The sequence below is a fragment of the Phodopus roborovskii genome, unplaced genomic scaffold (assembly GCF_943737965.1).
Source record: "Phodopus roborovskii unplaced genomic scaffold, PHOROB, whole genome shotgun sequence".
Taxonomy (NCBI): Eukaryota; Metazoa; Chordata; class Mammalia; order Rodentia; family Cricetidae; genus Phodopus; species Phodopus roborovskii.
Window position 1 is genome coordinate 5,083,811 of NW_026126603.1, and position 72,089 is coordinate 5,155,899.

A 72,089-nucleotide genomic window follows, 5' to 3' on the forward strand; every position below is an offset into this window, starting at 1 on the left:
ACATTCAAATTGACCATGCTATTCTACATCCTCACCAAAAAATACAAGAGATTTGCTGACCTGTCACATCTTTTCCAACATTTATTGTCAGTCTTTCTGATTACATCCATCCTACTGGGTATGGAATGATGAGATGCTACATTTTAATTTCCCTGTCACAAATGATGCTGAGCATTGTCCCATGTGCTAACCACTCACTCATATATCCTCTTGGATGAGGTGTCTCCCCAGTATTTCATTTAGGGACATATGAGCTGATTGTATATTCAGAATATACACCCTCTCTGGGAGCTCTGATTTGCAAACATTTTCTCACTTTCTCTGGCTTGCCTTTTGACTTTTATGATGGTGTTTCTGGAAGCATAAATGTATTGAAATTTGATGAGGTTCAATCTATTAAATTTTTATACTATGGAAAAAATCAAGCTTTTTATTGTCATGGCTAATAAATCTTTCCCTTGCCCACACTCCTAATGATTTCTTCCTATATTTTCTGTCAAAAATCTTTGAATTTCTCATCTCTATTTCTGGGTCACCTTGTGTATCTATGCAGTAGGGAGTCTAGATCTATATTTTCCCATGTCCCAGCACTATGTTGAAGTCTTTGGACTTCCCATCTCCATCTTTGATTCAGTCTGCGTGTCTATGTGATTGAGAGTCTAATCTATATTGGTTTATATTTTTGCATGTCCCAGAATTGTCTGTCGAAAACAGATTGTCTTTTTCCTTTATTGAATTGTCATAATTTTTGAAGGATATTAATTTGACTAAAAACATTAGGGTTTACTTCTAGACCCTGGATTTTCTTGCACTTTTCTATATCTATCCTTATGCTAGTACAATGCCATCTTGGTTAAATTTCAAGTTATAAAGTGAATACCCTTCAATTTCGTTATTTTTTCTTGTTTGGGCCATTATTTTTATTCACTGATCACTCATAGTATTTTTTAGCAAGAAAACTTTTAAACCTTCATTAGTGTGTCATTTTTATGCTATGTCACTAATATAACAACAAACAAAGCTGTAGTGATGTACACTTGTGTCCCAATGATGTGGGATAATGCTCTTGTTAACTGTAAATATTTGTCACTCTTATTGGTTTAATAAAACACTGATTGCCAGTAGCCAGGCAGGAAGTATAGGCAGGGCTACCAGACTAGAAGAACTGTGGGAAGAGGAAGGCAGAGAGTGAGTTGATAGCCAGATGCAGAGGAATCAAGAAGAGAATGCCTTGTTGAGAAACTATACCAAGCCATGTGGCTAAATATAGATAATAATTATGGGTTAATTTAAGTTGTAAGAGCCTACAACTTATATTAATTATACTTATTATAATTAATATAACCCTTTGTGTATTTATTTGAGACTGAATGGCTGCAAGACTGGGTGGGATAGAAATTTCTGTCCACATCCCAGTGTTTATAGGGAAAGCAGAAGAATCAGGAGTTCAAAGTCCTCCTTTGATACAGTACAAGTTTGAGGTTAGCCAGGGCTAAAAGAAACCTATCACAAAAAAGAAAGAAAAAACAGACCAAAAAAAAAAAAAAAAAAAAAAAAAAAAAAAAAAAAAAAAACAAGGCATTTGAGACAAAGTGACAAATTAATAACTGCAAAGATATAACAATACAGAAAGGTGTAAGCACAACAAATTTGGCCTCATAAGAATATACTATCAGCAGTACCATGTTGTTAAAAAAAACTATAGAAATATTTCTGATAAACACATGAATAAGAAGCACTAAGACAGAAATACATCCAGTCACTTATTTCATCATTACTTTCCAGTCTCTGTCATGGCACAAAGATGTTTTCTGTATATTGTTCACGATAACATTGACAAATAATAAACTACCCAAGAAATCTTGTTTATAAGCACCAATTAATCCATCAAAACAAGTTAAAATAGCTGTGCAAACCGCTGTGATTGCTAAAAGGATGAGCAGCTACTCCCTAGTAAATGTATCTCATTTATGTTTGCTTGATACATTTTCAAGGAAATATGCCACAGAAGCCACAAAAGTAGGTGATAAAATTGGCATGTTTCTTTTCACTTGATAGATAATATTGAATGTTACCACATGCTTGTGAATTTATTATCCAATAAATAGTTAATGGCTTTTTTTAAATCTATGAACAAAATGAGCAGTACAACCTCAGGAGCCCAGAAATGTAAAACCATTAAGAACAGCATAGCAAATTTTACAGTCAAACACACGCTGATGGCTCTTGGATAGAATCTATATTTACAGACACACCTATGATCACTCTATACAATGCTGTTCCTATAATCAAAGTCAGCTTGGAGTTGTGGAGAATCTTCTAGGTAGCTTTCACATCGGAAATAAATCCCCCACAATACCATGCTCTAATATAGTCTGTGCTGAGCTGCATTACTCATTGTGAGGTATGATGGGAGACTTCCTTCTACATGGAGCTTCAAGGCAGATCATAAAACAAGACTTTTCCAGTAAGACCTGTTATTTGATGTTCCTGAGATAGAAAGCTTAACACAGCACCAAATCATTCTTTGGCGAGGTTCTACTGGCTCCCCTTGCGTTCATCACTCAGGTGTGAGCTAGCATGACACACCCCTTCTCCTCCTTGAATCATTGCAGGTGCCATGTATCACTGCTGCGTCTTCAAGTGAAAGATGCTTGTGCCAGGGGACATGCTTCATGAGTAACTGTGAAAAATGTTCTTAAGGTCCTTATCCAGGATAAAGAGGAGTTCCTGCTTTATGAAAACACACAAAGTCAAGCTATTGGTATCTTTCACAGAATCTATATCAAGTCTTCTATAGCAAGGAGATCAAGTAAATGACAAAAGTAAGCTGATTTTCCATGGCATGAAACCACTGGACAAAGGCTACCTGGTCCAGAGGGATGCTCAGAGAAAAACAACGCTGCTACGTTGGTATTGAAAAATTACCCTGTACTATCTCAAAAAAAAAAATGGTTACTCATTATGTCCACAACCTCCAGGTCCAATTCTCTTGGGTGGACTTTGCATGCTCAGTAACATGACAACAACATTAATAACATTATTGTGCACTGCTTAAATTTACAGTAAACTCCAACTTCCCAAAATATTCCTCAATTCATGACTAACCTAGCTCTCTCCATAATCTGTGAACATTACAGCTACCCAGAGCAATTATTTCTCTTTTATAAGTGACCAACCAAAACAGACAAAATCAAGCAAACAATAATGTTAGGCCAGCCATGTTTCCTTGGTCTGTGCAAGGAGAAACATCTGAGCTTGCCTAGCAGCCTCTGGCAGTCTTTGAACACCACTGCCTTTTTACACTTTAGACTGCACATGAATCATCTGAGCTCTTTACAAAGTTTCAGGATCAGTAAGTCTGGGGTAGGAACTGAACCTCTGTGGTTAACATTCCAAATAATGCTGAAACAGCTAGGGTATTAGCTAGGACCTGAACCCAGATCCTCTACAAGAGCAGAAAGTATTCTTAACAACTGAGCTATCTCTCACCCTCCTGAGTGCCAATGTCAGAACCAAAGTTCAATGAGGTTCATTATTAAAGAGACCATATCTGTATGCACTAAAATATCAAGACCAAGCATGTTTCTGTTCTTTGGTATTTTACACTCAGGTTGTTTAGAACATAAAATACCAAGTAAGGGTGTGAGTTTAGGAGGAAAGAAGGGAGGTATTTATAAGCCTAAGAATTGATTTTTTCCCCCAGTAAAGACCTTTGAAATCACAAATTCATTTCTTTTTCATTTGTTCCCTCATGCATGTGAAATATGTTTGGCTTCTACTATACATAGGCACTCTGCTAAACTCCAGGGTGAAATTTATGAGTAGTACTTGTCAGTTTAAAAAACTCATAGGTTCATTTAAAACAAATGAACTGTGAAGCAAAGGGGACTGTGTTACATACAAGAAGGACAGAGGAGGAAGGGCTTTTCTCAATGAGGAGAGAGAAAGCTTGGGGAAGAGTTCATAGTAAAAAAAATCCTTAATTTCTTTAATGCCTTAACTCATGCCAGGTGCTGTTCTAAATACCTCAGGACTCACAATGGCCCTTTGAAATGGTGCTGTTATCATCCCTGACTTATAGTTGAAGAACCAAAGTCAGAGAGGAATCACACCATGTATCAAACAAGCAATTTCCTAGTAATTACTAATAGCAATACAAGGTCCTCCACTGACCTTGGTGATTCTATTTACCATCAGGGTCTACAAAATGTTGTGGCTGGTGGTAAGACTCCTTTGCTTCAGGATGCATTCCAGTTGGATATGTGCATGGACACATGCTAATGAACTGTGGTCAGATGTGGCATGATTAACTCCAAGAAGAATCGCTGAACAGCTAGATACAAAATGTGTTCTCATCTGCCCCTGGGGAACTGTTCTCACTGTTGTGAAGTCACCTTGCCCTCATTGCTGGGTCCACGGGGAATAATTGTATCTTCACAGAGACAGACATTTTCACTATCATCACTGCCTCCATCCAAGGATATCCTAATTATCAACTCTTCTGTTTGCTCTCCAAGTATAACAAACTCCAACTTTATCTCAAAACTAGGATTAGAGTTTAGTTCATTGTAGTAGCTTAAAACTTGGTGGTGAATGAGGTAAAACCAGGAGGGGAATTCTCTGTTTTTTAAAAAATATAACACAGGAGCTCAGAAGTATCTTGGAGATAAAGGTTGAAAATTGGTCATCTTTAGAGAATTTACTTGCTGACAAATGTTTGCAAGGGTTTATTATGCTGAGTGATTAATAGTCTGTTGAGTAAGAGAGATAATTGTCTTTGATGCTTGGAATTCCTTAAAGAGAAGACACTCATTTGAAAAGTAAACAAACAAACGTATATCACCATGGCACATCCGTAAATCTATAATCCTAGTTACTAGAAGGCTATAGCAGGAAGATAGCTACTCAAGGCCAGCCCCTGTTGCAAAGCAAGAACCTGTCTCAACACACACATGCACACAGAGGCATACACACAGAAGGGTACACACACACACACACACACACACACACACACAAACACACACATCAGGTCTTCCTGAGGTCTCCAACCTCATGTTTAACTCTCAATCTTTTATTACATGCCTATTATATTAGCTATTTTCCCCATTGTTTTAAAAAAAAATACAGTAGGAAGTTTTTCTTTTGACTCACAGTTTCGGGAGACTGTCTATCCCTATGAGGAAATCCTAGAGGCAGAAGGTTGAGCCAATTGGTCATGTTGTGTCCACAAACAAGAAGCCAATAGAGACAAGTGCTGTTGCTTAGTGGCCTTCCTTTCCCATTTCCTCCAGTCCATGGAATGATATTGCGCAAATTCACAGCATTCCTTCCCACCTCAGTTAACCCAGTCTTCAAACTGTCTCACAGATGTTCCCAGAGGTTTGAATCCTAGGTGACTGTGGTGGTTTGAATGAGAATGATACCCATGCACTCATATGTTTGAACTCTTGGTCCTCTCAGTGGACCTGTATGGGAAGGATTAGGATGCGTGGCCTTGATGGACGAAGTGAACCTTGTTGGAGGAGGTGTGTCACTAGGGGTGGGCTTTGAGATTCTTGAAAGCACATGCCAGGAGCCCATGCCAAGCCCCAGCTCTCTGTCTCTGTCCATCTCTGTGTCTCTGTCTCTGCCTGCTGATTAGGATGTAAAGCTCTCAGCTACTATTCCAGTGCCATGTCTATCTACTTCCCACCATGACGATCTTAGATGAACCTCTAAAACTAAAACTAAATTATTTAGTTCCATGAGTTGCCTTGGTCATGGTGCCTCTTAACAACAATGGAACAGTGACTAAGACAGTGACTCTAGATCCTGTCAAGATGATAATCAATATTAGCCATCACACCTGTCAACAGCATTGAACAGTTGACCACTTTATCTCTAGCTGTAACCTTATCTAGACTTGAGGCAGTAAGGGTCATCGAGATGTCAGCGATTCCCAAGTGATATTCCCAGTCCAAACTTCTCCAATGAACTACAGAACCCCGTGTCTGAACTGCCGACTCCGCGTCTCTCTTTGTGTGTCTAAGTTCCTGAGGGAAAACATGTCCGAGCTGGAGCACTGCTACCTCCCAGATCTCCCAACACCAGTGTGTTGCTGACAAATATTTGCAAGGGTTTATTATGCTGAGTGATTAATAGTCTGTTGAGTAAGAGAGATAATTGTCTGTGATGCTTGGAATTCCTTAAAGAGAAGACACTCATTTAAAAAGTAAACAAACAAACGGAAGATGATCAGAACAAAGAGCTTGGGCTCACCTTGACCTTCTCCCTCCTCTCACATTCTCATCCTGCCTGCCAACAAATGTTTCTCATACATGGATCACTAATGTCTCCATTTCTTACCCACCTCATTGCCCCTACTGCGGTCCATACTTACATCATTTTTTATGTTAGTTGCAGCAGTGACTTCCCAGCTGACGCCCCAGTTTTCAAACTTCATCTTTTCTGTATTCAGCATCCAGAATGATCTTATTAGATCAGATTATGTCTCTATTCCAAAGTCCTAGAGTTGGCTCTCATTTCACCTATGATGAAAGTTCAGTCCTCTCAATGTTTGTAACCTCCATATGATTTAGAAGAAATATGGTCTATCCTGGAATGCAGCCTAAGATTTTCACACATGAAGTAATTTTCTAAAATCTGAGTCCCATTGTATTTAGAAAGAAACAAACCCATAACTGTTGTGCAATGGCAAACAGTTTATATACTTTTTGAATGGTGGCATCAGAGCAGTTGGATGGACAGAAATCGTTTCTGATTTAGAATTTCCCTCATAAACAATCAATCATGGTTCAATGTTTGTAAGGGATACTGTGAGCCCATTCGTGTAGCATCCAGAATCTCTGTCTTATTTAGGAAACAACAGAATTGCAAGGTAATCAACTAGAACTGGGATGGAAAGATGGAAAAAGCCTACTTCAGCTGACAGAATCCAAAAAGCATTACTTAAGACCATCTCAGAGAGAATTTTGTGCTATTTATTTCTTCTTACCGTTTCAACACGAAATCACCAAGTTCTTTACTGTCAAACCACAAACATTTACGGCTCACCTCATGCTAAGCCACACATTTGCTTTCCTACTCTGATTACACAGGAGAGGTGGAACAGAGAGACAAAGACGACAACAAGAACACTAGATCAATTCTTTGTACAGGAGAGATTGTCAGCCACCCAAATAACTGCAAGGGCTAAAACAGATTTGAAGTAAATATGCAGAAGTGTGTTTCTTTTGCAATTTTACTCACTAGAATCGAAAGAAACAAAAAGTAGAGATTATAAAAAATAAAGTTTGATTGTGAAAAAAACAAATAGAAGCTGCTTAAAACAATTAGCACATGCAAGTGTAAAATAAAGAAGTGTGTGGACAGAAGAAAGACTTCTGTGTGAGCACGGGCACCAATGAGCTCCCCAGGTACAGCACCACCAAGTCTATCGGTGAGTCCTGTTGTGAGCTGAGGACACTGGAAACTAGATGCACATCTCTGAGCTCTACCAACCTCCCAGGGTGGTGACAAGGCAGAGCTCAATGAGAGGCCAGACCCACGTGCCTCCTTTGCAGGGAGCAGGAACAGTAGGCTATGGGGAAGTGTGAAGGTGAGATGGCAACTGAACAGCTGAGCAAAAACAAAGGCAAAATTGTAACATTGGCAACCTGAGAAGCTCGGGAGTCTCTCTGAGTCCTCAGATTCCCCACCTGATACAGCCAGTGACTCTGCCCAGCAGAACCTCCTTGCTTACTTCTCAGAGATATTCTCTCCTTACAGGCCTCAGAATGAAGGGCAGGACACAGGACACATACCAACAGCATCTCCCTCGCTGCCCCCCTCCAGAGGCAATGGAACCAGTGATCTATCCCTGATGTGTGTGTGCTTGCATCCAGAGCACAAGCCCTGCACGCTGACACATAGGGGGCTGTTACAGCGTTATAGGTACAAATAATCAAAAAAAGTAAAATATTCTGTTACCAATCAAACCTTTGGTTTAACTGCATGTTTAACTCTGCTGTCTGTGCAGATAGCTAATACATTTCAAGGGGGAGGCTGGAAGTATAGGGCAAGTGTCTATCAAACTAATCCGTGTTTATTATAACACAACTATCTATAAAACAGAATAGAAAATTTTAAAATGGCAGAGTAGAAAGGCTAAGGCAAATACAAAATTAGACAGGATCTCCAAATAGTTAGTTTATAATATATACATATATTATATGTGTGTGTATATATATATATATATATATATATATATATATATATTGTTCTAGGAATACACACAAAAAAATCCACTCAGTTTGAAAAGAGAAAATTAGGCTGGCTTCAAATTATTCATAGCAAGATTTACAGGAAAATACAGAAAGACATTCAACCAACTTAGCAGAGAAACAATGTATAACACCAAACCTTTGCTGAAGGTTTAGCAATTTCTGAGGCTAAAAATTTGAGGACTATAGTATATATTCATGATCTATTTATGAAAATGTTAATTAGTTATAAAATACAAATAAACTTGTTATAGATGAAGGGGGTCAATGGAATGGAACTGTCTTAAATCTTAAACAGTGCATGGCATACTATTTATAATGATAAAGGATATACTATAAAAGAACCTTAAAATCTGTGAATCAAAAAAAAAATGTAGTACCAGTACTAATAAAGCAAAATTATGTAAAATGTAAGAAAAACAGAAACAAAGTAAGATGCTTATGAGGTATTAAGGAGATGATGATGATGACAATAGGATTAAAGACTCTAAATAACAAAACAAATTTAAACAACACTTATGATTCAATGTTGGGGACTGGAGAGATGGCTCAGCGGTTAAGAGCACTGGCTGTTCTTCCAGAGGTCCTGAGTTCAATTCCCAACAACCACATGGTGGCTCACAACCATCTGTAATAAGATCTGGCACCCTCTCTTCTGGTCTGCAGGCATACATGCAGATAGAACACTGTTAATTAATAATTAATAAATTCAATGTTCTCTTTCCAATTGTCTAGGGAAATTTATGAAGCTACAAACTCAAGTGCAGAGACAAAATGCCTAGACATTGAATGGGTCTGTCAGAGAGGAAGCAGGCAAATTTTGTAGCTACAGACTTTTGCCCCATTGGTAAGCAGTATTACCTAGTATCTGTTCTGTCATCCATCTTCCTATTAGAACCTTTAACTTTTAGCTGAGCACATGCTTACTCCAAGTAACAGCATTCCTTAGCCTAGTGTAATTCTTTAGTGACAAGTTACCAAAGTCTGGCCAAGGAAACACAAGGAAGGGGGCATTTGCATGTTTCAAGAAATGCACTAAAAGAGAAATGCCTTCTTCACCTCTGTTTCTCATTATCTTGGATGGAAACAACATGGCTACAGCTACAATAGCTGTCTTGGAGATGAAAGGATCTTATAATGGATGTTGGATATGATAACGCAAAAATCTAGATAAATTCTCTTTGTTTTGTTTCTTTTTCTTCTATATATATTTTTTTACTTTAAGTGAAAACAAGCTTTTTTTATATGTCAATCCCATTTCCCTCTCCCCTCCCCTCCTCCCCTGTCCCCCCACACCCTATCCCATCCCCTTTCTCTTCCCAGGGAAAGTGAGGCCTTCCATGGGGAATCTTCAAAGTCTGTCATATCATTCAGAGCAAGGCCTAGGCACTCCCCTATGTGTCTATGCTGAGAGAGTATCCCTCCATGTGGAATGGGCTCCCATTCATATACTAGGGATAAATACTAATCCACTACCAGAGGCCCCAGAGACTGCCCAGTCCTCCTAACTGACACCCACTGGGTTGGTCCCATGCTGGTTTCCCAGCTATTAGTCTGGAGTTCATGAGCTCCCCCTTGTTCAAGTCAGCTGTTTCAGTGGGTTTCTCCAGCCTGGTATTGACACCTTTGCTCATTACTCCTCCCTCTCTGCAACTAGATTCCAGGAGTTTGGCTCACTGTTTCGCTGTGGGTGTCTGTTTCTGCTTCCATCAGCTACTGGATGAAGGCTCCAGGATGCCATATTACGTAGTCCTCAATCTCATTATCAGAGAAGGGAATTTAAAGTAACCTCTACACTATTTCTTAGATTGTTAGTTGGGGTCATCCTTGTAGATCTCTGGACATTTCTGTATTGCCAGATTTCTCTTAAAACTTATAATGGTTCCCTGTATTATGGTATCTCTTTTCTTGCTCTCCTCTATTCTTCCCACGACTCAATCTTCCCACTCCCTCATGCCCTCCTCTCCCCTCCTCTTCTCCTTTTCTCTTTCTCCTAACTCCCTCTTCCCTACCCCCCATGTTCCTAATTTGCTCAGGACATCTTGTCCCTCCCTCTTCTTTGGGGGACCATGTATGTCTCTCTTGTTTCCTAGATTCTCTGGCATAATCCCTGTTTAGAAAAAAAAAAACAGTCAGGGCTTCAGAAATGGCTGAGTGTATAAGAGAATTTCTTGTACAAGTCTAAGGACCTGAGTTCAAATCTCCAGCTCTGAAGCAAAAAGCTGGTCATGGCTTCAAGTGTTTGTAATCTCAGTGTAGCAGGAAAGAGACAGACATAGCCATGATGCTTGATGCCAACTAGCCTGGTCTAAAAAGAGAGGTTCTAGTTGCATGAGAGACTCTGCCTCAAGACAATAATGTGGGAAGCAATAAAGAAATCTTACTGTCATCTCTGCATATGTACCTGCAAACTCACATGCATGCATCACACATGCAGCTACACTTGGGCACAGGTACACACACAAATATGAGAGAGAGAGAGAGAGAGAGTTAATTTACATAATCATCTATCTACTCCAGGATTTTCCCCAAGGGAGAGGAATTTATTTCCATCTTGCTTAAACAACTGCTACTTTTGAATTTTCCATCAAATACAACACCACAAATTCCTCACTGACTAATGAAATATATGAATATATTCAATCCTTTCTATCTGGTCTATCCATTCCTTTCTATGCCCAATGACCATCTGTGGCCACTCAGTAAAATGAACATTTATAAAATGTTCTTGAAAAAAAGTGGATGAAGCCTTCTACTGCCGAAACAATTATTCTTTGATCACTTGTCTATTACATGATCATTTCTTAATTGAAATTCAGTTGTAGCATGATCACTAAAATTGAACATCTTAGAAGCTGTGTGTGGCTATGGCCACTGCCTTGGTCTGATCTGTCTGTCCTGTTCTTTCTTAAAGGGAAATATATCACTACCATTCAAAGCTGACTCTTTGGTTTATGAAGCAAGCCACAGATTAAATCATGATCTGCTGCCCAACCCCATTGAGAAGTGATCCAGAGATGATGATGTAGTTTATGTCTCATCACTCAGGATTCAGCAGCCTCTGAGGATGGCTTACCTATTATAAATCGTACTGCTCATTTTGAAATACAGAAATTTTCGAGAATTTAACAGTAGAAGGGAAACCAACTCTATTTTAGTATGAGTAGTGCTGCTATACAGAATCTGTCTAACTTAAAAGTGTTGGTGTCTAAAAATTACACTGAATTGTACTTTCATAAGACTTCTCTTAGGGTTGATATTGTTGAGCTGAAACACTGAGGCCAAAAGCAACTTGGGGTGGAAAGGGTTTATTTGGCTTACACTCCCATCACTGAGGGGAGTCAGGATGAGAACTGAAACAGGATGAGACCTGGAGCTGAAGCAAAGGTCATAGAAGAGTGCTGTTTACTGGCTTGCTCCCCATGGTATACCCAGCCTGCTTTCTTATGGAATCCAGAACTTCTAGACCATGGTGGCAACATCCACAATGGGCTGGGCCCTCCCCCACCAATTACTAATTAAGAAATCGCCCTACAGGCTTGCCTACACCCTGATCTTATTTACATAGGCATTATCTTAATTGGGGTTCCCTCCTCTTAAATGACTATTGCTTATGGCAAGTGAGACTACCCAGCAAAATTGACTCCTTGTCAACTTGACACACAAACTCCTAACTGTTAAACCGCAACCTTTTCTTTCTTGTTTGCCCCCCAAGAGCACACATTAATATCAACATCACTTTATTCTATAGACTTAAAAAAATCCCATATTCTTCACAATTCAGACAACTTAAAATTCAGTTTCTTTAAAAATTCAGTCTCTTTTAAAGCTTAAAACTCTTTTTTTAAATTCAGTATCTCAACTAAGGGCTCCTATAAAATAAAAATTAAAAGAGAAAAAAATGTTAAATACTTCTTTACTCCAAGAAGGAAGTACCAGGACGTAGTCACAAACAGATCAAAGCAAAACCAAGTTCCCAACAGTGTAAATCACTCAATGTTCAACATCTGGAATTTATTCATAACTTTGGGCTCCTCCAAAGGGCCTGGACCACTTCCCCGGCTCTGCCTTCTGCAGTGCACAGCTTGTCTTCTAGGATCCAGCTGGTTCCACGCCATGGCTGCTGCTGTTCTAGGTGGTCATTCCATGGTACTGGCATCTCCAAATGCTAGGGTCTCTGCCATACCTAGCCTATACATTCAACCAACAGCCTCTCCCAGCCCCTCCCACCCCTCCCAGTCCCCCCCAGCCCCGCCCAGCCTCTCCCCACCTCTCCCAGCCTCTTCCAATGTCAAGCTTCAGCTGTTCTCCACGATCCCATTCATGCCTTCAAAGTCAGTATCATTGGGTGACCCTTAGATTACTAAATTCTGCAGGCAGCACACAGGTATAATCTTGGCAGTCTCTGGGCACAGCTGCTGAGTGCAGATTCTGAGGAAACAGTTCCTAGAAGACTTCAATCATGCAGGTCTCTTGTAATCACAGCTGGTTCTTCAGCCCCAGATGACCAGACACCACAGATTGCTCACACAAATAGCCAGGTAGAGTCATTGCTTCCCTCTGAAACTTCACAAGCCAGGCCTCCATTGTCTATATTTTTCTCAACCTTCTAATCTTCCACACTCCTAAAAAACAGCCCACTGAGCTCTGAGGTGACAATATTTAAATCAATGACTTTTCTATCCCAAAGTTTCAAAAATCCTTCCATAATCCTCCCCAAAACCACATGGTCAGGTGTGTCACAATACTGCAATTCTGGTACCAATTTCTGTCTTCATTAGGGTGACTATTGCTGTAATTAAACAATGACCTCAGTCCATCACTGAGGGAAGTCAGAACAGGAGCTCAAACAGGGCAGGAACCTGGAGGCAGGAGCTGATGCAGAGGCCATGGAGGGCTGCTGTTTACTGGGTTGCTCATAATGGCTTGCTCAGTCTGCTTTCTTATAGAACCCAGAACCAACAACCCAGAGATACTACCACCCACAATGGGCTGGGCCCTTCCCTATCAATAGCTGATTAATCAAATGCCCCACAGCCTGATCTTATGGAGGCATTTACTTAATCATATTTCCTTCTTCTTGGGTGACTTGAGCTTGTGTCAAGTTGACATAAAATTTTCCATCACAATTTTTTTTTAATTGGAAAGAAACAATAATAATGATAAAATTTGGGAATGCTGCAGAATTCTAATGTAAGAAAAACATTTAAAGATCATTGAACTGAGCTTTTCCATTTTATAATGAGCAAGGATAAGAAAATCTAAAGCTATAAAACTAAGCCCAATTTATTTGATTTCAAATGGAGACTTTATCATAGTTCTTACAGCACTTTTGGTGGCCACTTATCTGAAAATGACTTCAGCCCAGCACCCACACAGGACAGCGAAGCTTCCTCCCTGGAAAACAGCAGGTGTGCCTGAAGTCCAGCCACCAATACTAGATACAGAGCTTTGCACCCTGCTGGTCATTTGTAGACATATGCATTTCTGATGTGGCTTCACACATCACAAAAAGTGCAAATTCACACCATTTTCTGCATATGAACGTAATTACAACATTCTTCACTCATTGCCAACCCAATTGTCAATAATTAACCTTGGCATATTCTACATGGTCTATCTTACAATGAAATGTGCAGGAATTATTATTTAATTAGGTTCTGTAATAGAAACAAATGAAAAATGAGCCAAGGTCTCTGAGAATCAGCAAATATGTGATTTGTTTATGCTTTATTTGCTTAAAAAAATATATCATTGCTCTCCAAAGACAATTTAAATATGTCCTTTGAAAGTGAGATATACATTCATGCAGTGGGGCTAGGCCATTCATCAAAAGATAGATAGGTGGAATATAAAGGCAAAACCAAAACCACAAGCTCTTATGACAAGGAGCTATTGTTATAGATTTGAGTCGGATGGAGAGCATCAGAAAAAGGGAATGACCCAAGTTGGCATGGGAACGTGGTTTCTCAACTGCTGCCTTCATTTTCCATTTTTCATATTCTGATTATCACATTTTTCTGTTATTCCCATTTTTGCCTCTAAGTCCCCAGTATCTCTCTTTAACTTTCTAAACTTTGATTGTGTTTTCTGATGTCCTTCTGCTCACTGTGCACATTTCAGATACCTGCCTTGCTTTTTTTTACGAAGCCTGTTACTACATGTTTGACCTTTCAGATCTGTCACGTATGTGTCTATAAGCAAAAGCATTCCCATTTTCCTATTTGCCACAGTTATCAGCTTCCTTTATAGCTGCTTAAGCCCTGCTACCAATTTGCATAAGAGTCTTATAAAGGGCAGCTAAGTCCATGAAATTTTGTTTTATTTCTTTAAGAGAGGAAAGGCCCAGCCAACCTTTTAATGCTCTTTTCTTCCCCAGTAAGCAACAAGAGAGTTCCTGACTTTTCTGTTAGCCAGTGTGGCCACATGTACTAGCACTCCTGTTTTAGGATTAAAAATAAGGCAAAATATAATAAACAAGTCATCTTCCAAAAACTCCAGCAAATGAGATAGCATGGAAGCTGCACATCTGTAGCTGGGTCTTTAAGCTTGTCTTTAAGCTTGGGTCTCTTAACCCATAGAGCTTTACTGTAGTAAGTACCTACCATGAATGACAAGGCCGACAAATGTTAAGTTCAAATGTTATGACTAGGCAGCAGGTTGGAGCACAGCCTTTGTTAAACACCTACTTTTAAACACAGCCATTGGTAGAGCAAAGGCTTACATATTTCCTCAGTCTGTGGCTCATCCTAGTCTAGGTCTATAATAACAAACTCAAGTGGGATGTTGAAACAGCCAATTACATTGAGTCACAGTTCTATTGTGGCATTAAAAGAAGATTCGAGGGCCTGAATTTTCTATGGGAGTTTATATTTTCAACACGGACTATGCAATTTGAGCCTGTTCTGAAGAGGTAGGCAGTGAAATGGCCCGCTTGATTGTCTGCTCACGCATGCTTTTATAGAGCATATTTATGGACAGTAGGCCTTCTCCTTCAGTGTCCTTCACACTCTGGACCCTGGTGTTGATGTGATCCCTACTGGGGACGAAATGAAGCAGCTGTATTCTAGAAGCTCACCAGCCAGAAATCGAGGCAAGCTTTTCCTCAGTTGCTTAGCAGAATATAAATTGTGAGAACATGAATTTTGTTTCTTGCTCACTCAACCCCATAAATTCTGCACCTGATTTTAGACATGCAATGAGTACTGGGCAAACAGTTATTCAATAAGTAAAATGAGTAAACAAGTAAATAGAATTAATGGCTTCTGTGGTATCCTCATCAGGCTCTCGCTTTTCGAAGTCCGTCTTATAATAGAATTTAAATGAATGAATCTTGAAGTCTTGCCTCATTTCCTGGAGTGTCACTCCCTTTACTGTGATTCTGTGAAGACCGCTGCTCTGAATTGTAGTTCTGTGGTTGAGCCCTTCCCCTACCTGTTCCCTCTTTGTGTCGAACAAATCCTGATTTTTATCTAAAGCTTCATTTAGTCTCCATCTCACCAGACTCCTTTTGTGTACTGGCCTGGATTTTTATCTACTTCTATTGTTCTTACAAGGATAGTGTTTTTGGTGGAAGATCCCAAAGTTATCGAGCTGATATATACAATAAAGCTTGAACAATTTCTGCTAGAAGTTTTCATGTCTAAACACTTCTTTAATGCAACAGGCATACATCATTGAATGCCACTAAGGATTAGTAGTTGACTAGCCATCCTTCCACTCTTTTATCTCTACAAATCCCATCAAAATGCAGGAAGACCAATTTGTAGCTAAGAAAATTGATGAAAGGTTAGGAATGTGAAGACAGCACAGTTAGTTCTAGTTAATCTATTAAATCCTGTTTTTGTTTGTTTGTGGGTTTTTGGGTTTTTTTGTTTTGTTTTGTTTTGTTTTTTGTTTGTTTGTTTTGGGGGGTTTTTTGTTTGTTTGTTCTTGTTCTTTTTTTTTCTTTCAGCTTAAAAAAAAAAGTAACATGATCTCTAAAGCAGTCAAGATTGACCTTGAATTCATAATCCTGTCTCCCCCTCCAGAGTTCTTGGATACCACACCCAGTGCTCACTGAAGATGTTTTGAGTTACAGTGCTAATCCTTGGCCAAACCAGAGTGACACAAACTAAATAGTGATAAGCTTAGGTCCCCAGTGGGCCAGAGGATAAGTGGTGCTAGTTTCCCTGTACTGTTTATGTAAAGTAAAGATTTATGGCTTGCACCTGGTTTCTGTTAGTCTCTTGGTTTCTGTTTTGGAGCTTTATCATGAATACTATTTTAAGTCATACAGCAAGAAGGTTATAAATGATATCTACCCACTGGGACTCTGGTTTCCCTGACACCAGCTCAACTTGCAAATGTTCTGATAGTTTATAATCTAAAGATAGAACAATTCCTATGTGGCTTCTGGAGGATCCTCAGAGCAGATCCAGAAGGTCCTGTGCTTCTCTGAATGACCATCCCTTCCTTCATGATACAACATCACTCTGCCTTTCTTTTAAAAGTCTGAAATGAGTGGGTGATGAAAAACACAGGAAGTTCTTTTAACTATCCAGCCCTATGAAACTGACCTTTGACATACAACAGTCTACATGTATTTACATTCCTGACATACATATTTATCAAGCGCCCCTCTCTCTTGCTCTTGCTCTGTCTTTCTTTCTCTCTCTCTCTCTCCCTTGCTCTCTTTCTCTCTTCTCTCTCTCTCCTGCTTTCGGTTGGCCACCAGCTAGTCCCCTTTCTCTCCCCTCTATCAATAAACTCCACATGGGCGCTGAGTCTCTTGTTTGTGTTTCTTAGGCTAAAGAACAACATTGGTGCCATGCTCTTCTACTTTGTTTTTTCTCTGTGCAGATGCCAGTGGCTCACAGTGGGCTGGGCTGAGGCAGCATCTGCTAAAGCTGCCAGCTGTTGGGAATGTGTTTATGGCAGCCACCATCTTGACCATGTGGCCTAGCCTCTCACCCCCCATGGTTCTTCCCTCTGCTACACTAGCCACCTAGGCAGAAGGAGTCTAGTCAGCTTCTGCTGCCAACAGAACCTGTAATTCATTTGCCATTTGCCTTTTATTATTTGTCTCTAATTTCTTTTTTCTCTGACTATGTTACACATAGCTTCATACTCTGGTCATTCTAATTTTTACCCAGCCCTGTTTAATATATCTGTACATGTGATTTAAATTTAACTTTATATGTAAATGTAAGCTAACTCTATACAACTTAAATTCAACTATATTAAGTCTCAAATATTTCTAAATTGTTATGTGTCTTTAAATGGTAGTAAACATTTAAAGTTATAAAGGTCTATTTCAAACTAAAAAATATTTAAGCCACCCAGTCCTTCCTGTAAGCTGGTTATAAAGGTTAAGCTTTATTATCAAAGGGAGTAATAATTAATTGGCCCAGTGATTTTTTTTTCTTATTGAGATTTTCTTAGTAATTGTAAAAATCTTTAAAATTTTCTAAACCAATACATGATGTCTGTAAAATGGAAATAACAATTCCAAATTCAATAACAAAAGGCTGTGTTTAGCATTCATGCATACCTGATAAATAGTGGTGGTTGCTGTCATATCCTGACATCTCCTGTGGTGCTGGCCTTTCTTCTTCGTATGGGTAATGATCAGTCATGACAAATCACCTGTTTCATTGTGGGTATTTCTGGGTAAACTATTAGCAGACATCACTTGGCAATGTCTTTCCCCCTATATAAAGAATAATGAAGCCACATTAAGGGACACGGGGCAAGAGTCCGTAATAAGAAAACCTAGCACAGAGTCATACCTGTAACCCTGTACTCTGGAGGCAAAGGCAGCAAAATTGCTGCCAATTTGAGGCCAGTATGAGCTACAAGCCACTCATGACTATGTGGTGAGACATTGTTTAAAAACAAAGTACAGAAACAGAAAAACTAAGATATCATGGCTCAAATAACAAGTCTACTTCTTTTTCCTGTAAGAGGCCTTGACAAGATGGCTCTGCCGTTTTCAGTAAGAAGTGTCCATCCCTGGCTCCAAGCAGGAAGCACTGCCATTGCCACTGCAACTCGGTGTGAAGGGAAAAGGAGTGAGTTGTAAAGATGTTTACATCTGAGACCTGTTTGGAAATTGTATAGATCACGTCCACTTTCACTTATATGGTCACACTTTGGTGCAAGGCAGGTAGAAAATGTCAGTCTCTAAGTGGGTAGGTCACACACCCAGCTAAAATTCCTGCCCAAACAACTCAAGACTGTTGCTGAGAGTATAGGCACAGTGACATTGCTGAAGACAGCACCTACGCACCTCATTGAACATGGAGAGGTTGAGCTGGTGCCTACACGGATCCTTCACCGCCTTGTGCTAGCATCTTTGATACTGGAAGGTACTCCTCACAGCACAAAAGGGAAATGGAAGCACTCACCCAGCCACAAAGCCTTTGATCTACAATGCTGTCCTGCCTGCAAGATAAGCTGGGGCAATGGTGGCACCAAGTTTATGGAAGTGACCAACCAAAATGTGATTGGATTTAAGGCCCACTCCACAAGACCGACCTCTACCTGACACTGCTTACGTTACCAGGAACCAGAAACTAGATAGTCCAGAGAACTAGGGTAAGCCAAATACTACTGGTCTGAAAAAGAAAAAAAAAATGCAGCAATAAAAAGATCTTAATGATATTCTGCTATATTCATAAAGCAGTGCCTTGTTCAGCCATCATCAGAGAATCCTCTTCCTACAGCAGATGGCAACAGTTGCAGAGACCCAAAGCCGGACATTATGCAGAGTGTGAGAGACCTTGAAACAATCCTTCCCCTTAGGGTTCAGGGAACCCTGCAGAGGAGGAGGAGGAAGGAGTGTGGGGAAGGAGGACACCATGAGAACAAGGCCCTTTAAATCAACTGAGCATAGGTCATATGAGCTCACAGAGACTGACATGCACCATGCAAGGCTGGCACAGGGCTGCATCGGGTCCTCTGTATATAGAATGGCTTCCCGTAGTGCTTTTATATGGGACTCCTGAGTCTGCAAACAACTGAGTCTGATTCTTGTGATTTCTCTTGGGCTTTTATTCCTCTGTTGGTTTGCCTTGTCAGACTTTGACATGAGAGCTTTTGTTTTATTTTTTGTATTTTATTTTGTTATATTATTGTCTCTTGGAAGCCTGTTCTTTTCTAATGAGAGACAGAAAGGGAGTGGCTCCCGGTGGGAGGCGAAGTGGGAGAGAACTGGTAGTGATAGAGGGATGGGGAAACACAACATGGATAAAAGAAATCCATTTTCAACTAAAAAGAAAAAAGGAAGGAAGGGAGCAGGGAGAAAGCAAGGAAGGAAGGAAGGAAGGAAGGAAGCAAGGAAGGAAGGAAGGAAGGAAGGAAGGAAGGAAGGAAGGAAGGGGAAAAGGCAATTGACAGACATTCTTTCTACATAGATGTATGGGTTACTGAAGACAGATAATCCCCAGGCTCAATGGTTCCTGGGGGCAGTAGTAGGCATAGATAAAGCCTACCATCCAGAAATGGGTCTGAGATGCTGTAGATGTGTGAAATGACACATAAAGGTGTAGGAAAACAATCACCATGATACTCTAGAGGAATTGGCTTACACTTTCACCAAGCATTGCAACCTTATGGGTGCACAGACACTATTACGATGCTACCGATCACTCAGCACCGCTTGCAATGAGTTAACAGAGTACGTTCATCTCACCTAATGTGTTTTCATCTCTTGTGTGTTTAACATTTACATTTGTTGTTTTGGGTTTTATTATTTAATGGATTTTATCATACAATTGTCAAATGCCAAGTTTCTCTGCTAACAAAAGCTGACTTTCTAGTTTAGGATTTGTTTATCAAAGCATAATAGTACTAATGAACATTTTAATATGAAAATTACAACTTAGAAAATAATAATGGCATGCTTAATAGATATGAATGTACTGAATCAATTGGAACAATTGCATCTTAGAGTTGTGGTAATTTTGCATAAGTTTTGATATTAGATTTTATTGGACTTTTGCTCCATTTATTTCTGGTCCCACTGGCAGTTTCTGGTACTTGGTGAACCATTTTCAAGACTTCTACTTCATTTCCAGACAAAGCACTGGGACCACTTTGCAAATGAATTTTGTCTTTTCTGAACAGTTACAAAATAATGTTTTTGAGGAAGAAATTTGGTAATGTTTCATACTAATGAGAGGGAAGAGGCATTATTCAGTATTACACACTTCCTGGTGACAATACACAGATCATATTCTTGACAAGAATTCTCTGAAGTTAATGGAAAAATATGGTAGTGATGAGAAGGCAATGCATCATGGGTAACACTCTTTCTATCAGAAGTGCATCTGTGGCTTCTCCTCCAACATCCATTATACAAAATGCAGGGCTATGTTGCAGCATTCCTTATGTTTGGGTGAAGCTAATGATGCACAGTATGACTTGGCTGGGTTTTGTTTTATTATTACTGTTGTTATTATTGAAACTTTTTTTTTGTTTTTTAAGATAAGGTTTCAAGGTTCCACACAAGCCAAGCTATTCTCAAACTTGTTAAGTATCCAAGATGGCCATGAGCTTCTTTCTGCACGTTCAGCCTTCATCTCCAAGTGCTGTAAGCATAGAGGTGTGTGCCACCATAGCCAGGGAGTGTGGGACATGAAGCAAATGCAAGACTTCCTGAGCAATTGGCAAGTACTCATCAGGTGAGCCAGCTCAGCCTAAATCAGTTCCTTTAATAGAATAAGTCTAAAATATCGATTACAACTGGATATGCTTCAAGCCAAATTTAAAACATTTTGAAATTATGCAACATAATGGCATATGTTTTCAAACACATTTTTAAATTTGTAAATTACATAAATTAATATTTATGAAGATTGCTTATTATATTCAACATGAATTTCATACCACAGAAGAAAGTGCATTTTCAAAAATTTTAGTTACAATCTTTTGAGAAGTGAGGTTTGTTCTTAAATAGCTCTCATAGCTGCGGAGTAAGGAAGACTGTTACTAAATTTTTGCATCAAATTATTAATGAATCTTCCTGCTTTGCCTTTTTTTTTCCTTTCAAAAATGTGATTGATTAGATGTTACAAAAAATAGCAAACATTTTTTAATATCATCAAGCCATTTTCTTTAGCTAAAATCAACCAAACCAATTTCTGACTGACTTAAACAAGTGTTAAATGTATTAGGCAGTAAGAATTGTCTGACAGGCAGAGCAATAGACTTAGGAACTGTAAGATTGAAACTAAAGTAGCTCTTCAACTCTGTGGTTGTTGTTAACTGTGGCTGATAGCGTCATGTCAAGGGAGTCCTGGGTACTGCCACTAGTGGTCTATAAAATCAGTAGATCCATATTTGATCAGAATATCTAGAATTATTGATGCCTGTTTGCCAAATCTCCTAGTTGATGTTTCTTAAAGAAAAAAAGAGGAGGAAGGCAGTCTGTCCAATAGCTCAAACTCCCCACCCCTCAGCAACGTGTCATTCTAGGGAAAAATCAAAACAATCTCATCTTTGCACTTAGACAAAACAATTATAAACTTGGAACTTTCTTATTTTGTTAATTGGAATAGAATTTTTCACCCAGAATAGGGAGGTTTCATTACCTCATGCTGAATTATTCTTAAGTAGACACATAGGTCAAAGCTTGAGAAATGATCTTCCAGCAGCTGCCTCCACAGTACATGTGATGCTGAAATATGTCACCTTTGCCTGAACTTAAATCTAGAGACACAATGGAAAGCATTAGCATAGGCTGTGAGTGTAAGCTTGTTGAATGACAACTACAGAAGCCGATCTAAGAACCTGAGCTTATGAAAAATACATACTAGAAAATAGTGATAAGTAGACTAACTTCAAAATAACAGATAATACCTAAAATATAAAATATTATATTTCATGCCGCATCAAAGGGCAGTGCAGTACAGTGGAAAGAACCCAAGTTTAACACAGAAGTTGCTTTATTCTTGGTTAGTTTTTCTTTGCGTGTGTTTGGTGGTGGTGGTGGTGTGGTGGTTTTGTTTTTTTTGTTTTTTGTTTTTTGGGTTTTTTTTTTTCTGCCAAGTGGTTTGCTATTGCTTGAGTTAGTGAACTTGTCTCGGTAAAATAGGAACAATGATACCCCCACTCAGCCTGTGAAAAGCAAATACATTAGCACTGGCCACATAGAAACGGAATCTAAAAATATTGCTGACTTTTTCACATAATTTTTCAAATCTTCACTCTACTTAGCCTTGAGAAATAAGATTAAAAATGTGTTTTAATCTTCTAGAAAAGACTAACCTTTTTATCTCACTCACTACAGTTAAAATTAAGGGAGATAGGCATCACCCACAATGATAATGTCAAGTAGATGTAATTCATCATCCCTAAAATGATTCTAGTGTCAAAACTCATCTCTTTTTGGCACCAGTTCCAACATCAGCCAGAAATGGTGATGTCAAAACCACCATTGCACTTTTTATTATCCACTTTTAATATTGCCTTTCTTTCAAATTCTTATCAAATTATTGTGAATAATCAGCAGTAGCATTTAGATTTTCATGAATTGGGGAGTAATACATGTCCCCCACTATTTGACTGAAGGAGACAGTTATCAGTTATCAGTACACAACAAAGGTCTTTTCAGAGTGTGGAAATATTACCTCTATTGAATGGAGTAGAATGTTCTTAGCTACCAAGAATCCTTTTGGGTCCTTGACCTTTCAATAGAGAAGATCCAGCTGAAAAGATTAATTTAAATATAAGATATGCTCAAAAAATAAATGCTGAATGGACAAGATACTGGGAAAGACAGCTGTTAGATAAATAAATAATAGCATTACTTACTGTACAGATGCCCTTCATCAATAAATGTACTCAGGGCTCTTTAAAATTCATACCTAAATCTTGAACAAAACCTCCATGAACTAGCTTACAAATTCAAGCCAAAAATCAGTTCTCAGATATACGGGCCCCATGTTGCCATCTAAAACCTTCTGATTGTTCTTCTAAGTGCTGGATATTTGCCTAAACCACCTTATTTGAGGCAGCAATGGTTGATTATAACCCCGAATATGCCTTCTGTTATATCATTTTTGTAATAAAAGCTATGTACTTTTTGGTATGTGTACACCCAGATGGCAGCTTTCAAGTCTCCTTGAAGTGGCATGTGACTAGTGATAGTCCTAGTGAGGGTTGTAGAAGTAGGTAAATGAAGCAGCCAGGTCATCGCCGTAGGGTCAACACTGGTTGTCCTATGCCCACTCCCTTCTCTCAGCTTGGAAATTGAGACACATAGGGCAATGTGGGAAGCCACAGGCTGAAAGTTAGAGCCTTTCTCTGAGCCAAATATTTATAACAAACAGAAACCAACAGCATGCAACCTGAACTCTACACAAGGAGTCACCAATTGGTTATCCAATACCAAATGGTCAGCCTACAAAACATACATACAAGCAATATTATACAGAATGAGCAGGTTATGTTTAGGAGAGAGAGAGTTACTAAATATATGTACTATTGCACTATATGTATATATGTGTTAAATACATATGTGATTGTGTGTGTATTACTACATATATTACTATGTATGTATATATGTGTTAAATACACATGTGATTGTGTGTGTGTGTGTGTGTGTGTGTGTGTGTGTGATAATGCTAATGAGAAAGGAGCAAAGAAAGGCATATGGGACTGCTTGGAGAAAAGATGCAATTACATATTATAATCTCAAGAACAAAAGAAATAATCCATTTCTCTATTGATGGGGTTGATATTTTTAAAGTCCCTTAGTTGTAACCTGTGTTCTTCCTAAATCAAACCACCAGCTGCAGACTACAGGATAGACAGGCATCAAGGTTGTAAGCCAGCATTTACTAGGCTTGTTTACCCACAACCAGAGCACTGGTAACACTTGGAAGTCAGTTAAAAGTGAAAACTGGGTCTGTCAATTCCAAAACCCCTGCAGGAAGGCCTTGGAACCTGTTCTTTAGCAAGCTTTCTAGGTGCTCAGACTTCTCAGAACCACAGCTTCCTGCTAACACTGGGTGAGATTCACAGTCTGAAGGCTTTGCGCAGGGCGTGAGAAAATAGCAGCAAAGAATGAATCTGTTACAAGAAGCTATGACCAAGCATTGACACAAAGGTGGCCAAAGGAAGGGTGAGTCTTCTAGTAGCTGAGAAACTCAGTTCTAAGCTATGATGGCACATTCTCCAGTGGTTTAAAACACGGAATTTCTGAAAGCCTATGAAATGAGTCTATGAAGTAGCATGGTGTGACCTGACCCAGAAAACACTTTCCAGTCACCTCACCATTTAAAATAATAGCTGCCAATTGTAATTTGGGTGTCTATCATCCAGTAAACAATTGAGAAAGTGAAAATGGAGAGAAAAATAGAAAAAAGATGAAAATAAAGAAGAAAGAAGACAGGGAGGAGACAGGAAGGGGGGATGAAGACAGGGATGAAAATGTCTAACAAAGGCAGTCTGTCTTGGAGTTTCTGAGGACTGTTCCATCAAGGCAGGGAAGGCATGTTCACACTGGATCTCCAGCCAGGAAGAAGAGATCAATAAATGCTAGCACACAGATCACTTTTTTTTATTATTATGTCTAGGCCTCCAACTCATAAAATAATTCCATCTAAGGTGTGTTTTCCTGCCTCAGTTTACCCAGTCTAGGTAACACACAGACATGCCTAAAGGCTTCTTTTTGGTGAGTCTAGATTCCATTAAGCTTAACAATAGCTAAAATGCAGAAACATCAGATGATCCCTAAAGAAGTTATTCTGTGAAATCATTCAATATTAAATAAAATACCACTGAAATATGCCAAGAATTGTCAGTAAAGAAAAGGGATGTCAAGGAAATGTTCTCATATTGAAACAAGAGACATAAGCCACTGTGTTCCTGGATTAGAAATTATATATATATATATATATATAAAAGAAATTTAATTTGAACATACAGAAGGTTAGTAATAGTGTCACGTCAATATTAAGTTTCTGAGTTTTTAAAGTAAGTTACTCGATTTCTTAGGAAACATACAAATTATTAAGTAAAAGTGGGTATGATGCCTCAATTTATATAGTTCAGAGAAAAGATTTCTACCAGTGAGATAGAGAAAGAGAGAGAGAGAGAGAGAGATGAGTGGTCAAAACACACTAGTGTTCCTCATACACATGTTACATTTCTGGACATTTACAATTATTGAAAATCATCCATTCTCCTTTTCATTGGTTTGCACTGGGTTCCAGATCTAGAATTGGAGTCATTATGGTAAATGTTTTCCTCCAACTGATTCCATGGCACTGCCACCTCCAGCCTCTCAGCTGGTCAAACTCCTCTCTCCATTCTCTGGAAGCACACAATAAACATATGTAAGGCCCAGACTAGTTGAATTTTTTCATTTTACTTACTGTGGATGAAATGCCATGGCATGCATGGAGATCACAAGACAACTTGCAGAAGAAACGTGTACATCCCAGAGATCAGACTCAGGTTGGTGGCCTTGGTGATATGCAGCTTCATCCTCTGAACCATCTGACTACCTTAGAATTTTCAGACCATGTTTCCTTCCACTCCTCTCCTTTTTCAATTCCAGGAGTTCTTTCACTGAAGGGAAGAGTCTATAATTTAGTGTTAGAAATACCAAGGGCAACACATGAGACACAATGGGTAACTGAGCTTTGTAGATATCGGGCCACAGGTAGATCAAATGGGATTAAGTTTGCAACATGCTAAGTTCTCACCTAAGAATTCTACATTGGTTCAAGAAATTTTATTCCCAGTAAAATCTATGAGACAGACATAATTATTTTCCTTAGCTTGTAGCACCAAGAAACTGAATTTTAGTGTACCGGATATAGCTCTCCATTGATTCTTCTAAACTCATTCTCCATCTATGGATGTCCCCTTTCTGTTGGTTATCTTGGGTGGTTACCATGAATGGATTCCATCAGTGGACTTCCAGTTGGATTAAATTAATTAGCATCATCACAAAGAGTCAAAAATACATAAGAATGGGGCTGTGGTATTAATTCCTGGAGCCTCACTCTTGGGTTGCTGTGCAATAGATTCCTCCTCTACTAAGATTATGGTCCCTCATGGTAGCAATCCCTGTGCGGCTTCCTGTGCCTCCTCTCCTGGCCACTATAAGCCTAAGGTAGGGAAATGGTAAGCCCACAATTAACCTTTGAGTGGTGCATTATCTTTAGTATTTTCTTTATGTTCTTACCTGTCTAATAATCTTCTTTCTATCTTCAAATTAAACATTTGTAATCTGAAAGTCTGAAAATATGACCTTAAATTTTGCAGAGCTACATTATTAATTAATTGATAGGTAGAGTACTGAGGTGATATATTGTGTATGATTTAATAAAGTTTGCCCAGAGAATCAGAATGTAAAGCTAGCCACAGCCATAGAGGCCAGGCAGTGATGATGCACACCTTTAATCCAGGCAGTCACACTAGTCAGCCACAAAGCTCGGCAGTGGTGGCACACATCTTTATAATACCAGGACTCAGGAGACAGAGGCAGATGGATCTCTGTGAGTTCAAGGCCATCCAGGGCTACATTAGAGTGAATCAGTCATAAAGAGAATTGGGCTCACGCCTTTAATTCCAGCACTAGAGGGGTATATAAGGAAGAAGCAAAGGGTCTGCAGCCACGCTGAGGAGAGCATGGCAGTCTAGGATTCTGAGGCTTTGTGGAGAGCAGTGCAGTCTGGAGATGCAGTCTGAGGTTCAGTGGATCACTCCTTCAGTCTGAGCATTGGTAGAGATAAGAACTCTCAAGTGACTGGCTACTTTGCTTTTCTGATCTTCAGTTTAAACCCCAGCATCTGGCTCTGGGTTTATGTCATTCATGCTATAGAAGAAAGGCTAGCCTAAGATGTGAGATAGGACATTTGAAGAGATATGGATAAGGCTAAGGATATTTTTTCCTGTGCATATGCTTATGTATGAGTCTCTTCTTTATGTAAGCATTTGCCTGTACATGTATATGTACAGATTTGTGTATATACATGTACATGTGTGTGGAGACCATAACTCATTGCTGGATATCTTTCTCAATTTTTCGCTACCTTATTTTTTGAGCCTGGTCTCACAATGAGCCCACAGTTCACTAATTCAGCTAGATTGGATGGGCAGCAAACTTCAGGGATCTTTTTCTTTCACCTTCCTAGCACTTCAGAATTACAGGTACAACTTCCTTGCAGTGGTTTGAAAGCCAATGGCTTCCAAAGTGAGTGGCACTATTAGGAAGTGTGGCTTTGTTGGAGTAGATACTATCTTGTTGGAGGAAGTATGTCACTGTGGGTGGATTTTGAGGTCTTTTTTACTCAAGCTTCCCTCCATGTGACACTGAGTCGTCTTATTGTCTGCAAGATGTAGGACTCTCAGCTACTTCTCCAGCACCAGGTCTGCCCAAATGCCGCCATGGTAATAATGGACTGAACCTCTGAACTGTAGGCCACCATGTCAACTAAATGTTTTCCTTTATAAGAGTTGCCATGGTCATGGTGTCTCTTCACAGCAATAGAACACTAACACACCTCCCACTTGGTTTTTTATGAGAGTGCTGAGATCTGAACTCCGGCCCTCATATTTATATAGCAAGTACTTTATTGACATGGCCATTTTCCTAGATGCCTGAAGCTAAGGATTTTGAACTCACAACCCTAGATTTCAGAATTCAGGAAACTCTCCCTGAAGAAGGCCCACATTCCTTTCCCTGAAAGAAACAATTCTGAATAAAAACCTTTGGAAGACTGACTGCCTCACACACAAACACTTGCTTGTTGTCAAGAACTACCTGAAACTCTGACCACCAACAAAAGGACTGGATAATCAAAGGGCAGACCCAAAGGGGTGTTTGCACACTAGCAGGGAGAGAATGTGCTGACTGCCTAAGAGGCATGAATGGAAGTAGATCTGGGCATTGCATCCTGAAGAGTGAAGTACAAAGCTTGGTCCAGGTGAATCAAAAAACAAGATTGTGCGTACAGGATTCAAAATGAAAGCCCTCCGTCATGAACATGGCAGCCAAGGTCACCGTCCTCGTAAGTTGGCCAGTTGGAGGAGGATCTAAAGGTACCAAGGGGTCAACAAGCTCTGATACATCAGTCAAGTCCAGTCCAGTCCACCATCTGATTTTGTAAATAAAATTGTAGAGGAACAAATCTAGGTTTATTTATTTCAATGTTGTCTGAGATTTGCTTTGAGCTGAACTGTTAAGATGGAGACTATGTGAATATCTTCTAAAATATCTACTGTTCTATCCTTTACTGAAAACACTTGCTCACCCCTGATCTACAACACTAAGATCAAAACTATTAAAATACTAGAAAGATGTACCAGTAGTAAATGGAAGGCCAGAATGGACCCCTTGTGTGTAATGTGCTTACCCCTAGTCATATGTCATGAAAATGCTTCTTTCACAAAGGCACTGATGCAAAGGCCACCAACATGTCTAAAAGTCCATGCTGGTGCTCCACTGTGAGCCAGAGATAAAGATGGAGGATGCTGCATAAAAATTTGCTTTTCTGATCTCAGTGGCAACAATGGAATCCCAGAGGAAGAGAGAGCAGATGTTGGCACTTAACCATTAGCGATAAGGTGTGTTCAATTAAACAGCAAGCCTCTGGGAAAATGCAGCCAGACTATTTTGGCCCAAGGGGACTTGTGCAGATAGTGAATTGATCACAGGCTCCCTACAAATGAAGCAGCTGGACTGCAAATGAAGGGTTTTCTTTGCATGGATTAGCAGAAAGATTCTATTAGCAGAAATATTCTAGATCTGGGGATCAAAAACATGACTCACAATTAGTGAGGATCTAAGGCCCCTTCATTGTACTGCAGCCAGTTTACAACCCAAGGGATCCTCCCTCAAGCTTTGGGAAAGGCACAGGCCCTTGAAAAAGTCATATCCCAATCCTGTGGTCACTTTCCAAGTTTATATACTATGGAAAGGAAAAGAAAGATCTCAGACCTTCTGATCAACACTGAACAGCAAATACTCACTAAATACCCACAAGAGAGATTTGTAAACTCTGTCCACTCTCCATCAATTGGCCCCATGGGTCCAGTGGAGAGAATGAGAGCAGGGTTTCATTCCACAATTATCTGTCTGTGATACAGACATGCTCTGGCCTCTTTCCTTAACTAAACTGCACAGCCCTGCTCTTCAGACATGTCTCTTTTCCCTGTTCCAGTTGTCATCTTCTTTCTTCAGGCATGAGCTTGCTAAGTGCACTTTGCACAGTGATTAGCACACACGGCTTTAATTTCCAGGATTAGCTAGATGTCCCTCAATCAGGTTCATGGGTGTGTCTGACAGCTGCCCAGCATCCAGCTTTAGCTTCATCTCTGCTCCCAGTGTATTTCAACCTTCAGAAGGTTACTCTATATAGGAGTCCCCTACATTTAAGAGTGCAGCTCACCATGTCCAATAGCTCTCTGAGCTCAGATCATATGGAGGACTCCCTTTGCAGCAGGACTCCCTCTCTACCCTACTTGGATAGTGTCTGTACCCCACACTCCATGCCTGACCTTATTTGGAGGGTAACCTTGCACAAAAGTTCCCTGCAAAGGCTGTGTGACTCAGCACACAAGTCCCTCTCCCACTTTTCCACACTCTGCTATTTATTTGAATAGGTGTGAAATCTGCCTCTATCAGGTCCACATATGTAAATTAGGTGCATTCCCTCCCTTGTTCAGTTCACCTCCCTTCCCCCCTGACCTGGTCCATATAAATTGGCCTAAGGGCTTCAATAAACTGAGCAGTCTCCCTGTCACTGACTCCAGTAAAGTCTTTTCTGGCATAATGGCCAGCTGCTTGGGATCCACCTTTGGCACTGCCCATGCTTGCCCTGTTTCCCCCTCTGACCATGCCAGCAACTCCAGATACAAGGAAGAAAAACCAAGTGTTGTATATACATCCCAGGCTTCTGCTTGCAACCCTTTTGTTTACAAGGCTATGGCTAAAGCAATCACAGGGTCAGCCCAATCTGGGGAGGGGGGCGAGCAGTATGGCAGATCAGTCTGTGAATAAAGAATGACCACATATTAAAGGAAATTAGGATGCAAGAGCAAAGGTTTGAAGACTGAACCAGTACATTCATCAACTAAATTTGAACTTGCCTTCTTTTACAGATTGAACTCTGTTTATTCACTTAGAAGTCATGGGGGTTTTCACTTGAGTTTACCCACAATGAATCAAAGCTGGGAAATACACCAGGCAGGCTCACTTACAGCACCCAGGCCAATAGCGGTCATCTTGCTTTGGCTACACACACAGCCAATGAACAAAGAAAACTCAGAAAAGGCCTTTGCCCTTTCTGCAATGAAGAAGTTCTACCGTTGGTCAGGTCTAGTTGTAGAGAATGGGAAATAAAGCACAATGTGGGGCTCTCATTGAAAGGCAGAGCCTCAGGTAAGAGCAGCATAGAATATGAAAGAGAAATATGGAGATTCAGAGATGAGAATTGGAAACATTAAATATGAACAACATGCTGAAGCCTGGAATTTAAATGCATTGGCCTCTAGCTACATCTGCCTCTTGTTCATTTAAAGGTACAGGCTCATTTAGATAATGGGAGAATGAGATCATTTAGAAACATAGCTTTATGGTATGAATTTGAAATGTCCATCAGAGATTCATGTGTTCAAGCCTGTGACCTCAAATAATGATGCCTTTTTTATTTATTAAAATACTGAGTTTTTTCACATGTATATTTTTGTCTCCCTACCATTTCCACATCTGACCACCACTATTACTATGTCCTATCATAACATTCCATACATACTCAAAACCAAGTAAAAAGTGGAGTTCCATCCTTAAACTAAACAGGCAATTTAGACAACACATTCTTGGCAATGGAACCTAGACAAGACAACATTTATCAAAAAAAGTAGGGAAAATTCTCACTTTGCATTATAAAAAGGACAGCCAGATATATCAACTGTTACAGAAATTAAGTAAGACAGATTATTTCAAACTGTTTAAACCATTTTCTTAAAGAGACTTCTACTGCCAGAGATTTTAAACAGCCTCCTGGTCAGTCATCCAGAAGCAACTCTTCACAAAATTAATGAACTTGGCTTCCACTTTGGGAAAAGAAACACCTTTTTCTATACTTTCTTGCATTTTTGCCTTAATGTCTTCTACAGAACCAAGTCCTTTTAGGAGTTTTTTTCCTGTTTTTCGAAGGATTTTTGACCTTTTGATTTTGGTATTGATGTTGACGGTTTTAAGTCTTTTCCATTTTGGTTTGATTTTTGTGCATTTTTGGCTGGGGTATCTCATATAGATTTCTTCACTGGAACTTTTTCTTCAGTTTCTTCATCATCAAAATCATCATCTTCTTCATCATCATCCTCTTCCTTGTCTTCATTGATTTTTACTTTTTTCTGTGGAAATTTATTACCACTTCCAGGAGCAGATCACTTGCCAGACATATTTAAGAGTTTTACATCCTCCTCATCTTCATCTCCTAACTCTGCATCTTCCTCTACAGCTACAAGGTGCTGTCCACTAATGTGCATAGGCTCTGAACACACCTCAACCATAAGACCACAGGTGGTGTAATTTCAAAGCCCCCAAGGGAAGCTGTTGGTTGTACAGACATTTTCAAAGTTGCCAGTGTTACTTAATTGGACTGCCTTCAAAGTTCATTGCTTCTGCCTGTATGACATGTAATTCATCTTTTGCCCCTGTCCCTAAACTAGCCATTCTTAGTGATAATTGGTGTTCACTCTCTTCATTATCCATCTTAAAGTGATCATCTTTTGTCAGCTTTTAGTTCACAACCAAAAACGTAGTTCTGAGGCCTAAGAGGGCTCATGTCCACGTCCATCGAGTCTTCCATGAGGTGGAGGGGCACACTTCCGTGTGAGAGAAGTCAAACAGAGGAAACTGCCTACTGCTCCTCAGAACAGACACACAGGACAGAATCACATCAGGGAAGCTAATGATGCTATTTTAGAGATTCTGGAAACTTGGGTGGGTAGGAACTTGCTGGAGGAAGTGTGCCACCAGAAGAGGCCCTTAGAGGGTAGTGAGTCCCTGGCCAGTTCCTGTCTCTGCCCCCCTTAAGGTGAGCCCTCTATTCCCCCACATGGCCCTGACACTAGATGTTCTGAGCAAGTGCCTGGGCTCCAGCAGGAACCTTCTGAGACTGTGAGCCAGAGTAAGTCTTCCTCTTTGAAGCTGTTCTTCAAATGTCTATGACATTAGCAATATAAAGGAAGCCAGGAGACCTTCTCAGTCACTATGACAGTGTGGCTGGCTCCCTTCATCATCATCTCTGACCTGTTTCCCTTCTCAACACTCCTACTTCACCATGTAGACCTCGTCCCCTTCCTGTCCTCACTTTCCCCGTCCTCCTCATCTCTTAGCTTAAAACTACATCTAAAGTGAAATAATGGATGTGTTCTAGTATTTATATATTCCAGGAACTGCCCTAGTGGGTTGATACTACCTTAATATTCTCTCTCTCTCTCTCTTTCTCTCTCTTTCTCTCCTTCTCTCTCCTCATTGGGCTGGAGAATCAGTCTAAAAATTCTTAATTACTAAATACTAAGACTCTCAGAGACCTGGGGAAGACACAGCATATAAAGTAGGTCACTGCCTTTACCTGCAGAACATTCTTATTTAAATGTTATTTCATATTTCGTTAAGGGAAATTGTATGTGGCTATCTTTAAGTCAAAGTGAAAAATGGAAGACAATGCTCTTCCCCAACATTTTTAGGTCAAGAGTGGTAGTAAGTAGAATTGAGATGAGGGATGAGGCAGGATATTCCCTACACTACACATTACAAAATTATACATTGTGCTATTACAGAGAGCGCTTACATGAACACCTTTAAATTTCCTTCCATCGTCGGAAAAACCTACTTCTGTAAACATGAACCAGCTACAGTTTTCCTCAAGTCCTTGTTAATGTTTGAGTTTTAACAGAATACCAGGCAAAAGCCACAATGAAACGTCAGCCCTGACAATATAATAAGATTTAAAATCCTCTAGCATGCCGAAGTGATGGATAAGCCTTCATACAAAGTCTCCTCCATTAAGACGCTCAAATCCTGTGTAATGGTGCATATTGTGCATTCCATAGTCAATGAAACACATAAGCTGAACATCCACAGATAGGAAAATAGTGAAAATATTGCAGCCATGGAACTTTTCTGGCTACAAACAACCTCCTTTATTAACAAAATAAATGCAGCACATTCAAACTGGGACTAAAAGAAACTGTTTCACATGAGGACAGCCTCTGGGTGTCATACCTACCTCTGTTCTCCTCTCCCTAATCCCCATGGGGCCACTAGCCTGACCTGGGGTACAAAAGATTGTACCCCATTTCCTGCTCTGGTCAAGACCCAGTCACCCAAACCACAAGAGAAAGTACACTGAAACAGGTAAATGAAATCCATGAATAGAAGTTCATTAACAGAATCAACACAGATGTAGCATTAAACTAGATATCCGGTTAATGAATGCAATATTTTGAGGCTAGCACCACATATTTTAAAATCCTGGTCATTCTCTCAGGCATGAATTTAGAGCTTTTATTTCTTTGGGGGAAAAAACTATAATGTTGTTTTTCCATTGGCATAGTGGCTACACCTGAATCTGCTGACATTTTAACTGCCATCTGCATCCTTCGTCCCACAGTCAGCATCCCACAGCTCAGGCTGTGGCCTGGCAGGACATCCAGTCCTACTGGTACCCGCTCTGTTGCTCCTACCAAATGTAGTTTTTAATTGTCTCTATTGCTCTATTTACCAGTAAGACTCGAGAGTCAAATGTTGGAGTGAAAATCTACTAGCTCAGAGAAGCTGAGAAACAATCAGCTGACCTTCCTTTTTGGCAGGAGACCCAGCAAGAAAAGGATCTCTCCACTCATCTTGAACTAAAACAACCATGAAATTCCAAGTCCCTTCCTAATCCTTCCAGTGCATCCCTCTATTCATCTTCCTGACTCCTTCCTACTCTCTATGGCTAATTCCTGTCAACTTGTTGATTCCTGTGCCCCCAATCCAACATTGACTTCATTAACACAGTGTCTGATTTCACAATACAAGAGCAGAAAAACAGAAAGGGAACCAGCTATGCACAGAAAGAAGACATGTAAGCAAGGAAGTGAAATAGTGAAGCCATAGGGGATGGGGAGCCAGGCTTGCCCCTTTATAAAAACCTAGTTGATCCTGCCTTCCTAGAGCGTATTCACCCCCAAGAGACAAGATGGATCCATTCACCCAGGAGGATGGAGCCCCATGGCATAATAACCCTCCAGTAAGTCTGCCTCACCACCTCAACTCTGCCACACTGGGAACCCAGCTTCCAACACAAGCTTGCCTGGAACACCCAGAGTCCACTCAGAATATCACTATTCCCTCCAGAACCCTACCTACACCGATACCTAACTCCTTAAAGTCAGACTGCAGGAAAAACTTCTTTGGTAATGCAAGAAAATATTTCACCTCCACAGAGTATTTAGTTCAGACTGTACAGACTTGTTTCCTACCAGTGTAACATTGTTATAAGCATTATTAATGAATTAATAGATAGTTATAGATGATCACGATACAGGTGGGGCACAGACAATTCAAGGACAAGGTCTTGGACACTCATCAACCACACTGACTCAGTAGCATCATCTGCTGAAGCCACAAGGTAGCATATCCTCAGACACTATGTCTCAATCTTTGGCACCTTTACATTATCACAATCTGGAGACACCGAGCATGGGGGATTTACAAAGCAGCACATTTTTTGGCTCCTCAGAGTCTGCCAGGCATGTCTGTTGTCTATTTTGGCTTCAGGGGTCCACATGTTCCCAGTCATGACATTGTAAACAGAAGTGATGTCTACAGAGCCATCCGTGCCCCTCTGCAGACCTGCAGAGGTCTACCAAAGGGAGGAGCCTGAGGCCAGTCCGTGAGGCATCCGTGCATCCCATCCACAGGCCCAGCTCTGCCCAACGTTTCAGGATCCAGCTGACACATCTGGACGCTTTATTGAGTCAAGTCTACAGGGAGAGGAGTTCAGAGATCTTTAGCTGGCTCAGCTGTTTGGCAGCGGCTGTGAATTCAGCTGTAACTAGAGTGGTCTCAGAGCACATGCCTACACTGCCTAGACCCAGACACAATAACTTCTAGTGAAGGGTGATGGGCAGGTTTCTTCCTAGGAGTGTGGTGTTTATCGGCTGCCTGTGGTCTACTAAACCAAGCTGTGGGGAACACAAAAGGAATAAAATGAAGAAGAGACCAAGAAAGAAAATAATCCACAGAGCCGTTCTAGAGATGGCAGGAAACATTCTAGAGGATGGAATTCTGGGATGCCAGAGACTGGAGAAGAAACATTTGCAAGCAGAGGAACCTAGTGGCTGTGATTGATATTCCCAGTTCCACCACCTGTGGCTAATGACCTTAGGGAGTAATCTGTCTCTTCTTCCCTCAGTTTCCTCATGTGTACCCCACTAACAAGAGCAGTCATCTGTAGTGGGATTTGCCGAGTTAGTATTTGTAGAGCTTTCAAGACAGTTTTGGCACAGGGCAAAACTGCTCAGTAAGGGCCAGCCCATTGCTATGACAGAGCCCAAGATATCTCTGCCACATGCACAGTGAGACCCACACAAGCCATGAGGTGCACAAGCATGTGGGGAATTGTGACAGTTCTCGGGTACATCTTGGTGCTTGAAAAATTGCCACACTTAAAACGGATTACCTTCCAGAGATTATCATATTACTGAACTCCTAGTGAGGCTACATATGGGCAAACTTCAGCAGCATTTCAGACATGTTTATGAGAAACACAATGGGCATCATCCACTCTTTCTGTGCAGCACATACTCCGCTAAATACTTTATATGTAAGAATTAATCTTGCTCATCGCCTTGATGAGACATGAAGTCAACTAAGAGGCAAGGATTTACTTTGAGGAGAAGACCATTCCTCAGAGCTGATGGCACATCCCAGGGTGTTGCCCTGTTCTGAAAAAGAGACAAAGCAGTTTTGTTTGCCTGCTTGCCTTGATTCTTGCTGGCAAGTACATCTTCCTGAGTTTGCTGCTGCTGCTGCTGCTACTGCCCAGATTCTTCCAGACCTTCAACACCAGGTTAGGACTGCTTCTGGAACAGAGCAGCTGTCTATCTCTTTGTGCAGACTAAGTCACATTTAGTGACACAATCTAGGATCACACTGTGTGAAACCATGTACTTAAGTTTGGACTCCATCCTGTCCAGCTCCCCGAACTCAAGCTTTCAGCTATTGCCTGTGTTCAGGAATATGAGACGGTGTTCAGAGGACCATTCTGGTGGCATGAACTAATCTATTAACCTCTGAGAGTCTGTGTGCTTGTGGGGGGACAGACCTACTACATTTTCTGTAGAACACAAGCAAGACTAGTAAAAAGTCACTCTTTAAAGTCAGGGTCTCACTTCAACAGTTACAAGTAAGGGTTTACAAACAACAGAGATGTGTGCCTTACTCTGAGCTCAGTATCTTCCCAGCCTTCCTTGTTAACGATTGAGAACTGTAAACACCTTGCCCTTGACACTTAACAGACCCTTCATGTCTTTAATGTCCATTACATATTTCTAGGAATAAAATAGCTCCTGATTCAAAGCTCATACCATCTCCAAAATTGCTTCCATCCTGCCCCTGCTTCTCAAGGAAGGGAGATTGGGTACCCCCAGGGTGGCAAGAAAGGAGAATGCCCCTGGTAGTGAAGGGTCTTCCTCTCTGTGGTCATGGTCAGAGTTCCTTGCTTGCTCACTGAGATGCCTCATTTGTTCTCTGAGTGTTGCTGATCCCACAAAGTGTGGCTAGGCACACTTTGTACCAAGCAGCTGTGGCAGAGTTACTTCCTTCTTCAAACCAGGACCCTCTCGCCACCACCTTCTAGCAGTCCTGCTAGTTAGCATCCTTGGTGATATCCCTGTAACTCAGCAGTGTGGACCCCAGGACAATCAGGGCTGGCTAGTCCCTTCCTTCATCCTTAACTACAGTTTTGCGAAAGGACCAGTTACAACCTGTACTCTGAGTGAACCAAGGTTTCTCAGAGGGGCCTATATAGCAGGACAAGCAAAGAAACTTCCTGCTGACAGAACTCAGAACTCCCACTTAACTATCCCATCCCAACACTCAACAGCATGTCCTTTAGAAAATGGGCCCACCTCCAGTGGCTAAGGAGGAGCAATGGCCTTTCTGGTGTGTTCCTTGCATTCTTCCCTCCTCTTCCCCTTTTCCTATGGGAGGCTGAACCACTGGGTAGAATGTTATCTTCACAGGTGTCTTGATTTTGTAATGAAAAACAAAACAAACAAACAGAAGAACAAAACAACTCTTTCAAACTGTTTCTCCGTATTTGAAGGATAGTTTTGGAAACTGTGGGGCATGGGTATGGCACGTGTGTGGCCCCAGGAGGGAACTTCTGCAGAGGACTAGGCTTTCCCTGTTTTCTAGGTATTACGCGCGTTGTTTTTTTTTTTTTTTTAATTAATTATTTTTTTATTTTAAATATCGATCCCAGTTCCCTTTCACTCCTTCCCTCCTTCTCTCCTTCCCTCTCACCCTCTCTGCCCCCTCACATGCACCCTGACCACCCTCCCCTCCCATCCCCCACCCAAATTCCACATGTAGGGCAATGCCATTCAGGTGGGGTCATGTAAATCTGTCAAGTCATTTGAAGCAGGGACTAGGACTTCTCTTCTGTCTCTAGGTTAAGGTAGTATCCCTCCATGGGGGATGTGCCCACAAGGTCCTTTTGTGCACTAGGAATACATCCTGGTTCCACTGTCTGAGGTCCCTTAGACTGCTCAGTCCTTCTGGCTGAGACCCATATTCAGGGGGTCTGAGTCAGTCCCATGCTGGCTTCCCAGCTATCAGTCTGGGGGCCCATTAGCTCCTCCTTGTTCAGGCCAGCTCTCTCTATGTGTTTCTGCAACCTGGTCTTGTGCTCTCCCTCTTCATCTGGATTCTATGACTCAGTGTTTAGTTATGGGTGAATGGTGGATAAGTTAGTTGTTGATCTCACTATCCGGGAAGGGCATTTATGTTATCCTTTCCACAGTTGTTCAAATTGTTAGTTGGCGGCAGTCTTGTAGGTCTCTTGACATTTCTTTAGGTTCAGTTTTCTCTTCAAACCAATAATAGCTCCCTCTTTTATGTCCTCTCTCTCTCTCTCTCTTTCTCTCTCTCTGACTCAATCTTCCTAGTCGCATATGTTTTCCTCTCCTCCCCCTCTTTTTCTCCTACTTCTCTTTCCATTCACTGCCCCCCACACTTCCCATGTGCTCTGGGGGACTTGTCCCTTCCCGGTTCTGTGAGGGACTTTATATGAATCTCTTAGAATACATCTTGTATCCTAGTTCCTCTGGTGGTGTGAATTATAGGCTGGCAATCCTTTGCTCTATGTCTAAAATCCATATATGAGCGAGTACATACCATGTTCCTCTTTTTGTGACTGGGTTACCTCATTCAGGATGATTTCTTCAAGTGCCATCCACTTACCTGCGAATTTCAAGATTCCATTTCTTTTTTTCTGCAGAGTAGTATTCCATTGTGTAGATGTGCCACATTGTCTTTATCCATTCTTCAATTGAGGGGAATCTAGGTTGCTTCCAGGTTCTTGCTATTACTTTTTTTAAAATGATAGTTTTTTTAATTTAAATTTGATACAAGCTTGTTTTACATATCAATCCCAGTTCCTGAACCCTCCCATCCTCCCATGCCTCCCCCAACCCCCATCCCATCTCCTTTCTTCTCCCCATGGAGAGTCTTCAAAGTCTGTTATATTATTTGGAGCAGATCCTATGTGTCTAGGCTGAGGGAGTATCCATCTATGTGGAATGGGCTCCCAACGTCCATTCAAATACTAGGGATAAATACTGATCCATCACCAGAGGCCCCACAGACTGCCCAGTCCTCCTAACTAACTCCCATGTTCAGGGAGTCTGGGTCGGTCCTATGCTGGTTTCCCAGCTGTCAGACTGGAGTCCATGAGCTCTCCCTAGTCAGGTCAGCAGTTTCTGTGGGTTTCTCCAGCAAAGGGGTCTTGACCCCTTTGCTCATCACTCCTCCCTCTCTGCAACTAGATTCCAGGAGTATGGCTCACTGTTTAGCTGTGGGTGTCTGCTTCTGCTTCCATCAATTACTAAATGAAGATTCGAGGATGGCATATAACGAAATCATCAATCTCATTATCAGGGAAGGTCATTTTAGTAGCCTCTCAACTATTGCTTTGATTGTTATTTGGGGTCCTTCTTGTAGATCTCTGGACATTTCCCTAGTGCCAGATTTCTCTTTAAACCTATAAGGACTCCTTACTCTCCTCTGTACTTTCCCTGACTCAATCTTTCTGCTCCCTCATGCCCACATGGAAGATGTGTTCTTGAACTAGTTATCAAATGTGGAGGTCAAACAAAGTTTGGCAATAGTAAAAGGTTTCTGAATGAGCAACCACCACAAAGTTAAGTGCATGAGAAGTCTAACATGCTTCTAGTGACACTCACCAAGTCACATCATGAAGCTTCACTGTGGCCATGGTTCTGAACTCACAGGAGTGTGTGTCACTGCGCATACACATCTTTGTGCCATAGGACCCTGATGAATGCTTCTTGAATCACCATATCTCAGAGCTGAGACTGTGTGTGTTATGAATTGCAGGATTCTACTCTTACAGAAACAATGTTTTAATTTTCAAAATATTTTTCAATATTTTCATACTATCGTTCCTCAGCATGTATCAACTTGGTGCATCTTTAGAGTGTAGAATGCCTGACTTTTTAATTTTCTGTTTGAGTTGCTGATTATAGTTTCATTTAAAAAAATATCATTAAATAAATATTGGCTTCCAATCAGAAGAGAATTTCCAAATGTTTCTGAATCTGTTTCTGTGATTCAGTACTACATATTTATGCAAAGTGACATTCTCAGCATTGAATAACAAAATCAAAATACGAATCCTGCTCCACATTCTGCAGGATCAAATATTCAATCAAGATTAAATTCTTTATGTAAAAATAAAAAAATCACATGCATCTCATTAACATGCAAATGTGATTTCAATCTTAGAAATGGTAAAAACTTATATGTATACCAAAGAATTGTTTTTAATGCCATTATATTGGCTGTAAATACTTGTTTGTTTGTATATTTTATGTAACTATTTGTATCTCTTATATAGCTATACACCCAGGGTCAGATAACAATTTCTCAGGTTTGAAGAGTAGAAAGTGTTATTAGGAAGCTCTGCTCTACAGACCCACAAAAAGGCAGGTTTCCATTTTTCATTGCTAAATACAGTTCACATAGCCACCAAGAACATAGCTGATTTCCCCATAAGCAAAGTTTACACCTATGTATGTAGCTACATTTTTATTTATAAACTACATGAAAAACTAATATTCATAAATTCACTTCATGCTGCAATTTTTTGAAACAAGGTAATTTCAAAGAATAATTCTATGACATATAAGTACTAAAATATTAATTAAGATTTCTATATTCCTTTAAGTGGCTTTTAATCTTTTCTTAAGTCTTATATTTATTACCAATAAGTTTAAATGTGCAAATTAAATATCTAACATATATGATGTATATATCTACAAAATGTTTATTATCATATTCTAAATTCAAATGAAAATCAAAACACTTTGACTAGTTAGTTAAACATGATTCTAAAGACAATATTTCTCACGAAGATTAAATTAAAATACTTTAAAGACAAAGAGTATATGTCCTGAATTTTCTTTTTTCTTTATGGCTATGCAGTCTAGGCCAGCCTTAGATGTATAATCCTTTTGCCTCCAACCTCCCAAGTGCTGGTTTTACAGGCTCACACCTCTATACTCAGCACTAACATTTTTTTTTTTTTTTGGTGAAATTTTAATAAATCTCAGATGAGGCATAATGTCTGGGAATTATGATTTGAAAGGATCCTGATGGTGACTGAAGCAGGGAAGGCCACCAGCAGATGGCATAGACAGTGACAGGAGAATTGGAAAGGACAAAAGGCCAGGAAGATCAACATGTGCAGGTCAAAAAACAGGAAAGGACGGGGAGTCTGTGACACAGACTCGTAATAGCTGGGAAGGGCTCAAAATAAACAAACACATAAACCTCAGCAACACATAAACAGCCTCAGCAATGGAAATGGCTGAGGAAATGGCCAGGAAATGATTTACAACTGGAGGAGCTGGAAGTCAGTGTGTTGGTTCCTGTTCCCAGTGTGAGAACAAGATACCTGACAAAAGCCACTTGAGGAGAAAAGAGCAGACTCACAGATTGTGAGAAGAGTTTTAGCATGCAGGTATGGATGTTGACTGTGTTGTGTCACAGTTGTACAACTAACACAATGAAAGATGACTAGCCTAGAATGTGGACAATCCTCTATAGGTCACATGGTGTGGCATGCCATGGAGATAATGAATTATTTAAATTAACACCAATACTAAAACCTACTATGTCAACCATGTCAATGAAGGAAACTTAGGCTGTCATATTAGAGTAAACAGAAAAAAAGAAAAAACAGCCAATGACTGAGGGCAGTTACTTATTTCCTTCCTCTCTTGGACAAGAGGCCACCATCCATAGGTAGAGATGGTAAAAGCACATACTTAATAAAAACCACTATACATAAAACCATGAGAATCATACCTCAAACAAAAACAACCATGCAGACCAATGGAATAAAACAGATGACCCAGAATCAAACTCACACCACACACACATGGCCACATACACACACTCAAGAAAAGATGTCCCCTTCAACAACCAGGGAAAATGGATATCCGCATACACAATGAAATTAGATCCAGACCCATCTCTGCACAAAAGCAATTCAAAGTAGATCACAGATCTGAAATTCTGAAACTGCTGAGGGGAAATACTTCAAGGTCTAGGCAGTAGGTCTCAGAAAAGTGTTATGAAATAGTCTTTTTTGTAAATTGTGAAGATGTGCTACCCTCATTGGTTTAATAAAGAGCTAATGGTCAATAGCTAGCCAGGAAGATGTTAGGTTAGACTGAACTTATGGACAGACAAACAAAGAATGCAGGAAAGAAGAGCAGAGTCGCCAGGAGAATCTTAGAGAAGCAAAATGAACTTGTCATGCTGAAAAAAGGTGCTGGTACATAGTAGCATAGTTAAGAAATATGGGTTAATTTAAGTTGAAAGAGCAAGTTAGTAATAAGCCTAAGCTATCAGTCAAGCATTTTTAATTAATAATAAATCTTTGTGTTGTTTATTTGGGAGCCAGCAGTATAGAAGAAAACTCCACCTACAGAAGAGCACCCCACCAGCTCAGGAACAATTCCAAGGACTCACAAATGGAATTAGATAAAACTATAAAGCATCTTTACAACAAAGGAAACCATCATTAGAGTGACAGACAATGGGTAACAAAAGGAAACTCCATGAATTATGTAGCCAACCTGGGATTTAATATCTAGGCTCTATAAAGAACTCTAGAGATTAAACACCATGAAAGCATCTAAACAATAAATAAATAATAAATAAAAGCATCTTAACAATAAATGGGATAATGACTTGAGTCAACCAATCTCAAAAGAAGAAATACAAATGGTCAACTTGTATTTTGGGGGAAAAAAACCAAAATGATCAACATCTTCAGCTGTCAGAGAAGTGCAAATCACAGACACATTGGCCATTCTATCTTACCCCACTCTGAATGCAAATGCTGGCAGAAGCCCTGGAAGCAGACTCTTACACACAGCTCACAGGAAGGCAAACTACTAGAGAAATCTGTCTGGGGGTTCCTCAAAAACCAAAAATAGAACTAGTGCACAGCACAGCTAAAGCTAATCCACTCCAGCCTATATGCCCAAGAGAACCTAAGGCATCGTGTTGCAGGTTGCACTTCTATGTCTACAGCTACACTGTTCACAACAGCCAAGACATAAACTCGGCCTGGATGCTCATTGGTAGATGAATGGATAAAAGACTAAGGTATTATACACAAGGAAAATTTACTCGGCCACCAAGAAGAATAAAATTTCATCATTTGCAGGAAAATGGATGGAACTGGCTGTCATAATGTTCTGCAAAATAGTTAAATTCAGAATGGCAAATATTATGCTTTCTTTCATATGTATAGGACATGAAAGTAAAAGGGAGACATGAAGGATAAGGAAGGGGTCCCAAGAAAGAGTCGAACAGGAAATGTAATGGGAATGTGAAAGATGAAATATTTAACATGTTTCTCATATATTGAGTGGGTATAATATATAGATGTGTACACACCATATATATGTAATATATTACATACATACACACACACATATATATGTACATATATATATATATATATAATGGTTATTCAATCTTTTAGTTCCCTAGAACAGAAAAATAATAATGAGGTAGTCAGTAATGCTAGCTACTATTATAAAGTAAATTTGAGACACCTCTTTGGATGATGTTTGTGACAAAATGATTCACATAATTTGAGCATCATTATCTTCACCAACCACTAAAAGCACCAAGGATGTCACATCCATACTTAATACAAACATGACTAACTTTGTGAGCTTGTAGGTCCCCCATCATGTCTCAGTGCTATTGTGAATGTTTAGAAAGAGGTCCCCTTGCTTTCAGGTCATGTCCCATGAGCCTCCTCAGGGAACTGCTACTCTGTCTCCATGTAGCAAGGGTCACGGTGTGGCTTACCTGTGTAGTCCAAATGCAACTTTGACAGTCCCAAAATAACCAAGAGTCTAATGCACCCTCCAGTCTGTGGGTGACCTCCTCAGTAAAAATCTCTGAAATTCCTTGCAAAGATAGTTACCTCTCTGTTCACTTTCACCTAGGCTACAGAAGCCTACTCTTGATTCAAGGTGCTTGGGCACTCAGATTCCAAAAGAAGCAAAGCAGACAGTAGACTATAAATGCAGTTTCTCCTAAGCATTCAAGTAGTATGCACATGGATCTGAGCAAGCAGTTGTCTCTCTGTCCTACAAGCAGGAAGGACAGTTGCTTGCAGTGAGAATGTTCTTCGCTGATCCTACTTTTAGGGACCAGGACATATAGGATGACCTCCTATTTCCTCCACTGTCCCCCATGCAGGTGCAGGGGAAGCTGTGCTTTGATGCAGCCTTTCCCAGCTACACAGAGCTCATGCTGGCTTTACCCTTCCCCTGTCCCTTCCCCCATCCCTAACCCCTCCCCCACTCCAGCCCAGGAAGGCATCTTCCTTCACTCAGTTCAGAGGATCACTGGGATTTATCTTTCTGGTAACCACAGAGTGCTTCAAAACCTCCTAGGGTAGCTATCACCCTACAGCCAAGACAAAATAGCAGGGATACTCACTTAACATGTAGCCAAGAAGAATCTGCAGCACTCTTGCCTTTATCTCCCAACCCCAGCTTAGGGTCGATGCTGAGGCTTTGTCCTGAAGAGTTCTGGGCTGCAGTCATGGTCTGAAGTCTTGCTAGGAATGGTGTGGAGCTTCTCACTCCTTCCATCTCTGGATCTCCAGCATATGAGGAAGGGACTGTGACATTTTGTCAGATTATCCTGCCCTAGAATACCCCACTTAGGAAAGTCCCAGCCAGGGGCTGCCACCTGAGAGCTCACAAGATAAAACCTTTTTCAAAGAGAAGAAATAAGAGCTACAAATCAAAACACATCTTCATTAATGCCATCTGAGAATTTAAAAAAAAAAAAGAAAAGGTAAAAACAACTTGAGCATAGATTTTTCTTTTAGGTTAAAGAATATTTCACTCAAATCTTTATCCCATACCCACTAATGTCCTATGTTCTGGGCACTATGCCAGGTACTGAGATTATAGCCAAAGACACATAGCAGGTGCCCGATGCTTCAAATGGCTAGAATCTGCTCTAAGCCGAGAAGGGAAGACACTAATTAAGTTATCACACATAAGCATAGGATCCTGTGCCAGAAGTGCTGTGAAGGGCAGTAAGAAATTTCTCTGAGGGCAGGTGGCAACCACTCCAGACCTGCTGTGGGCACCGGAAGGAAGGCTCCCCAAGACAATGACGACAGATCAGAAAATATATTCAGATAGAGATGAGAAACAAATGAAGAAAAATGTGGACATGGAAGCCATATTTTTTTAAATAAATCATCTTGAAATCAAGGTCTGTATGGTGTTTTGATGCCACATGTCCTGTGCTATAGGTATTATGAATTCATGTATGCCTTGAAGTGTATTTATATATAGTAGATGAGTAGAGCCAGGTTTTTTTTTCAGAATTACCATTAATAATCTTTTCAGTGACTACAAAGAAGTGAGAAACAATGGGTCTCCTTGGATGAGAACACTTGGAGTCAACACGAAGAGTGGAAAGAATAGAGACAGAGGCCGTAAGCATGTCACTAGTCTTTTAGAATCTCATTCTAACACATTATAGTGAATTCTCTTAAATATCCTTTCAATTTCCAAAATTCTGCATTTATGTCATTATTCTCAATGGTACCTGGAGACCTCAGACTAAAATGAAACAGGTGTCAATACACTTCTGTAGAGTGAATGTCTATGTAACAGCTTGGTGAGGCAGGATTTTTTCACTCCTTCTTGGGACTGAAAATAGTTTATTCCCTTAAATTGTGCACTTTTAAAATGTAGAATAAAAATTAGAATAAAATGTAGAATAAAAATGTAGAATAAAAAAGTCAGTAAGGTCTTTCCAAAAAAAATCCATTTGGGGAGCCTGGACTCATTTTGAAGTCTGTCAGAAATAGTGCTGGTGCAGATACGGCTGTAAGGGAAGTAGGGACATCTTGCCCTGTCACAAGTAACATACTCAGTAGACCACAGAACTCAGCCCCTGAGAAGCAAATTAGGCTGAAAATACTGTTTTTAATGAAACTCTCTACTCAATTCACCTGAAATATACAGTTTATTTAAAAAAAATTCAAAGCAAGCATCCTGAAACATGGCTACTTATTCTAACTCCTTGTCTCCAAGCTTGCAGCACAGGTCACGTTGTACAGTCACGATGCCATTAAAAACATAATGAAGAGCTGTCACTGGTGGTTTTATGGAGTCTGAAGATGGCTTTTCATGCACCAGGCTTTTTTGTTATTTAAGCTTTGTGACTGTCATCATTTTTCTAGCTGTTGAGTTTAACCTTTGAATATCACCAACTACACAGGCCCATGGAGCATGCTAGCAGATGGTGTCCGGGCCCAGTGATCCGCAGGCCATGTCATTCCCCAGTGAAGTTGCATGAAATGAGGCCGCTTTATTTGTTCACATGTTTTAGGCCAGACACAAACTGCCCAATTTATAAACCACCATGTATGAATTCAACTGTACAACTCCTAATAGCAGAAAGGAAGGTGATTTAAAGGCTAGTCTACACTGGATAAAGTAGAGAAGGATTCGAATAGTCATCAAATCCAAGGACTGCCTTATACTTCAAGGTCTTATGAGTTAGTGCTCCCTCTATCTGAAAATAAAAGTGAACTGGAATCTTAGGAAGAGCTTGTGAAGAGTGGAGGAAATGAGTCAGTAGGTAAGATGAGGGAATCAGAGTTTGAATCTCAAGGCTGTTAGCATCTGTAATCCCAGGGCTCCCATGGAGGGGAGGAAGCAGGGGAGGAATCCCCAGAAGCTCATGGCTCAGCCAGCCTGAAGTATACAGTGATGGACAACAAAGACACTGCCTCAAAAAAATACGGTGCAGGGCCAGGCTGATGACATGAGATTCTAACCTCTACTTGCATGTACACACAAATACACATATGTACACCATATGCATATAGAAATATTTTTAATGTTTTATTAAAAAGTTTTTAAAAATTTCTGGGTTTGGTACAACTGATTTGGAATCCTCAGATGAAAAGTCTTGACTAAATACCACAATTACTCACATCTGATACCTGAGCAAGGTTGCTCCTGCTCAGCTCCTCTACAACTTGCAACTGTACCTTAGACTCAGCTACAAATGAAGGAAGAAGCAGAATGAGGAAGCAGAATCTGCTCTCTCTCCTCCTGCCATTAACAGTTCCTCTGTGTCTTCTACCTTCAGGTTTGAACTGTACTAGCTGTGTCCTGTTTTGGGGTGACACACTGTAGAACTTCTCAGCCTCTGTGGGTTTCTATGTGTTCTGTTGGGTCCATCCCTCTGGGAGAACCTTGACTAACCCAGTGCCTCTATAACTCTTTTGTCTGCAAATGTATTAAAAGTCTTATAATGAGACAAATAGCCAAGCTGCATCAGAAAAGCCAATGGTTTCATTTACTCCATCTTTGCTTGAGCTCTTCTAAGCCAAGAGCCTATATTGCTTCCACTTAACATGCTCACAGAGACCTTGCTTCCTCTACAGAGGAGAATTTGATCTAAGAAACTTGTCCCACTTTTGCACATATACAATCATGAAAATGAGGGAAGGCATGGATCCCTGATACTGCCACACTGGAAAGAGGTTGAGTATTTCTGTGTAGTAACATCTTTTCTCAGGCAATAGGGGAAAAAGGCAGGGGGTAGAAGTGGAGTTCAGTCAAAATGTGTTGGATCTGGCAGCACACACAAAACAATTAGTTAAGTAGCTAAATTTTTAGTGCTAACTAAAAACCATTACAAATATGGCTGAGTACAAAGTGACATTACACATTTTGAACACTATAACGCTCAGCTATTTGGGAATCTCTTTGAAGAAAATTACTGTGACAAAACACACAACAAAAACAGCTTAAGAGAGAAGTTGATTATTCTGGCTCCTAGTTTAATGGTACAGGCCATTGTGGCCATCGTGACAAGGAAGGCTCTCAAGTGAGACTGTGAGGCAGTGGTTAATGTAGCACCAGCAGTCAGGAAGTGGAGAGCAATGGATGGACACTGTGGCTCAGATCACTTTCTTTTCCGTCTGGGACCTCAGCCTATGGGACAGCACCATGCATATTTGGAAGGAATCTTCTCTGCTCAGCTGTACTTTTCCAAAAAACACCCCATAGACAAACAAGGAGGTGTGTTACCATGGTGATTCTTGGGTCTTTCTAATAATCCAGGGAATCACTCATGCTTTCATTGACTTTCAGCAAGTGTGCTCTGACAGCTCACTGTGTTCCAGCACTGGCCTGGCATGCAGCAATAAGCCAGAGCATCCAAGACCACACTCCCATCTTCCTTTTGTCAAGGAGTAGGAAGGAAACAGCTTATAATGGAATAAATATGTATATAATAAAATATTTGGCAAAGATGAGGCTGTGAGGAAAATAAATCAGGATTCGCAGCTAGAGAATGGCTAGAAGACTTTTATGGAACACAGCCCCTGGTGCATCACCATTAGCTGGCATTCATTAGAATGATTTATAGACATGTATCATCTTCATTCAGATATAACTTTAATGATGCTGGCATTGCTACTTTCCATATTTATGGATCTAGCTTTAAGAGGAAAACTAGTGCCTGCAGACTGCTCCAAACAGGGTTTTGTGCAGGACCTGTCACTCGGGCTGGTTTTCCTAGCCTCACAAGCTGCTCAATACTTGGAAACAAAATGAGCCTCCCCTTCACAAGGCCTTGTGCCACATCTGGCCCCTGGGAGTGCTCCCCATTCATCACCTGCTGACAGCAGCCCTCTGCTGGCGGGCAGGGCTGATATCCACATTTTCACACAGACTCCTCTGTGGATGCTTGGTTGAGGTTTCTCTCATGGCTTGCAGAGGAGCAGCCACTGGGGTCCTGCTGTCATTCATGCTTTGCCAGGATGCAGCTGTGCAGAACCGTATGCACAGCTTCAGCTCAAACGCCAACTGTTTTCCTGGGAAGTGGACATGGCTAGAGTGCACTGTGTTGCTGTGTATCTACATGGTGATTATCATCTCGTGGTGTGGCTGCCTGCTGATCAAACAATATGTCTAAGTGAAACCTGGGAAAACTCACAAATGCACCACCTTGCAAACCATTTTTGAAGAGAGAAGCAGGAAAATGTGAATTATGAAAAGGGATTAGAAATGACTAGGTAAGAACATTGCAAAATTAACACACTTAAAATGTCTTGAATAACATAATGGTGACAATGCCCCTTGTGACAACACTGACACCTAGTCTAGTATGAGCCATTTGTTCTTTATTTTCCTGTCCTACTATTTTAACCAAATCAACGGAATAGTCTCTTCCTGCAAGGTGTGCAAATCACACCTTCATGTTTACAGTTTGTTTCTTCTTTAGATGGGCACTCTCTCTCGCGCGCCTCTCTCTCCTCTCTCTTTTCTCTCCTCTCTCTCTCCTGTCTCTCCTTTCTTTCTTATCACCATATCACTGTTTTCCCCCAGTTTCCATTAAAAATACTGAAAGTAACATATAAATAAATGTGTTGAGACATTTCATTTTACTAGACAGTGGTTGGTGCAAATTGTTACTTGATGGCTCTAGAATCACTTCGTAGAAAAGTCTCAGGGCACATCTGTGAAGGGTTATCTGGCTTATAGCTAACCTCTGAGACAATCTGTAAAAGATCATCTTCAATAGGTTAATTAACCCCGTGCAGGGATCCAGAATGCACCAAATGGAGAGTGAACTGAGCACTGGCGTGCACTCACTGCACACCGGCAGAGTCGGGATCCAGAAATGCATGGAATAAGGCATCTGAGTATTGGCATGCACGCACTCACTGCCTGCTGGTTATTGACAGTAGATACAACATAACCAATTGGTTCACATTTCTGTTGCCTAGGTTCCCTATGAGGATGGACTGTACCCTTTAACTGAGAGCCAGTTCTCCCATAAGGTGCTTTTTCTCAGACTATTTTATCATAGCAACAGGAAAAGAAACTAAGACAGAGGTTACATCCACAATTAACTCACAATCTTCTGTGACCAGGAAAGGAAACAATGGGATACATCGTGGATCATCAGAAGCCAATTACACCGTAGTTGCTCAACAGAATTCAATGACCTACAGTATTATGGATCCTCAGGTGACTCACCCATTTCCCAGCAGATTCCCACCTCTACCACTTGCTCTCAGGTCAAGACTGTTAATCCACAGCTTCCACAATGCTTCTCTGAACTAACTCTTCTCTTAGTTCCTTTCCTCTGAAGATGATCATATCCTGTCATTTAGTGTCCCATATTGTGTCCTATACTTGCTGCTTTTCCCAAGAAATCATATTCCTTCACATCTTCTCTTTCACTGTGTGTGTGTGTGTGTGTGTGTGTGTGTGTGTGTGTGTGTGTGTGTGTAACATCTTTACCTTCTAGTCCAAGACTGGACACAAGCTCATGCCAATTGCCTCATAAAAAGGATCAGAATATCTGTTTGCTCATTTGCATTACAATATAGATTTAAGCCTTCATACTGCAATTAAATTCAATGTTAGGTGGATGAAAGAAAGACTTTAAGAATTTTTTCTTGAAAGTGCTGAGTGGCTGTAAAACTTGGAAGTAGAGGACAGAGAGATGGATGGGTAGACAGAGCCTCTTTGAGAAGCCTTTGAGGTGTGGCAATGAACATATTTATTCAGTGAAAATCAAGGTGCCCATCATCACACTGCAGATGCACAAGCCCCAGAAGATGGAGACTCCACCTCATTGCTTCCCATTTGCTGCAACTCTGTATTGCATTGAACTGCATACAACATTGGCACAAAACAGCCACTGAACATACTGTGAAAGTCAATAAGCATCATCATAATACAATATTAATATGAATATTATGCTAATAATCGTACATAGCTATGTTAATTACTAATATGCAAAGTATCATCCATAGTTACTTATGACTCAAGATTATCTGATCACTTCATTTAAAGAGAAAGTAAATTAATATTCTATTTAAATCACAGAATAAAGATAAAATTTCTTACATATGTCTTAAGATCTTTTCTGTTTTGTTTGTTTTTTTTTTATTTTTTATTTTATTTTTCAGGACAAGATTGCTCCATGTAGCTTTGGAGCCTGTCCTGGAACTCACTTTGTAGACCAGGCTAGCCTTGAACTCACAAAGATCCACCTGTCTCTGCCTCCCACATGTTGGGATTAAAGGTGTGTGCCACCACCACCCAGCCAAGAGTTTAAAGTTATAAAGTAAAAGTTTTAAGTGTGTTTTTAAAAGCCTCCCAAAAGGAAGAAAACTGGTAATAGAGATTACCATTAGTAAACAAATGCATCCCATTGGTTAGTGGAAATGAAAATTTTTATTATAAAAATGTGTTTTGTTATTTGTTTATTTCATTCTTTGATATGGGGTCTCTAGCCCAGGCTGGCTTTGAACTCTTTAGGTAGTTGAGGATAATCTAGAACTCTGATCTTTCTGCCCAAGTACCTTGATGACAGCATATACTACCACACTTAGTTTTATGCTGTGTCTCTGACTGGGGCTTCAAGCGTGCTAGAAGAACACTCTAAGAACTGAGCCAATCTCCAGACTGTCTCACTCTTTCATGATGAGAATATTACCTTAGATTACTTATATAGTTTTGAAGATGACAAGCATGGGAAGTGCTGGAGGAAAGGAATGACTCATATGTTTCTGTCAAAACATCCCTGAGAGTTCATAGAAATATAAAACTGTAACTTGCCTATAATGTCTCTAACTAGGCAAGAATAATCTTGCGGGAGGAATACACTTCTCTACCCAAGTGATTCAAGTAGGAAGACAACTCTAAACACCTGCAAGAAAAGATAGAAGCAAATTCAGCTATTTCATTGGAAGTGTCAGCAACTAAAAGATATGCAGTTGTCTCCCACCCCACGCCCTCTGGAACATAAGCACTTCAGAATATATGTGTTCCCTGAAGGACCACATCATGTCATCATCAAAAACATTTGGGAGAAATCTGGGTTAAATGTGAAGATGTGTGCTAATTTCCAGACTTCTTGAAACCCTTGCTACATCTATGCACATTGTGGATCTCAACAAGAAAATACTATCTAAAGAATCCCACTTTAACTTGAACTCATTCTTTTTCTATGGAAACTATTATAAGATCATCTTATGCCAAATGTTTTGCAATATGTCAAGGAAGGTACTAAAGCTAAAATAATTAGCTCCAAATATAGGCATCACAAACTGCACCTCTGAGTCTTTAGCTAACGAGAAGAACTTACACCATATTCAAGATACAGCAAGTATTCCTGAGTTCCAAAACACAGAAGGAAGTTCCTAAAATCCCTGAGCAAGTATAACCTCTCTGTTCATCCCAGCAGGCTCTCCCTGTAGTCAGGTGCACTTGTTTCTACCACTGCCTATTTCTATGATCTATGATTTTAAAATATATAATGTTTTAAATTTCAGATTGATAGCTTTTGAGTACAGAATTTTGTGTCTTCTAGATATAATTATGCTAAAACACTACATACCAAGAAAGGTGTGGCCAAATTCTCCAAATTCAAATTATGTGAACTGACTGTCTACATTCACAAATAACTTTATTGACCAGTAAAAGGAAAGTGAACTTAAGTTTTATTAAAAGAGAAAATCTAGCCCTAAAAGGGCATATACAGTGGGATAGCAAAAGTACATGCAGTATGTAGAATATTTACTATTTGTTGATACATGCATGAATGTATATACATTTATGCATCTGGAATGTCATTTTTCCTTTCCTGTCTCATTAAAAAAGTGAAACCTCTTAATGGAATATAGTGGAGAAACAGCTCTGTTCTGCCCCAGTCCTTTATACAACAGAAATCACACTGCTCCCTCAGGCTGAGTGTTGTAGGTATACATTCACTTACTGGACTACATTGAGCATCATACCATGTAGCCATGCTGTGAAAAGATTACCAGACCTGAAAATGGATCAACTACAAATAGATGCTAATACTTTCCCAGAACAAAAGGTCAGCAAATGATAGCCCTTGAGCCAAATCCAGATGGAGCTGTTTGTTCGGAAAGTTTCCCTGGAACATAACCATGCCCATGCATTTAAATATTGTCAATGATTGCTTTTATGCTGCAATGATTTCTAGCAATAAAGTCTATTTTATGACCAACAACATATAAAATGTTTACTGTCTGCCCCTTTTCTTAAAAAGAGGAAAAGTCTGCCAAGCCATGGGACAAACTTCAAAAATGCCAAATCTTTTGCTGACTGTCTCAGGGATCAAAGTCTCTCCTTCTCAGCTGTTTCAGGGGCACTGTCTTCTGAGACTGATAAAGCCTCCAGCCTCAAGTCCTGGAGAAAGGACCAAATGAAAGACTTCCACATAGATATGTAGAAACCATGAATGAAATAAAATTTTTCAAAGAGTGATAAGAGGAAAGGGGGGAGATAAGGGGAGGGAGGACAGGGTAGAGACAGAATGAATATACTCAAGAACTGAAAGACTTGACTTTGAAAGTAATCAATCCCTTCCAGATTGATCTATAAATGTAATAGAGTACTGATGAAAACCCCTCAAGATACTTTGGTAGAAATTAACAAGTTGATTCTATGGAAACAAAAAAAAAATATTAAGATAAATTCAAAGAACAAATTTGGAGGGTTTGCATTCTCCAATATCAAGATATATTACAACCCCAAGCGATGAAAAAAAAGGTCTCAGCACAAAGAGATAAATATGCCAGAGAACAGATGCCAGGAAAAGAAGCAAGCACAAATCCCCCTGATGTATGACCTACAAACAGCAATGAGTGTTTTTTCCATATAAAATAAAAATGAATCATTTGAAGATCTATTTATTTACTTGTGTACCATGAGTGTAAGTGCTTTACCTGAGTGTATGTGCTAGGTGTGCAAGTATCTGAAAAACTCTGATACCCTGAACTAGATTTGTGGGATGTTAAGAGACGCCGTGTAGCTTGTGGGAACAGAACCCATGTGTTCTGAAAGAGCTATAAGTGTGCTTAGCCACTGAGCCATCTCTCCAGGCCCTAAAGATGAACCTTAACCCCTATCTCACTTAAAAATTTGTTCCAAATACTTCATAAGATAAAATGTGAAATGTAAAATCATATTCAAAGCAGGGATGAGGACATAAGTCCCTGAAGTTCTACTAGCAAGCAATTACTCACTGTTGAAGAATAGTGTCACATTTCCTTTGGTGGTATAGCCACAGGAAAGTTGCCATTGCCTCTCTAAGTCGCCTCTCGAACACTCTAAGGCAAATGACTCTTATTAAGCTCTGCAGCCACACACAGAAAGGAGAACTGAAAATAGAACTTGTTGAGAAGGGTCCCAGCTGGAGAAAGGGGGCGGGGAGTCGGGGGAAGGGGAGAAGTCAGTGGTTAAAATGACTAAAATATCCTTATATAAATGTATGAAACTGTCAAACTACTGAATATGGATTCTTCTGTCCCTCCAAGTCCTGCCACTGTTTTGCCCCAAATAAACATACCTACACTATATTAATTATTAAGCTGTTTGTCCAATGATATAGGCTTCTTATTGGCTAGCTCTCTCTTAATTAATAACTCATTTCTATTAATCTATTGCCACCCATAATCTGGCCCTGATGGCTCACATCCCTATGTGTTCACACCATGCACAAGCCTAACTCCATCCATGTGGGTGTGACCTGACACTAACAACAGCAGGTGGCACAATGCACAGATCTGTAATGTAACAAATGCCTCAAATAAGTTGACTGGCTTACATGAGCACCTTCAAAAAACTGATGGGGCATCAGCAGAGAAATGTACTTGCTACTAAGCCTGACTAACTTAGTTCAAGCTTTGGGATCCACATGGTAGAAGGGGAGAATCAGTTCCCAAAAATTGTCCTGTGACATGACATATGTGCTCACATAAGCACAGACACATAAACACACAAATAAGTAAAATTAATTTTAAATTTATAAATCACTACACATCCATTCAATAGATAACAGTTTTTAAAAAATACTAAGTAGCTTGGTGTAGTGTCACACTCTTTTAATCATAGCACTTGGGAGACAGAGACAGGCTACTCTCTGTGAGTTTGAGGTTATCCTGGTCCACACAGAGAGTTCCAGAACAGCCAGAGCTAGACAGATAGATGGATGGATGGATGGATGGATGGATGGATGGATGGATAGCCAATAGTCAAAGTATTGCACAAGAGAACTCTCACAAGTTGCTAGTGTTTCAATAAAACAGCATCATCCAAAATGGTGCTAATGCCCCATGAACATAAAAGCATATGCATATTTCTGACCTTAGGCTTAGCTGCTGGGTAACTGGCAAACAAAAATGTGTCTTCACATCATTTCAATATTCATTCTTCAATATTCATAGTTGACTATACTTGCCAGTCATTATCTATAAGCAAATCACAGATTCATTAATTACTGCATGGATAAGTAAATTGCATTCATATACTGTTAAGATACCACTCACAAATAGTTGTTACATGTGAAGCACAATCTTTGAATAAAAGAACCCAAAGGCAGCAACAGTCATATGACCTATTCCCATAAAGGTCAAGAGTCAAAACTAGAATGGAGTTGAAGACTCAGAAACCTGGTGACTTTGGGGGTCATGTGGAAGCCTTCAATGGAAGCTTTGCTGGGTACTTTTAACTGTTCCAGTTTGTGGTCATGTAGCTATACAACAGAGTCATTTTGAAAATACATAGAGGAATACACTTAAGTGTTTGTACTTCCCTGTATGAATGTTAAGCTTTAATAATGTTTCACAAAAGTAATAAAATAAATAGATTCATCAGGAAGTTGCATGTGGAAAGAGGACTGAAGGAGACAGACAAAACATTTGATGGAACAGAATGGAGTCCACTACCAGAAGCTCAGTTACAGGGTCACTTCACTTGTGCCAATAGACCCTGACTTAGAGATTGTCATAGCCCAACAAAACAGAAGAAATCAGGTAGCAGAGTCATTGTGTGACATGGGTAACAGTCAAAGGATCCAGAGAACAGAGCAGATGTATTCAAATCAGAAGTGATGGGCCTGGCCTTACTGGCACATGACTTTAATCCCAGCACTTGGGAGGCTGAGGCAAACAGATCTATGTGAGTTCAAGACCAGCCTAGTCTACAAGAGCTAGCTCCAGGACAGGCTCCAAAGCTACAGAGAAACCCTGTCTCAAAAAAAAAAAAAACAAAACAAAAAACAAAAACAAACAAACAAACAAAAAACAATAAGTAGCTCACTGAAGAAAGCACTCTGCTCAAAGTGTTTGGAGAATGTCTCTTTGGAACATCTGCCAGTGTGAACACTCAGCAGCAAAAGACATGCATAGGTACAGGGCCACAATGACCACTCTGTTCTCCAGGGGAAAGGTCGCCTTCATGACAAGGGGTCACTATGCCCAAAGAATATATGAAACCAGCAGGATCAACTTGATTGCCTTGTGCAAGTAGTATGGTTAAGCTCTCAGATGTGAATTAAGGTCTTATACCCACTCCTGCTCTAGCTGTCTTGCTGAAGAATGAATCATTTCCAATTATATTGCTTAAAGTAAAAGTGACTTTATTATTTCAGACAGTACTGTGGATAGGGAATGGGTGCTAAGCATTTTCTTCTCTATGTGGTGTCAGGAAGTGTAACAATGTTAGTTGGTTTGTGGATAGATTTGCATAGAAAAACTATCACACACACACACACACACACACACACACACACATTTGTCTATTGCCTTGTGTCTAGTGTCTATGATGACCAAATCTGAGTAGACTCAGGCCATATACTTGTTGTTTTGTTTTTTGTCAACTTGCCACAAACTAGCCATCTAGGAAAAGGGAACCTCATTTGAGAAAATGCCCCCAGCAGATTAGCCCATGGGCAAGTTCAATGGGACTAATGATGTGGGAGGTCCCAGATTACTGTGGGTAGTGCTACCTACCCTCAGCAGGTGTTCCTGGGATATGTAAGGAAGCAGGATCAGTAAGTCTGGGGGAGCAAGCCAGGAAGCATCATTCCTCCATATTAGTTTCTGCTTTAGTTCCTAACCCCCCGGTTCTCACCTAAGCACCTATCCTGGCTTCCCTAGGTGATAGACTGTAACATGTAACCAAATAAACTCTTCCCTTCCAAAATTAGTTTTGCCTGTGTTTTATAGTCACAATAGAAACCAAACCAGAACATGTTGTTAATCAGAGTATCTACCAGAGATTCTTTGGAATGGTGGTTTTAGAGTAGCTGGATTCTTTCACATTAATCTACCATCTCCAGTGTGGACTTCAAAAACACATTTCAAGAGGTTTAGACAAAAATTGCAGTGCTCCCTATGACCTAGCCTTGGAAATACTAAAACATCACTATTATCAATTCTGTTGGTCCAGTTGGGCAAGCCTAGAATCAAAGAAAAAAAGGGTGAATCAAGCTATTGTTCACAAAGACTAGGAGGGGAGGACAAAAACAAAGGAACCCATCTTAGATACATTGTCATACTGACTTGTCACAACAAGGTATCCTTCATGCTACATTATTGTCATACACAGCACAAGAGGAGTTATAAGACATACAAAGAACAAATGTGTCATTATAACTTTCATGTAAATAAGTATCAATAACTGGGACTGAGTATCTACTATATATCAACCAATGTCAGTTGATAGGTGAGGAAGAGATGCCCTGCCCTCTCCTGAACACAAGAGGGTAGCTTCAACAAAACATAAATAAAGAACAAAAATACACAAAATCTAGGGGAAGAGAAGATTCTGAACAGTTTGGTGAAGAATTCTTAAGTTAATTCAGTTTATCTTAAAGTAACAATACTTACATTTGTTGCTCTAGACAGAATGAATTAGATCAAAGACTAATTTCAGTGGTAGGAAAATAAAATCATATTTTACTCTTTTTAAACATTATTTTTGCACCATCATGCCCGGCTTTTTATTTTTATTTATTGTTTTTATGATAATATTTTTATTTAAATTTGAAATGAGCTTGTTTTACATGTCAATCCCAGTTCCCTCACCCTCCTCTTCCTCCCCTGTACCCCCACAACCCCCATCCAATCCCCTTTCTGCTCCCCAGGGAGGATGAGGCCTTCCTTGGGAAGTCTTCAAAGTCTGTCATATCATTTGGAGCACAGCCTAGGCCCTCCCCCATGTTTCTAGGCTGAGGGAGTATCCTTTCTATGTGGAATGGGCTCCCAAAGTCCATTCATGTACTAGGGATAAATACTAATCCACTACCAGAGGCCCCATAGCCTGCACAGGACTCCTAACTGACAGCTACGTTCAGGAGGTCTGAGTTGGCCCTATGCTGATTTTCCGGCTATCAGATTGGGGTCCATAAGCTCCCTCTTGTTCAGGTAACATTTTTTATTAATTTATTTTTTACATTCTAATCCAAGGTTCCCCTCCCTCCTCTCCTCCCACTCTCTACTACCCCTCCCCACCACACCTCCCATCTGCTCCTTGGAGAGGAAAAAGCCTCCCCTAGCAAGTCTAATATATCTGTTCCATTATCTCATTGAGGCCATGTTTTAACTCTTAAATCTTGTGGGGAATTAAATTCATGCCTCTTCAGTTGCTTTAAGATGTTATTCTTATTGGTTTGATTATCTTAATTATTTATATGCTACCATTCAAGAACGACTCTTTTCTGTGATCTTCACATGCTTACACTCTCACAGCAGTGAATGAACTTCAGTATTATTCGCTTCAATTCCATAGTCTTAATGACTTTTAAAATCCAATTTGTCTTAGACATAAAATATTTACTATTTTAAACACTTAGCTAATTTCTATTGACTCAATCTTTTCTTACTGCTCTCCTGGGGTTGTGTAGCCTACTACTCCTGAAGGAGCCCTTAATGTTACACCTTCCCAGATTCATTATTTGCTTCTTGGGAAGCTTTTGTCCTTGAGCAAAGTTCTACTATTTCTTCAGAGACAGGTAAGCAAATGTTCACTGATATAAAGCACTAGCTACTAAAGCGAGAAAATGCATTTTGAGGTACGGATAGACAAAGAATAGAGCTAGGAACAAAGATGAGTCCACAATTGAAAAATTCATTCACAGCTAATATGAACAAAATCTAAATGACCCAGCAAACATCCCTTGCTAAAAGATTGCTAACACACTGCAATCATTCTACCACACAATTCTGGTTTGTTCTTCAGTGGTAACAGTCCTTGTAGTTCATTCCTTCTACATACTACTCAAAAATTTTGTATCTCCCAAACATGGGAAAGGTTCTAATTATGTTCACATTTAGATCTAATGTGCAATCCAGTCTAAACATAATCTCTAACATAGACTACCAGGTCACAGACATATATACACACACATACATGTATCAAGTCAACAAAATTTGTCTTCTAAATTTTTTGTCTCTTAAAGTCACCCAACATTGAAGGACATTGTTGTAACAAATTATTTCCTTTTGAATTATTTTGCAAAGGGAGCTATGGCCCCCTTTAAAGCCATAGCCAAGAAGAATGTGAAATTGTACTACATGCCTAACACAGGGGAGGCACATGACAAGCAAGTTCCTTGCATTCCATGGTTGGATATGATTCTCATGCAGTATCCCCACAGCACTTTGAGATGGGTAATATTTCATATCTGGGAAATCAAGGGTCAGAAAGCTTAAATATGTTTTCTGAACTACAGTTGTCTATGGTTCTGACTACAGAGAACTTGTCAGCAGCTCCTCCCCTTACACTCTTGCTTGCCTCCAGCACATTTCCAAGAGCTAGAAGGGTCCTTGTAAGGACTGACCAAAGGACTCTCTCCCAATTTCTCAGCAAAACAACTAGCTCAGTAAGAATAAATTCTAAATCTCTTAAAAAGAGGAGACACTGCAGGGCCTGGACTATTCATACACCACTGGGTGTTCTTGCACATTGTGTCACTCTGTCTGTCAGCTCCTGGTCCCTGTGTTGTCTGTGCACCATTCATCACCTACCCTTACTTCCTCTTGGCTTATCCCCTCTTCATTTTCAAATATTAGCTCAGATGTTATATTCCTTATCTTATTTGTTCATCTTTTGGCACAAGGCTCCTCTGGTACCTCAGCCTGCCCTTTAACTCATTATGTCTCCCAGTGTGGCTTTGAATATCTTTTTTTCCTTAGCCTTGTAGGTACTGGGATTACAAACATGTACTGACTTCTAGTTCTGTCTTCTTAATGAGACCTCCCATCCTTAAAAGTTCACACTTAAAATTGATCAGCTTTTCTCTATCATTTACTACCCCATAACTTCTTAAATAATTACCTACTTACTTTCCTTATTGTCAGTTTACCCCACCAAAATGAAAGTTCTCTGAGAAATAATTTTAAGTATTTTATTCACTCATGTATCACTAATCCCTAGAAAACTACTGGAAACACAGTAAGCAACAAAAAATAAATCAGTTGAAAAGTGATGGCATAAATTAGAGGTATTCATTCCCAAAATGGGGAGGGGCTTTAGCTTTATTGCCTTTCTGATAGACTTTAGTTACCAAAACTCCAGGCCTCTGTGGCTAGCCTTGCATAGCTAATATCTGATATTTTTATCCTATGTCCAGTCCTCATTACCATTTGTAATGTATCATAGCACCTACTAAATATTCCTGCAGACCCAGCCTTAAGTTCTACCATGTACCCTAACTGGATGTGTTAATGTGTGTTTCCTCTGCATGTTTAAGTTAAAAAACTTGCACTACAACCATTTAAGTAAACTTCTTCATAGGCAAGGTGTTCTCTACACACCATGAAGGCTTGAGTTCAAGCCCAGCACCCACATAAAATCCAGGCACAGTGGTGCTCGCTTCTAATCCTGGTTGGAGAGGCTGAGGCAGATTTGGAGCTCTCTGGCCAGTTGCCTAACCAATCAGTAAGCTTTGGGGTCAGTGAGAGATCTTGTCTGAGGCAAACAGGAATGGAGACCAGTGAAGGAAGAGACCTGCCAGCAACAGCTAGCCTACACACACACACACACACACACACACACACACACACACACACACAGAGAGAGAGAGAGAGAGAGAGAGAGAGAGAGAGAGAGAGAGAGAGAGAGAGAGAAAGCATTGGAAAACTCCAGGGGACCATCAATAGAAAAATAAATAAGCAAAAGGTGATGGACAGACATTAGACCCGACTATCCATGAGGGCCCACCCTGAATCCCCCGCCTGCCTGATCTTTGACCCCCATCACTAGGCCTCTGCCGGAGGTGAATCTGGGAGCAGTTCAGGTCGAAACCCCCCACACCCTTCCCTGGGGACTCCCTGAGCTAGGCCCAAATTTCGCTGGACCCTATATCCTGTCCCAAGTGAGAACTCTGATCAACCCCCCCCCAAAATCTGCCCTCCCCCTATTCTGGGCCCTACCTAACCCACCACCCCAGGGGCTCTGGTGGAGCACTACACCAGACATCGGGTCCAACAATTCCTCTACCTCCAGGGAACTTCCTGGATCTCCTCTGACTAACTAGACCTGCCTATCTATCCATGCAGGACCACACTGAGTCCCTGCCTGCTTGATCTTTGACCCCCATCACCAGGTCCCTCTCTGAGAAGAGACCTCCTAGAATCACGCAGTGCTACAGACATCCAACTCCTGACCTACACAAGCCCACTGAGGGAGTAAAGAGAGAGAGAGAGAGAGAGAGAGAGAGAGAGAGAGAGAGAGAGAGACTCCTCCTGCACCCACTGGAAGATGTGATGGGAAGACAGCAATACAAGAAAGCACCCAACAACAGAAAGACAAGCATGACACCACCAGAATCTAGGAACTCTACACCAACTAGACTGGAACATATCAAAGCAGAAGAGAACGACTTAAAAATGTCTTCATAAAAATGATATGGCCCTCAAAGGCACTCAAAAGGCCCTCAAAGAAAATCCATTAAGAAATGGAAGAAAAAACAAACAAAAAATGTAAGAAACATAGGAAAGGACCAAGCAAAAAAATGCAAGAAATGAACAAATCTCTTAAAGAAAGTAAGGAAAGCCAAGAAAAAAAAAAAAAAAAAAACAATCAAGCAGAGGAAATAACTCAAACAGTTCAAGACTTGAAAGCTGAAATAGAGACAATAAAGAAAACACAAACACAGGTATGCTGGAAATAGAAAAACTAGGCAAAAAACCGAGAACTACAGACACAAGCATAACCAACAGAATACAAGAGATGGAAGAGAGAATCTCAGGTGCTGAAGATAAACTAGAGGAAATAGATTCAACGAACAAAGAAAATCTTAAATCCAACAAACCCTTAACACAAAACATCCAGGAAATGTGGGATACCGTGAAAAGGCCAAACCTAAAAATAATAGGCATAGAAGAAGGCAAAGAAACCCAACTCAAAGATGCAGAAAACATATTCAACAAAGTCATTGAAGAAAACTTTCCCAATCTGAACAAGGACATGCCTATGAAAGTACAAGAAGCATACCAAACACCAAATAGACTGTACCAAAGAAAAAAGGCCCCTCAACACATAATAATGAAAACACCTAATATACAGAACAAAGGAAGAATATTAAGAACAGTGAGAGAAAAGGGCCAGATAACATATAAAGGCAGACCTATCAAAATTATACCTGATTTCTCCATGGAAACTCACAAGGCCAGAAGGTCCTTGTTCTACAAGTACTAAGAGTTCATGGATGCTAGCTAGCCCAGGCTATATACCCAGCAAAATTCTCAATCACTATAGACAGAGAAAACAAGACATTTAATGACAAACCAGATTTTCACAATAAGTATCTAAAAATCTAGTCCTACAGAAAGTTCTGGGGGAAAAAAAACTCCAACCTGAGGAAGTTAACCAACCATAGGCAATAGAAAATCCCCCTTCACCAGAGCCCAAGGGTAAAGCAGGGCAAATATATTCACAATACCACTGCCAACAACAAATCTAAAACAAACAAGCATTAACAATCAATGGTCGTTACTTTCCCTCAACATTAATGGTTTTAACTCACCTATAAAAAGTCACAGGCTAACAGAATGGATACAAAGACAGAATCCATCCTTCTGCTGATACATACAAGAAACACATCTAAGCTTCAACGACATACATTACCTCAGGGTAAAGTGTTGGGAAAAGATCTTCCAATCAAATGGACCCAAGAAGCAAGCAGGTATAGCTATCCAAATATCTGACAAATTGGACTTCAAACCAAAATCAGTCAAAAGAGATGAAGACAGTCATTTTATATTCATCACAGGAAAAATCCATCAGCACAAAGTCTCAATTCTGAACAGATATCTATGCCCCAAATAAAAAGGCACCCACATGTATAAAAGAAACGCTACTAAAACTCAAAGCTTACATAAAACCTCACACACTCAAAGTGGAAGATTTCAACACCCAACTCTCACTGCTAGACAGGACCACTTAACAAAGAAACAAAAGAACTAACAGAAGTTATGTCTCAACTGGGTTTAACAGACATTTATAGAACATTCCATCCAAACACAAAAGAATATACCTTCTCTGCTCCACATGGAACCTTTTCTAAAATCGACCACATACTAGGTGGCATAACAAACTTCAACAGATACAAAAAAAAAAAAAAAAACAAAAACAAAATGGAATACTTATCAGACCACCATGTTTTAAATTTGGAATTCAACAACAAAACAAAATGCAGAAAACCTACAAATTCATGGAAATGGAACAATGTGCAATTACACCATATGTGTGTCAAAGACGAAATAAAGAAATTAAAGACTTGCTAGAATTCAACGAGAATGAGGACACAACATACCTGAACATATGGGATACCTTGAAAGCAGTGCTATGAGGGAAGTTCATTGCACTAAGTGCCCATATGAAGAAAATAGGATAGTCATATTAGAGAATTAACAGCACAACTGAAAACCTCAGAACAAAAAGAAGCAAACTCAACCCGAGGGAGTAGATGCCAGGATTAAGGCTGAAATCAATAAAGTAAAAACCAGTAAAACGATACCAAAAATGAATGCAACAAAGAGTTGGTTTTTTCGAGAAAATCAACAAGATAGACAAACCTTTATCCAAACTAACCAAAGGAGAGAGAGAACATGCAAATTAATGAAAAAAGAAATGAAAAGGGGGACATAACAATAGACACTGAGGAAATCCAGACAATTTTCAGGTCATACATTGAAAACCTGTACTCCTCAAAATTTGAAAATTCAAAGGAAATGAACAAATTTCTGGATAACTATCACTTAGCCAAATTAAATCAAGAACAGATAAGCAACTTAAATAGACCTATAACACCTAATGAAATAGAAGCAGTCATCAAAAACCTTCCAACCTAAAATAAAGCCCAGGGACACATGGCTTCAGTGCAGAATTCTACCAGAAATTCAAGAGCAAATACCAATACTACTCAAATTGTTCCACACAATAGAAACAGAAGGTTCATTACCACACTCTTTTTATGAGTCCACAATTACCTTGGTACAAGCCACACAAAGAAACAATTAAGAAAGAGAACTACAGACCAATATCCCTCATGAACATTGATGCGAAAATACTCAATAAATTACTGGCAAATTGAATCCAAGAATACATCAGAGAAATCATCCACCATGACCAAGTCAGCTTCATCCCTGAATTGTAGGGATGGTTCAACATATGAAAATCCACCAATGTGATCCACTATATAAACAAACTGGAAATGAAAACTACATGATCATCTCACTAGATGCTGAAAAAGCTTTCACAAAATTCAACACCCTTTCATGATAAATGTCTTGGAGCGATCAGGAATAACAAGAACATACCTAAACATAATAAAAGTAATATACAGTAAACGAACAGCCAACATCAAATTGAATGGAGAGAAGCTTAAGGTGATTCCTCTAAAATCAGGAACAAGACAAGGCTGCCTTCTCCATATCTCTTCAATATTGTACTTGAAGTTCTAGTTAAGCAGTAAGACAACAAAAGGAATCAAGGGGATACAAATTGGAAAGGAAGAAGTCAAACTTTCTCTATTTGCAGATGATATGATACTTTACATAAATGACACAAAAATTCTCTCAGAGAACTCCTACAGCTGATAAACACCTTCATCAAACTAGCAGGATACAATATAAACTCAAAAAAGTCAGTAGCCCTACTATATACAGACAACAAAGGGGCTGAGAACGAAATCAGAGAAACATCACCCTTTAGAATAGCCACAAAAAACATAAAGTATCTTGGGGTAACACTTACCAAACAAGTGAAAGACCTATATAGCAAATACTTTGAGTCTTTAAAGAAAGAAATTAGAGAGATAACAGAAAATGGAATGAGCTTCCATGTTCTTGGATAAGTTGGATAAACATAGTGAAAATAGCAATCTTGCCAAAAGTATTGTACGGATTCAGTGCAATCCACATTAAAGTCCCAGCAAAATTCTTCATTGACCTTGAAGGGATAATAATCAATTTTATATGGAAAAACAATAGACCCAGGGTAGCCAAAACAACCTTGTACAATAAAGAAACTTCAGGAGGTATCACCATCCATGACTTCAAGCTCTACTATAGAGCTATAGTCCTGAAAACAGCCTGGTATTGGCACAAAAATAGATCAGTAGACCAATGAAATAAAATCAAAAATCCTGATATTAACGCACACAGCTACAAACACCTAATTTTTGACAAAACGGCTAAAAGTATACAATGGGAGGAGGAAAGTATCTTCAACAAATAGTGCTGGCACAACTGGACGATAGTGTGTAGAAGACTGCAGATAGACAAATATCTATCACCATACACAAAACTCAAGTCCAAATGGATCAAAGAACTCAACATAAATCCCGCCACACTGAACCTCTTAGAAGAGAAAGTGGGAGGTACCCTGGAACAAATTGGTACAGGAGTCTGTTTCCTAAACAGAACTCCAGTAGCATGGACAATGAGATCGACAATTAATAAATGGGACCTCCTCAAACTGAGAAGGTTCTGTAAGGCAAAGGACACAGTTGACAAGACCAAATGGCAACCCACAGACTGGGAAAAGATCTTCACCAATCTTACATCTGACAGAGGGCTGATCTGCAAAATATACAAAGAACTCAAGAAACTACTCAACAAAACACCAAATAACCCTATTAGAAAATGGGGTACAGAACTGAATAGAGAACTCTCAATAGAGGAAATCAAAAAGGCTGAAAGACACTTAGCTATAAAGGAAATGCAAATCAAGACAACTCTGAGATACCATCTTATTCCTGCCAGAATGGCTAAAATTAGAAACTCATGCTGGAGACGATGTGGAGAAGGGGAAAAACTCCTTCACTGCTGGTGGAGTGCAAATTTGTACAGCCATTTTGGAGATCAGTATGGCGGTTCCTCAGGAAAATGGGAATTGGTTTACCACAGGACCCGGCAATCCTCCTCTTAGGCATATACCCAAATGATCCACATCCATGCAACAAGGACATTGTTCAACTATGTTCACAGCAGCATTATTTGTAATAGCAAGAAACTGGAAGCAACCTAGATGCCCCTCAATTGAAGAATGGATAAAGAAGTTGTGGCGCATTTACACAATGGAATACTACTCTGCAGGGGGAAGAAAATGGAATCTTGAAATTTGCAGGCAAGTGGATGGCACTTGAAGAGATCATCCTGAATGAGGTAACCCAGTCATAAAAAGAGGAACATGGTATGCACTTGCTCATATATGGATTTTAGATATAGTACAAAGGATCACCAGCCTATAATTCAAACTGCCAGAGGAATTAAGATACAAGGAGGATACTAAGAGATTCATATAAGGTCCCTCACAGAAGGGGAAAGAGATAAGATCTCCTGAGCATATGTGGAGTGTGTGGCAGTGAGTGGAGAGTGAGGAGAAGGGGAAGAGAGGAAAGAGGGTGGGACGAGGAAGATTGAATCAGGGGAGGGAGAGAGAGAGAAATACCATAAAAGAGGGAGCCATTATAGGTTTTAAGAGAAAACCGACTGATGGGAGATGTCATTATGCATATTTGTTTCTCATACTGCTTAATGAATAAAGCACTGTTGGCCAATAGGAAAGGAGATAGGAGGGACTAGAAGACAAGGAGGAAAGAGGAAGTAGTAAGGGAAGTCAAGATGGAGAGACTGGGGAAACCAGACATCTTCCCCACTCCCCGGTAAGGAAACCACGTGAAAATACATAGAAATGGGTTAATAATTAAGACAGAGCTAGCCGATAAGAAACTAGCACCTGGCCAACAGCATAATATCAAATACAGAGTCTCAGTGTGTTAATTGGGGCTGGTGCGGTGGCGGGACAAGACCTGCGGCAGGTGGAAAAACCATACTCGTTACAACTGACTCTAGATTAATGTCCAGAGAACTACAAGATTGACACCAACTAACAATCTGAACTACAGTGGAAAGGCTACCATAAATGCCCTTCCCTGACAGTAAGATTGATGAACAACTTTTCCACAATCATAGAGCCCTCATCTAGTAGCTGATGGAAGCAGAATCAGACACTCACAGTTAAACACTGAGCCGAACTGGATTCCAAATGCAGAGAGTGAAGACAAGCCCAGGCTCCAGAAACACAGAGACAGCTGACCTGAACAAGGAGGAGCTAATGGCATCCAGAGTAATAGCTGGGAATCCAGCATTGGATCTACTCAGACCCCTTGAACATGGGTCTCAATTAGAAGGCCTGGTCAGTCTAAGGGACCTCTGACAGTGGAACCAGGATGTATCCCTGGTCCACAAAAGGACTTTGAGAGCACATTCCCCATGTAGGGATACTCCCTTAACCTAGAGGAAGGGCCTAGTCCCTACTCCAAGTGACTTGACAGATTTAGATGACCCCTCTTGGAAGTCACACCCTACATGTGGAATTGGGGGTGGGAATGGGATGGGAGGGTGGTCTGGGGGAATGGGAGGGTAGAGGAGAGGGAGTGAGGGAACTGGGATGGATATGTAAAGTAAGAAAAATAAAATATAAAAAAAATATGATGGATCCATATGAAGGAATGTCACTCAAGGCTACAGAGGATTATGACACACAGTGATTGGAAAGATTTCAAATTATTATAATAATTTTTAAGAGACAGACATAAAAGACTACATATATGATTTTTACATTTGTGTAATGTTCTGGAAAAGAAAATATTAACCTATAGTGAGCAAAATATTATTCCACCCGCATAGATGGCCCTAAACCCTCGAGTACAGTACTGTTTCACTTGATGACTTTCATACCAGTGTTGGTTGAGTCAAAAATCCAGGTGTGGGCTGGGAAGATTTGTGCAGTGTGTTATGTATTATGTGTTATATGTTAGATACAGTTCATTAAAAGAACAACAGTGTTGAATTCCAGTTAATGATATGTGTACACTGAAATTCTTAAGGGGAGTTGGGCAGGCAACTCAAATTTATATTGACTATAGAAGAGATTTAAAGGACCTAAGGAAGTGTCGGTGGGTGTTATAAATAACAGAAATGCTGAAGGTAGGTTATTTTCATTATAAAATTCTTACAACTTTTTCTATATTTAAAAATATCACAAGAAGTTTTTGGGTGTTTTGTTTTGCTTGTTTTTCTTTCTTTTTTTGTTTTTTTTTTTTGTTTATTTGTTTGTTTTTGTTTTTTTGTTTGTTTTGTTTGGTGTTTTTAGGACATAATTTCTCTGTGTAGCTCTGGCTGTTGGAAACCAGCTGTCTGCTGATCCTGCCCCCTGACAATGGGCAGGACGCTCATGGTCATGTCATTACTATGTCATGGCTACTCACGAGTTACCTGGGCTGCACAGGAGACTCAGTTATGCATGCCCAAGTTTCCCTTTTAAAGCAAGCATGCCCCTCTCTTGCTCTTTTTCTCCATCTCTCTTGCTCTCTCTTTTCTCTCTCTTTTGCTCTCTCTCTCTCTCTTTCTCTCTCTCTCTCTCTCTCGCTCTCTCTCTCTCTCTCTTGCTTTCAGTTGGCCACCAGCTACCCTCCCTCCTCTTCCCTCTACCAATAAACTCCATGTGGGCACTGAGTCTCCTGTTTGTGTTTCATAGGCGATAGCAAAACAAAAGAACAACACTGACTGTCCTGGAACTAGATCTGTAGGTCAGGCTGGCCTCAAACTCAGAGAGATCCACCTGCCTCTGCCTCCTGGGTGTTGGGATTAAATCTGTGCACTAACACAGTTCAGCAAGGTTTTTTAACCCAGTGTCTCCTACCCATCTGTAACGAGTACAGTTTTTCGCCTGCCGCCTGGTTTTGTCCCGCCACCGGGACAGCCCCAAATAATGCACAGAGACTCAGTATTTGATACAATGCTATTGGCCAGGTGCTAGTTTCTTATCAGCTAGCTCTGTCTTAAGTATTAACCCATTTCTATGTATTTCCACGTGGTCTTACCAGCGAGAGGCGGCCGGCGGTTCTATTCTCTCCAGACTCTCCATGTTGACTCCTCCTTACTACTTCCTCTTCCTCCTTGTCTCCTAGTCCCTCCTATCTTCCTTTCCTATTGGCCAACAGTGCTTTATTTATTAACCAGTATGAGAAACATATACAGAATGACATCTCCCATCACCCATCCTCCCTGATGTGCCCGTCTGGACCCTCACTATAGTTGTGTCTGCTCAGATGAGTGAGTCTGAAAGGAAACCTCAAATCGAAGTCTTGGGTTCAAGATGTCAAGTAGCTTCTTCCTGCAGCATGTATAAAGGGTGGACTAGCACTGACTGGTAGAAACCCTGTCATCCAAAGTCTGAAAGAACAGAAACACAGTTTCTCTTCCAAAGGCATTAGTATGAGTAAATAGACTTGGTCTCAGAATTTAGGCCTGTGTTCACAAAGTTTTGTGTAAACTCTTACACATGCATATGTGGGTATGAGAAGAAAGGTTATTTCAGCCCTCTGTTACAACTTTATCTGTCTATTCTCCTTGTTAAAAAAAAAAATTCACTGAGATTTATTGCAAGGATCCTTATAAAAGCAATGAATAATGTAAAATGACCATAAAACCAATCACTTATTTTATAGAAAATAGAAAAATAAAACCACCTTTTGTGAGACATCAAATGCAAAGAAATTTATCACTGAAAAAAAACTAACTCTGTTGTCTAAAAGCATTTAATCTCCTCGACTTCTTGTGCCCTTGTAGAGTAAGAAAGCCTTTTTATTATCACCCACTTACAGTGACTATTGCTCACTCTCCGTGCTTATAAAGTCTTCAGCATGAACTGTCTTAACTAAAAAATCTTTTCATAATTGTCTTTATCGTATTCTATTTATTCAGCCCCCCCCCCTCTCTCACACCACAAGAGAGTGGACTTCTTGGCTTGCCAAGTTCTGGACTGCCTTGCAAAGGGAGTTTCTCTCTGTGTGTCTGCTTAGCTTGCCTTTCTTCAACTGCTGATTCTGTTTAACACTGTCTGTTGGTGTGAGTTCTCTACTGAGTTTTCCTGCCTTTATTTCTTTAACTGGCAGGGAAAATGAAGACCCTCTAGATGGTAACATGAGAACTTGTTGTATCATCCTGCATGGGTGGCTATGAGATATCAAGAACATATCAGTGTGGAGAAGAAAGGAAAGGAGAAAAAAGGGCTGAAAAGATAGTCCCGTAGGTAAAAATGCCTGCCACCAAGCCTGATGTCCTCAGTTCTATCCCTGGGACTCTCAAGACTGAAGGAAAGAACAGACTCTGAAAGTTGTACTCTCGCCTATACCCATGTGTGCAGAGAGAGAGAGAGAGAGAGAGAGAGAGAGAGAGAGAGAGAGAGAGCAGGGAGTACATGCATAACATGTCATAAGAACATAAAGAAAAAAGGAACAAAGTGATACAATGAAAGGAAGGTAAAATAGAAAGAGTGGCATAAAGAAACAAACAATTGTAAAGTTGTGGCCTGTCTTAATTCCCACAGTAAACTGATAAGACTTGTCTTATTATTTAGTAGGCTGATCAGAGGTTGTAACAGATGACCCTGTGCTTCTTCTGATAAGAAAACTGTCTTAGATACAAAAACACAAGAAGGCTTTATAATAAAACTAACTCTTACTAAGGTCTTGATATCAGCTAATGAAAGCTAGGAGAAGAAGGGAACAGTCTATATAATATAAAGATACAGTGTGGAGAATTCCAAGGCAAGATTAGAAAATAAGTATGTGACACAAAATTTTAAGTACAGAATGATAAGACCTTCATGTTCTCTCTCATACAGGAACAAGAAAAGGATGACATAAATGTAGAATAGTAATTACTGGAGATTAGAAATGGGTACAGAGGGGAGGTGGGCAAATCATGTACACTGTAAGCATGTGGGAAAACATCACCCTAGACCTCATTACTATATCTAATTAATGCATGATGATCAAAAGCAAAATAAAATATTGGGGGGTAGAAAGAAGAGGGAAGAGGAAAATGTAAACAAGACCTTGCAACTTTCAAATAGTCAACCATGTAGACTTCTGACAGCTCTGTCGGAGAGATTTTATTGTTGTTCTTAGAATCCCTTTATGAATGAGTCCAATTTTTTTTTAGAATTAAAAAGATAGAGAGAAATTTCCCAGACACAAAAGCCAAGAATAGGATAACAGCTGGCATCTGGGTCTCTATTCAGCATCACTTGTGACAGGAAAGGTACCAGCTCTTCAGTGCCAGGAACATGGCAGCTGACAAAAGGCATAGTCCTTCCTTGGCTTGGTAACCTCATAGAAGAGATGAAGTCAGAGAGGCAAGAACCTGTCAGAAAGATCCAATGTTACAAAGTAAATGCAGGAGAGTCTCTACTCACTGCTTTAGTCCAAATGTAAAGAGACAATGCTAATCAAATTTTACATTCTTACAGGAATCCAAGTGATTCTTACTTGATCTTGGCCAGTCTCTTTCTACACCCATTTAGACTGGTGACATCATCACAGATAATCTAAACATTCCAAATTGAGGCCAGCCTGGAAAATGGGCAACCAGCCATTTTGCTTGCATTTAAGAAAATCTGTGCCAGTTAAGGGATTCATTGGCCATGTGCCAATAATTAACTTCAATATACTCCCCACTCCATCCAAGCAACAAATAACATTTGTATTCTCATAGATGGGTCAGATGAGAAGCAATAGGAGGTGCTTGTGTCTGTTAAGTGTGTATGAAGGAAGAATATATCTCTAACCTTTGGTTCATGAACTAGAAC

At 40.1% G+C, this 72,089-nt stretch overlaps 1 pseudogene; it reads right to left on the reverse strand.

Moving 5' to 3' along the window:
* Positions 1–31,239: 31,239 nt before the first annotated feature.
* On the reverse strand, positions 31,240–32,080 carry LOC127237515 (nucleophosmin-like; annotated as a pseudogene).
* Between the last annotated feature and the right edge of the window lie 40,009 nt (positions 32,081–72,089).